This window comes from Mytilus californianus, unplaced genomic scaffold, assembly GCF_021869535.1.
Source record: "Mytilus californianus isolate M0D057914Y unplaced genomic scaffold, xbMytCali1.0.p SCAF_5, whole genome shotgun sequence".
NCBI lineage: Eukaryota > Metazoa > Mollusca > Bivalvia > Mytilida > Mytilidae > Mytilus > Mytilus californianus.
This window is the reverse complement of record NW_026262701.1, coordinates 13567549-13639637: the sequence shown is the minus strand read 5'-3', so window position 1 is coordinate 13639637 and position 72089 is coordinate 13567549. Positions and strand designations below refer to the sequence as shown.

The 72089-nt window shown below is 31.6% G+C and overlaps 1 protein-coding gene and 1 long non-coding RNA gene across 2 annotated transcripts; both read right to left on the bottom strand.

Moving 5' to 3' along the window:
* Nucleotides 1-11695: 11695 nt before the first annotated feature.
* LOC127701933 (uncharacterized) lies at nt 11696-19868 on the bottom strand. Its single transcript, XR_007982256.1, has 4 exons — nt 19832-19868; nt 14222-14292; nt 12894-12962; nt 11696-12080 (listed from the first exon to the last, which is right to left on the bottom strand). It is a non-coding gene; the product is annotated as an uncharacterized LOC127701933 (long non-coding RNA).
* A 9508-nt stretch (nt 19869-29376) lies between these two features.
* On the bottom strand, nt 29377-43174 carry LOC127701041 (homeobox protein araucan-like). The gene is made up of 5 exons (XM_052204815.1): nt 42881-43174; nt 41593-41823; nt 40699-40805; nt 37328-37683; nt 29377-30116 (listed from the first exon to the last, which is right to left on the bottom strand). Exons 1-5 carry the CDS (start codon nt 42941-42943, stop codon nt 29449-29451), a joined length of 1425 nt encoding a protein of 474 aa, XP_052060775.1. The 5' UTR covers nt 42944-43174; the 3' UTR covers nt 29377-29448.
* Nucleotides 43175-72089: the final 28915 nt, after the last annotated feature.

The window sequence follows — 72089 nt, the reverse complement described above, 5'->3', positions numbered from 1 at the left end:
CACCAATCTAGGCGATTGTAAACACGCAGATTGTTGAATTAACACGGGTATCTTAGCGCAGGTCATCAATCTATTATGAAATGTAATAATCTATTCTATTATATTTTAGCTAAGAGAATTGAAATAAATCATGATAAAATAAGAATTGTAAGCTATTCACAGGATGGCATTTCCCAAATGTAAAATAATAATATTTTAGTATTGCAATTAAACTCAAATTTCCATACATAACGTTGAAATGGGCATACACGGCATACACGATTAAAATAAGCATGGGAACAATCAAAGAGTCAGCAAATTAGAAAAAAAATGACCAATCGAATAACACAGAAATGAACACTTAACTTAGTGAAGAAAGCATACATTTCGACATAGCAAGTGTTAAAAAAATATTCAGAAAAAATAGGATATCCGATGAATTTCTTTTTTAATTTGGATAAAGCATACTTACATTGAACCATGGCAAGATCTCGTTTTTTACACAAGTGTTTAGAAGATTAGTTTTTTGTGTTTTCGTTTAGTGTTATTTGGGTTTACCGCTCTTCAACATACTTTCGAATTTGTTCTTAGTTTCGAGCAACACTAACTTTATCCGCCCATATGGGTCATCAAATTAACTTTAGTTATTTTATTACCACTGGTCGATGTCACTTCTGATTGAATGTTAGTCAATGAGTGTATTACTAGATCGGTAATAAGTGCTTTTATGCTGGCACAATATTCAAACTGAAAAAAATAAGTTGTTTCTATCTTGTATTTCCGTGTCCTTTTCAAATTTAGGAGGTGTATTCGTTTTTAACATTGTAAACCGTCGGTACCACAATATTTAGTTAAGAGCGTCACTGACGAGCATTTAATTTTCTACTATAAGTTCAAAAATTGCAAATCAATTTTGTATATGTGTCTTATAATTTTACATTTGTATTACTAGTTCAATATCACTTCTTGTGGAAACTGGTAAGTCTCTGAGAATTGTACTACACCGATAACGTGCTCAATGTTAGCCGTCCTCTTTTTCAAAATATTAGTTATTGCTGTGGAAAGCAATTTTAATACAATATTTCACATTCGGCTTGTTATTTTGTAATAAAGTTGCACTGAGTGAAGTTCGGAACAGGAATGAATTTATTTTTATCTAAAAGACAAAACATATAGCATTACCTTCGATTGAAATTTGCCTTTTTATACACATGTAATAATTTGTCTTGAACTGGCTTAATTCAGTATATTTCAACTGATGAAAAATCACAATCTTGGCGAAAATAAACAGGACATCTTTGTGGGTGAAAGATTGCCATTATATATTCCACCAGCTGTAATACAAATTAGCGTGGCACATTGAGGGTGGTTTGTATGCGACTGTCGTACAAGTGAGAGATTTAGCTAGCTATAAAACCAGGTTAAATCCACTATTTTCTACATAAGAAAATGCCTGTACCAAATAAGGAATGTGGCAGTTGGTTTCCATTCGTTTGATGTGTTAAGAGTTTTTGATTTTGCCATTTGATAAAGGACTTCCGTTTTGAATTTTCCTTGGAGTTCGGTATTTTTGTTACTTTACTTTTTATCTCCTTTTCCTCGGGAATTAAATATCGTATCCTCTATTTGCAATCAAAACTTTCAGAAGTGAAAAGAGTGAACTACACTTAAGAACCAAATGGCAAAGGTTAAATTCTGGAATACATAAATTGGTTGTGAAAATGAATTAAATAAACGTTATAAATAAAGTAATTCATTACTACTCTTCATAACAAAAGGCATTATGAACGAATCTAACAAATAATTGCATTTTCTAGTCCAAAGTAACGTTGTAAAATAATAAGAATTTAGGCCGTAGCTGCAAACCTTAATTTTTGACATTAAGAGAACTTAAGGGATAACATTTTGAAACGATAATTGAGAGAAAGGTAAAAACTTGCAGTTATTAGTTCCTATACTTCTATGAGAATTTTGTTTTCCATCCGGAAATTTTTTTTCCAATTTGAGGTAATTAACGGGATACCACTCTAGCAAGGTAATTAATGCTACAGTGAAAATACAATTTGGCCTGCTTTTCATGGTATAGTAAGTAATGCTGTAACGCCAATAAGTTTATAGATATAAGAAGATGTGGTATGAGTGCCAATGAGACAACTCTCCATCCAAGTCACAGTTTGTAAAAGTAAGCCACAATAGGTCAATGTACGGCCTTCAACACAGAGCTTGGCTCACACCGAACAGCAAGCTATCAAGGGCCCCAAAAATGACTAGTGAAAAAACATTCAAACAGGAAAACGAACGGTCTAATCTATACTATTAAACGAGAAGACCTCATTTTGTGTGTCGCTTCTTTTCCTTCCACAATAAATTAATCATCATGCCTTTGTGTCCTATAGGTACCATGCATAGTCGCATTTGTCATCCTCGCTTATGATTATTCCTTTTGGGTTTTTTTGGGAGAAAAACGATAATAAAGGCGTCCGGATATTGTTATATTGTTTCCGTCATCAGTTGGACTTTTAAGTAATATACTAGACTTCCGTTTAGGACGGTTTAGAAATTACGCATAGTTTTCATGAGGGTCGTAATGGGGGTACCTTCATGACGAATAACGGTAAAAGTTCTTGACAAATGACGTTAACGGTAATTTTTGGTGTATTAAGATTAAATGTACACTTTCTTTTAGACGATAAAAACATCAACTGATTTTGACGAATCACGTTATTTTTTTTCCAAAAATGACGGTAACGATAATTATTTGAGACCTCTGACGAATCTCGATCAGGATATTTTGACGAATCACGGTAAAATTTTAACCAATTTGACGCTAACGGTAGCCGAAATGACTGTTTGATGCCTGACGTTAAAGGGCATTACTACCCTCTTTCATAGGTGCTTGGGGGACAGGACATATTTTCCCCGCTTTATCTGTATACTATGAACATACATATACTTTAAATAAAGTGTACATTGTATTTGCTATTTACTATCAATTCCAAGTTTACCATCAATGGCGGTCATATATTACATGCTTAACTTTTACTTTCTTTTTGGCTACTTATTATATGTTTATTTGATCCAACTTATTGTGTACTACACATATATGGATATTTATTTTTTTTTTTCTCTGTTTGGGCTGTTTGCCCGTTTGTTATCTATATCAACTACACTTGCATTAAAATGCATTAGATATCTATAAGAAAAATATATTATAATAGATTCTTTATCTACATATTCTTTAAGAACTTAAATAGTTTACATTAATTCTTTTTTTTTATCTCATTGTTTGTATTGTAATGAAAATTATTGATGTTGTAATGTTTATGCCCTTTGGGGCCCATAATTGGAAAATAAAATATTTCCTTCTTCTTCTTCTTCCTCTTCTATTATATAGAGATTATAATATATGTCTGTTCACAGTATATGGAAAATTAATAGAAAATAAAAAAAAAAAAATAACGGATTTGGAAAAAAAGGGGAAGGGCTAAAATAAATTGCTCTGCCACCAAGTACCTTTGACTTTTGATACCTTTCCTGAAATTCTCTAGTCATAAAATATTTTACAAAAATTCACCCTACAACAGTTTTCATACTTTCAACCAAGCTCTAAATGCCCGCGATTTCGCGGGTGTGTTCTAGTCTATATAAAAAACGAGAAACGAGAAACACTTATGAACCACATCAACAAACGATAAGCACTGAACATCAGGTTCCTGACTTAGGACAGGTGCAAACAAATGCAGCGAGTTTAAACGTTTTAATAGGCGCCACCCTTCACCCTACCTGAAACAATAGTGTAACATCACAACATAAAAAGACACACTATAAAATATCAATTGAAATGGCTTAACTCAATCAAAAGACATATTAACAAAAACAAATGAACATACACTGAACGAATAAATTTTATCTATGACACAATGTAAATACAAAATTAATAAAACAAGGGGGTTAGATGTAATACAATATCAAAAAGACAACCATAACCTTGGACAAAATGCCGCAAAATAAAATAACGTTCACAGGTAAATAAGAATAATTTTGTTATCTCACAACATATGAGAAATAGAGAGGCGAAGAACACCAAAGGGACATTCAAACTCATGAGACAATTTATAACCGCTACACTGCATTGATGGGTAATTTTAGTAACTACATTTAAAAATCGCTTTGAAATACTGTCGGTCAAAACAGTATCAGAATAATCATCTCACCATATTAGCTTTCTGTGTTTCTTCAGCGTAGTTTTACTATTATCAGGCCGTTGGTTTTCTCTTTTGAAATGCTCACATTTTGTCATTCCGACGTCTTTTGTAGCTTATCATGCGGTATAGGTTTTACTTATTGTTGATAGCTGTATGGTGACCAGTAGTTTTTCTCATCTAATAACTAACTTGATGTCACAGCTCAATAGCGACATGTTTCCGCGGCCGTAGATTTTTAGATACTAGTATATATATATAGTAGTCTGTTCGGTGATTTTACCGATAGAGTCTTATTCTCGATAGTGACTTTTTACTGAATGAGAGTTATCATGGCGGGTGAAGAATACATAGCAGGAGACGCTAACCCTGTCGACGCATCCCGACTCGCTCCTTTTTTGGAGTTCAAACGATTCAGCCAGTTGTGTTTGTTACTTTGATTTGTCGCTTTCTAATCGATTTACGAGATTTGAACATCGGTAAACTGTAACCTTAATTGAACCAATTAATAAAAGATAGCACGTTACTTGAAAAGCATTTAGGCTTAACAAGCGTTAGCTACTACATACATCTTTTGAAGATATCCACAGTTACCTTGTTTATAAACTGCCGCTCAAGAAAACAGGAACAATATGTTCTACCAATCATAAAACGTCATACCAAAAACTGCAGTAGAGGCAAGAAACATGTTGCCAATCAACCTTTCCTATACTTATTGATTGAAAACAATAATAAAAAAAAAAAAAAAACTAACAACGCCCCTTCCGAAAAAACACAAATAAAAAAGACCAATTAAAGTACGATAACATATAAATCACAACAACAACACAAATGAAAGCACTTCGTGCTATCAGTAAATTTCTAATGACTGTCCTGTTCAATCCGTTTTCCAGGTCATGAATATAGTATATATGGGGCATCTTCTAAATATTATCCACACTTCAAGGCTTTTGAAACTAGCCGCATTTAGAATGAAATAGATTGAAACCAGAAAATAATAAAGGATAATAGAAATTATAAAAATAATTATCGTTCCATTTCCTATGATAAAGACATTTAGATAAACAATAGTGTAAGGTTATTGCATAACATTGCGCATCTGTGACGCAAAAAATCAGACTTGAAATGTCACTAATGGCGCCGAGTGAAACAATGGTAAATAAAAATCAGGTCCATGTGGAAATTTATTAAATAAATTTAAAAGAACACGAGTTTGCCATTGTTTTAATGATATAGCTTCTCTTTTGGGATCGGTTTTATTACTGATTGGCAAACCAAGTTATTTGTTGCAGACGACGGCCCCGAGCGGTATGTCAATGGCAGAATCGTACATTCGATTCTATGTTTGACCAATAATATTACAGCATTACTTCGATAAAACCTGACTAGAGATGGTTTATTGTGATCTCCGTACAGATATTTTAGTGATATTTCATAAATAAATGACAACGAAGCATCAAGAGCGCCCGCAGATGATATAAGCAAATTGTCCTAATCTATCAAAGATGGCTTCTGGTTTAAATAGCCTCCGGATTTAATAAGGTGAATCGACTCCAACATGAATACAACCAAAACCCACAGGCATATTACATTAATGGAAACAAATGGTTCCGTGTAGGTTTTCGCACGGCTGTTTTATAAAACAAAGGGAAATTTGCATAACATGATGGATGTATTTGTTGTCTTCAAAGACAGAATTATATTTCATCATTTTTCCTCATTAATTGTAAAGTTTTTCGATAAAAAGATTAATGTTTACATATGCTATTTACAGATATAAATAATTGAAGTATATCAATCTAATCTGAAATTATTGTTTTGGACTACGTCGCCAGGGGTTCGTCACTTTAGTTTATTCAGAATCTGTAAATATATATGCTGCAGTCACACATACGTGAATCATGTTGCTTTCAAAAAAAAATTAACACTTTATAAATTCCTTGGGTTCGAAGCGCTTTTTGGAGCGCTCAAATCCAGACACAGGAAAACCAGTGACGTATAAACATGTAGAATCGTTAGGAGCTGTATGATTGAAAGGGGCATAAAAGGCATAAACCAAATTCGGTTAAGATCAACTTTAGCCTGAGTTAATCAGTTTTTTCTTTCTTTAAATATTCTTTTAAGTTGGTCGTCTCTAAGCTGCTTTTGCACTTGACAATCTGGTATTTTCAGGCTATACTAAAGTTTTTTTTTAAAGTTTTGTATTTTTGAAATAAACAACCAGCACATAGATAATTAAGGAACGCAGTCTAGTAAACGTACATTGTATAAGAAAAATTTCATCAGGACAATAATACAGATTGAATTCAAAGATTAAATAAAAGATGTTATTGTGCCTGTTTTTTTCAGATACAAAAGTTCAGATAGCATAAGAAGGAAAATATGCATCTTACAGTCATTGTTGTGGGATGAATCAGGTCGTCTGTATTCCCATTTGAATTGTTACATATTTTTTCATGTTGGGTCTTTTATAGCTTATCATAAGGTATGAGTTATGCACATTGTTGAAGACCGGATGGTGACCTTGTAGTTTACATCCTCTGGTGGTAAGTTGTCTCATTTGCAATCATACCACATCTTCTTCTTGTTTTATCTGTAGTATACGCCAAATACTCCATATTGTTGGAACATATTTACTTGTCCATGCAGTTTGAATAACACTTACACAATAAGCATATTTGGAGTTTCATATAACTTACTTCGAATTTTTGTTAGTAAGAAGCGTTTATCAAATCTTGGCTTTAGTACAACACACAATTTAAACAATTTTGTTGACTGAGATGATGGCTTAATACCGGTTTTATGTTTCAATTTGTTTATTCGGTTATCAAATACGTTTCTCGTGTTGTTAAACATTTCTGTGATGGAGCCTTACAGCTTGTTGTCCCAATAATAAGAATATAACAAAATACCATAGACATAAATTGCGCTGATTCCTATAATAATAATAATAATAATAATAATAATAATAATAATAATAATAATAATAATAATACTACTACTACAAATAATAATGATAATAATAATAAAAAAGTAAAAGATAATTTTATTATTATTATTAATATTAATATTATTGTTATTAGTATCATTATTATATAATTCAATAGTATTATTATTAATATTATTAATATTTTAACTTGGATATTAACGCAGTGTAAAAATAATTCTACAATGAAAACTAAAGGACAAGAAGATGGATGAATAAAAATGTGTTATTAGTAAATCGAAAATGTAATGAGAAAGTATAAACATGCACGTTAACGAAAAAAAATGTCCGGCCATACCAGTTGTTATCAATCATCAAATAAGGTTAATAGAAATCTGGTAATTTTAAGTTGTTAAATTTTACAGGATGCCAAATAAATAATATAAATCATCTTTAGAATACAATTAACCCAGCTGTTTTGTTTATCCCAGTTTGTTTTTTTGCAAACCATCGGGTTAAACCATTTATGATACAGTTAAATGTAAAACAAAACCGCTTATTGTATCTGAACTTCTTAGATGTAAAATTATACGCATTATAAATGACAATCACTGTTTAAACTCATCTCAGGTGTTCCGTTACAGGTATATCATATTCTGAACAAATCACATTCAATTGGAAATTACACCTGTAATGTAATATAATATACTGACATTCACATTTTAATGATACAAATGTAATACCAGAAAGTGCAACTGACAATGGAAACCGAACATTGTTAATAAAAACAATACCACTCAATATTGTCTTCAACAGCAATATGCATAGTGAAGAAAAACATTTTGATTTTATGTATTATATTAAAATATTGAAATTCGAATCCCGGCAAGGGAAGAACAAAATTTGCTTCTGCAAATTTGCAGATTTAACATTGTTGTGCCGATATTTAGAGTAATTATTAATATAATATGCGTTTTCAGCCGTGTATTACCTTCATTAGTCATCCAATAGATGTATCTGTCGTAGAGTTGTCACTTGTTTAGACGTACTTATATATATATATATATATATATATATATATATATATATATATATATTGTTAAAATATACTTTTTCACTTTTTGGGTCTTTTGGAAAATGTTGTTTGTGCTGTATTTCGACCCCTCTACCAAGAAATTTGTTTTGCATGCACACGTATAAAAATTGCGGTTTTTATCCAACGCAATCATAGGTTTGAACGTTGTTTTCAATTTAGACTTGTTTATATATATATATATATATATATATGTGTGTTTTATTGTCTCTTTAATAGTCGAGTATTGGTTTAACAAAATTCTGATTTAGACATGTGAATAAAACAAATACAGGAACAATTGATACTACCTCTTTCTTTATAATTGTTATTGGTTTATGTGGCTTGATGATAACATGTGCTTCATATAAATGAAAGTTTATTACTTGTATCATAGTCCACATTGCAGAAGACAGTGCAGTAACCTATGCAAACATTTGTGGTTTGAAAAATGTTGTTTCAATTGTTCTTTACATTACGCGAACAACCTAAATATAAAACGGGAAGATACAATAAGGTCATTTGTTTGGCCCCTTGAATTTAAAAATGTAGAATCAATATCAATCTACTGTAAAATAACATACGTCAGATGGTCACAACTAATTAGTTTGTAAGATATTGATATTTATATTTTCCTCAATTGAATATATTATATATCATAAGATAGCCTAGTTTTGAGATCTTGTCATTAAAATTTAGAAATTATCCAAGGTCTCAATTTCCAAAAAATATATTTGCTACAAGATGTCAATTTATATATCTTATAATACATATTATACAAAGATGCAAATGTGGGTAAAATATCTTTTCGTGTAAGACTTCTGTTGAGATCTACTTTTGACATCAAAGCTATGTGTATTATGGCCATTTTAGATACAATATGTTAATATCAACATGTTTTGCTCCTCAATTGTATTTTTCTTAACAAGGGGACTGAAAAAAATTATGGGCAATTAAAATGCCTTTCTTCTTCTTCTAGATGATAATATAGTAATATCTAAAAAAAAAAAAAAAAAACAGCTCACTAAGATATTTATCTTAGATTCGTTTACCTTTTTACAAAAAGAGGCGGAAAGCACCACGGGGACATTCAAAACTCATACGCGACAGAAACTGACAGCGCCAGCCAAACAATTATAAAGACGAAGATAGAAAAAACAAGTACACAAAACAATACATAGAAAAAAAAGACTGAGCAACCCAAAACCCCACGAAAAACTGGGGGTGATCTCAGATGCTCCGGAACTGCGGCATACGAAGATCATGTTCCACTTGTGGCACCCATCGTGTTACTAATAGTAGTAGTTCAGTGATGAGTATCATTCGAAAAAGAGGGCGAGATTGTGGTTGCGACAACAATTAGCTGGAACATATACGTGACCATCTGTGACAGAGATATTCCATAACGACCAATCAACTCGTGATGTCGTCCGTAAAACTCTCGAATGAATGACTTCAACTTAACCACTCGGAAACCTTAGTCCAATAGCTTCCTTGTAAGCAGTAACCCATCAAGAAAATTATGACAGTAACGCAAGCTCTTTAATATTGTATCAACTGGGAGATACAACCGTCAGCATTTACATGAAATGGACTTCTCCGTATTTTCATATTAGAAAACCTTACCAGGTATTCAAGGAAGAATCACAAATTGACAAAGTTTTGTCTTTGATGTCAAAACCTATTAGAGTGGGGATTTTGTTGATTGACATTGCAGAAAACAAACATAGTTCAATTGAGATCGGTGAGAAAGGGTTAATTTATGCTGCGTTCACACGTAATTCGAATTCGATTCGCATTAACTAATTCGAATTAGTTTAATTCGCATTCGAAACGTTTAACGTCCAAACGTAAATTCTAATTCGAATTGCAATGCGCGTCAAATTTGCTTTACTGTCCTAACGACGTTAACTTTTAATTCGTATAAACAAAAACGCATTTCTAATGCGAATTGGATAATGCGATTTAGCCAATTCGAATCAATTCGAATTAAAAAAGAAGAGTGTGTGAACGCGATTAGCGAATTCGATTCGCATTCGATTCGAATTCAATTCGAATTAAATGTACGTGTGAACGAGGCATAAAGTCGAATTTTGTGAATTAAACAGTTTGCCTGATATGTGTTTAGTGGATTACACGGATTGTTTATCTGAAGAATAGTATATAGGTAAAACCTAACAATAAGGGCTCTGTTTTTGAACCTTAAAGTCAGGATTTTAATGAAAAATAAAGTCGTTTTATCTCACGTGCACGATAACGTAATAAGCTTACCACTTATTACCGTAAAATGCATAGAGAACTCTTGTCCTGTTGAAGTATATCTACCGTGACTACTAAAGGAAGAGACCGATTTCATTGAGCCGTAACTCCTCTGAAACCATACAAAGTCGGAAATATTTGTGATATGACGTATAAATGTAGTGTTTTGTACTTCCTAAATTTGTCTTTGAAACAATCTTTTTTCCACAGAAAACGCCAATTTTTGAGAAAATATCCAAATTCGGAGACCGTTATCGATCCGCGTCTTATACGCTTTTGCGCATGCTCGGTCAACGTACTGCCCCGCAGAATTTAACTTTATATATAAATAATATAGGACAATGGTGTAGATTAAAAATTACACTATTCTAGGCCCTTTTGTTTTCCACATAATTTATATTACCAATAATTAACATGTTCTGGGTCGAATCCGATACCGATTCCAATAGTATATGTCACAAAATTACCTGATCCTTGTTACCTTATCTGTACGTTCCGCCTCTGTCAGGCGCATAACCAAACGGTGTATTCAGGATTTGCTATAAACACGGGTAATAATCACACCTGAACTTCGTATTATACAGGAAATAACTGTGCACCTTATAATCAGCGTGACTTTACCAAATGACAATACGAATTCTAAAAATCCAGGCTAAAAATAAGTCGTAGGTTCTTTAATTCAGTCATGGACCCGCGATGTCGCGGGTATGGTCTAGTATAAGATATCTCTTGCTCTTTGAAAAAGTTCATGATAATTTTCTTCATCGATTGTCCAGTGGAAACTAATAATATAAAACACTGAATGTTGGATGGATAATCGCAGGATCATTGTGTGATTTATAGTTTTGGACGGCAATAATTCCCGATGGAGACGATTTGTGTCGTAGATTTTCCTGTCTTTTAGGGATATTTGATTTTTTATTAAACATTCGCTTAGCATAAATGACAGAACATTATTTCAATGTGATGACATAGGCGATGTTCTGCTCTCTTCCATTGCATTTGTAATGTCATCCAAGGGATGCTTTCGATCCGAGAAAAACAAAACAGTCCTATTTTAGATCAAAACAGGAATAGGATAGCCATACATTTTCCTCCGAAATTAACGCCGTTGTGATCATTAATGTCATTATCTTTATTTTTAACTTAATGCAAATTACCAATGTATATATGTTACAATTTAATTATAATAAATTTGCTAATTACAATGAATAAATTAAAGTGAAAATAAACCACTAGTTTTTTTAAATTGCAGCTACAGTCATTTATTTTAAATCGCATTGATATTGTACTAAGGAGTAAAGTTTTATCCTTAAATTACACCTGTTATTTATTGTTTAATTTGTTCTGTGAAATATAAGACATAACCATACCACGTGATCAGTAAACTAATCTAATAAAACATTTGTAACGTTTGATGTATCCCATTAAAATTAACAAAATAGTTTAATGATGTCAAAATAACAACCAGTTAAGGAGATACGTATCCACCTTTTGTTTTGAAAGACGATTATCTCCCAAACTATCAAATCTACCTTTTTGACATGGGTCGAACTTTAATTCAAATGTGACTTTGACGGGGTATCTGACAGGACTTCGTGTTATCAAAGCATATGGACCACACAATTAGCATCTAGTTCATCTGCAAAAGAATATGTTTTCTGCATATTGAATTAATTGAAGTTGTAACAGACCCTTACAATAGTGATCTTATCGCTTTGGCTTATTTTCCAATGTTACTGGTTTGAACAAAGGCGTTCATGTTCGGATGACATTCATCTATACCGTGCTATTGTACTTCTGTAGTGTACTTTTGTATAGCCAAAAATGGCAGTATACAGACTATTGTTATGAAGTGTTGTTGCAGATTTTATCACGGTCTTATCTCTTTGTGTTTACATATGTCTTAAGATTACTCTTGTGTTTTAAAGTTTGTCATCAAAAGCTTAGCCGTAGCGATCTGAATAATTTACGCGATTAAGTTTTCAAATAATCTTGTCATATCAAAGACTGTTATCATCGCGAATGTTTTTGCCAACACAAGGTGGCTGATTCTTATGATATTTTTGTATGTATGACGTGGAGTGTTTTGATCAATTAAAATATAATTGCTGGTGATTTTAATACAAAATCGTTCCAAAGAATGCTTCATTCCTGCTGCGATAACTCATCAACGTTTAAATACATGCTTACTGTTGTTAGCTTTTGAATTCTTGGTGTTTTAGCTATGTATCAAAATATGTAAAGCTGTATCGAAATCATCTATTTACTCACAAAACATAGCAATAAATGTACGAATAAAATCATCATCAATTCTCACTGTGGTCTATACTTAAAGATTTAATATGTAATATACACAAATACCATGTCCATTTGTCTAACGATACAGACAATTTATTACAGCAATATATTGTAAATATGACTCTGTGAAATTTAGTAGTTGCACTGTCATTACCTTATAACTGTAGTATAGAAATACGCCGTGATGTTTAAGTGCTTATTTCTCCCATTTCTATGTTAAATCCTACAAAATATGACTATTTTATAAGCAGCATGATGTCTAGTTTTCATACCGTATAAAATCATTTTTGTTAGTGGTCCTTTAAGTATTATCCATAAAGTCATTGTCAAAATGGCCATTTTTAAAGTCAATGAAATATTTTTTGTTAGATTGCTTACAGCTGCTTTTTATTACTTAGTAAATTCAAATTTTTGGCATTCTCTTCAACCAAATGTCCTATACATTAATAAGGTATCCTCACTATTTTTGAATTGTACATCTGTGTTCTACTAATGAATATTTGGTACTAAGTTTTACTTGATTAGCTCTCATAATAACCTTTCAACCCTGAACATACTGATTAACTGATGTGCAAATTCCTGTGCTTGTTCTGTTATATACATGTACATGAATATGGGTTAAAAATAAACGATCTGTAACATCTATACTGCCAACTACTATAATGTACAGGCTATTTCTCATAAAAAGAGAAGAGATGGGATATACTTATAGGAGCCAGCAACCCAAAGATGAAAATAACCAAAAGCAGTCTATAGGAATCTGATGTTCAGTAGTTGTCGTTTGTTGATGTGGTTCATAAGTGTTTCTCGTTTCTCGTTTTTCATATAGATTAGACTGTTGGTTTTCCGGTTTGAATGGTTTTACATTAGTCCTTTGTAGCTTGCTGTTCGCTGTGAGCCAAGGCTCCGTGTTGAAGACCGTACTTTGACCTATAATGGTTTACTTTTATAATTTTGACTTGGATGGAGAGTTGTCTCATTGGCACTCATACCACATCTTCTTGTTTTATCTATATAGTTCAACATACAATTTTTAACAATTTACAGGTGTCTATAAATATATGTAAATGTCTAAATATTTGATTAACTTTCATATTAACCTATTTAACGGAAGGGGGTTGAGTTCCGCAAAACTGTTCACATTTGCAATTGTACAAAGGCAGGAAGTTAGCTCAAAAGGTTCTTTGGACAAGTTGATCATTGCAGATCTTCGATGTTTCTATTAAATTTATTAACAACTTTTTAGACCAGAGCAATTTAGAGCTTTCCATATTGCATTTAACTTTTCGATGGTTAAAAACTGTATGTAGATCTTAAGATGCCATTTTCTCGTTCTCACATATCATTTTCTCAATTTATACGTATGCTTGTTAATACCTGCTGATGCAATGACGAATACACCACGTGATCGCCAGAATCTTACTTTTAGTCATGACTATTATTTACTTAATAAAGAAGTACTATCAAATACATGTATACAACCTGTACATGTAGGAGCCTAATTTTTGTGCTGATCAATATTTAAAATGTCTTGGATATCTGGAAAAGAAAATCTGAAAAGAAAATAAGAACAATTACCCGTCAGATACCAAAAGGGCAACTCCTTATATATATGCATGTAGGCCGTCGAACGGCCTTTATTAATAAGCAAAAAAGTCTAGTAGGATATAAAAGGCCCCGGCATGCAAACAGATGTGAAACAATTCAACTCTAACCCGAATAATTCAGTCGTTATATTCCACTGCTCTGCGATGGCTACATTAACGCCTGAAGGCCTAGTCAATGAAAAATCGTCAAAAAATCATTCGGAAATAGCTCGGGATTTACCTAACTCGATAACATTTAGCTATTAGCTGATTGGCTCTCTCTCGCAGAGAGCACCAATCAAAATCCTGGATTTGTGACGCGTTTTTATCGTATAAAGAGTTCAGGCCCTCGCGAGTGGGAGAGTCGATCACGGGGAGGGACTGAATTATTCGGGTTAATTCAACCCTATGGCTTGATTTATGCTTAAAACAATCAACGAAAAACGAATATACATCTGTATATGGCAGACAGCAATCAACGTTATATGAGTTCTCACAGAAAGTGAGTAATATTCATGAATAGATCAAAGAGTTTGCGTACCGGAAAAAAGTCTATGTTGCTGTTTTATTGTTGTTGATAGTTGTACTGTAGGGAATGGCTTTCACTATATTAACAACACATGATCGAGAAAGGAATGGGAAGGGTGGTTTGAATTAAAAAAAAAAACAATACTTAACAAACAAAAACATTGATGTGTTGTGCTTTAACCCTTTTTAAAATATATGCATTCAGTTATTGTCGTTGGTGGTTGACTGCTATATTTCTTTTTCGTTTATTATTTTCAGCATAAATCAGGTTGTTGGTTTTCTCATTACATTTGTTTAAAAATGTGTCATTTTTGCTTGCTATACGGTATAGGCTTTGCTCATGGTTGAAGGCCGTATTATTACATACAGTAGTTTACATCACCGACCTTTTTGCTCAGATAGATGGTTGTCTTCTTGGCAATCATGCCACATCTTGTTTTTTATATTATGGATTGATGCTAAAATATAAAATACAAGAACAGATTACCTATAACCTTGACTACTAAGTCTATTAGCCAAAAAAAAATTTGTTTGCTTTGTGAAAAGGGTATCCAAGTAATAAATTATAGTAGTAGTTTAGACCAATTTTTTCAATTAGATGTCTATATCCCTGCTGTAAAAATAAGTCATTTTAATACATAAAAATGACAACAAAGTTTCCAAAAATTTAAGACAGACAATACACCAACCGACCCTCCGAGGAAAAGATGTGAAAAAAACGAAAAAAAAAACAAAGTACGATAGCAATGTGTTCACACATACACAATCATTTTGTTACATGCAGTCTTTGAGTGTCTAGTGTATTCTTATCGTTGTTTATATTTACATATTATGCTATAATTGCTTGTATAAAATAAGGATTTTAAAATGTTTTTCTTTTAAATCATTCTTACAGTGTGAATTGCATCCGAAAGTAACGCAATATACTGTTAGCCTGGCATCCTGGTTAAACCTTCTCTTCGCGTCAGTCTACTGTCGAGCAGTGTGTCAGGATCCCATTCTAAATAGACCGTATGCGTCTTCAATCTATTTATACGCTCTTCTTTTCAAACATTTGTTTGGTACATATATATATGAATACTAAGAATATCTACTGTTATCAGAGGAGCATATCAAAACTTGTAAATTGATTTGATGAAAATAACTTTATTTGAATTAAAAACACATAAAACAAACTATGGCTTCATGAGAAATCCGTTAACTATTATTGTTTGTACAATTGAGAATATTTAATATGTAATTAATTATATTAATTTCTACTAATAATTTATGACATAGATATAACAACATTATCCATTTCTAATTAAAATTGCATTGATTTATCATAACCACAAACTAAAACCAAGGACAACTTCTTATACATCAGCGTTATCTTGTAAATCTCGTAATCACGAGATCTGACGATATGTCTGTTTAAAGCGATTTATTGATGTACAACCATTTAAATTTCAATTGTGTGAAAATTCAGGTTGTCAATGTCGTTTAGACTGATAACGAATCGTCCTCAATTAATTATTTAATTTTAATTGTCTTCTATACGAACGCTTGGTTATCAACATCAAACAAATTAATGTTAACAATAAACTTTTAATTGTAAAGCCATTTAATGTTTGTTGTTCCTCGATGATAGGTATCTTGTAGATAAAAGAACGTGTTTAATTCACATGGGTGCTTACAGAGATTTTAAATGGATGCTGCTTTGTCTCCAAAGTGTTATTAATCTAGAGTTGTACCCCTTGACAATACAAGGTTAAAGCATCGACACGAAACAATGGTCATTTGATATCTAAATGAAATTTGAGAGGGGATATCTACATGTTAACATGTTTTAACTATTTTGGAGGATTAATCATAGGTGTAAACATGCTTAATCAAGCTACAGCGAAGAAGTAATGGGACAATGAGGTTAAATTAAGCTCCGAGTGTTGCATTATGAAAAGGTAACAAATGTGCTAAATTTAAAGCTATATAATATTCTAAAACAAATCATGTCCGTATTGCTTGTTTTGGTGAGGGGGGAAATATCTTCAAACGAAACATTCGACAATTAACTGTCATGGTCCTGACTCTGTAAATGCTCTTTGGAATAAAGCAATGGGTTGAACCAAGTTTTAAAGCAATATTTAGAATATATACGGTAGCCTTTACTGCTATATGTGATGTGTCGGTTCTGTGTGTCTGTCTTAGACCAGAATCATCCAAAACAATCATAATATAGACCTGAGAACGATTTAATGCTTCATATATTGGATTGCAACTGAAGACTGTATGTTTGTTAGCGAGAATTTGCTTGGTTCTTGTTTTTTTTGGGGGGGGAGTGGGGTTACTGTCTCATTGACGTTTAACCAGCATCGTCTTTCATTTATTACACAGGCTTTACTAAAGCATTAAGTGCTTTGAAAGAAATAAAGTATAAAGAAAAAAATACTACACGGTCCAAAGTTTGCTCGGTTTGTTAAAAAATGAATTCGGTCGACACTAAATATTCTAAATGGGAAATATCGTATTATTAATCAGTACTTAATTTTATTAGTTTATCATCGCCCAATCTTTTCTTAGCTGTTCATCGTACAACGTATTCAAAACAGAAGGAAACATTGCTTACATAAAACAAAGATCAGAGGAGAACTAAGTTTTATTATACATATTGAGTGTTTTGATTTCTCTTCCTTGGGTCAAAGTAAAGTATATATTATGAGAAACAACTTTTGATCATCAAAAATCTTGTCGACCTGATGTCAACCTGTCAGTTAAACAGCTTTAACGAGGCTGATCTAGATCAGGTGTTAATTATGATAAATAGTATCATAAAAGTCTTAATACCGACAAGATTTAGACAATTATCCCTAATATTCGTTTAGTTGGCAACTTTTGATAGATTGTTAAACTTAAGGCATTGGTGACCTAAGATCATACATTCAGGTAAATAAGCCTGGGTCCTTTTTAATTAGAACTGAGGACAGGGGACTCTTTTAAAATATTTACTTTCATTATGTTGATATTGTTTGTTTTTATTTTGTTATGTTGTGTCACATGCTACAAATGTATGGTGTAATGGCAATACAGATTTGATTTAAATTGAATTGGTAACCTAAAAGGTGAATAAATTCAATGCTCGGATTACACTTTAATGTGTTATTTTTGTTTTTGTTTTTGATTATAAGGGATATAAACATGAAACAGAATATTTTCAACCTTTTCCTGGAAGTATCATTTTCATTCCAATATAGCAATCGACCTACTTTTACTTCGGCAAAGTTTATTTAATGTTTATGGGAAGTATAAACATGTATTTTAAATGTGCCATGGAACTATACTCAAGATTAGTAAAATTTAAAGAAACTTAAAAAAGAAACAAACAAATAAATAAGTTTGCAATCCAATTTTAAAAATGACTCATTTTTTTCTCAGTTATAATATATGTTACAGACGACGACTCGCTTATCGTTAGAACAAGTTTTAAATAGATTAAATGAACAGCAGAAACATTATTTATTTATTCTTAAATTAATATTTATTAAGTTTTCTGATTTATATGAGTAATGAGATTTTAGTTAGTTGTTTTTCATTAAATATGTTACACCATTAGGAAGGTTTTGTGTAGTTCATTCTTATAGCACTTATTCAAATGTAAATTTTGATAGAATTTCATTGTACATTAGATATCAAACAATATTTTTTATCTGTAAGACTAATTCTTCGGACTGACATTTCTATTGTATACCATAAGGGGATTTTGGTTCCACATGGAATTAATTGAAATGGAACAGTATAAGGTCATAACCTTGAATAAAGGCAAGCGTTAAATTTCATACAAAATGTTGTTTATTTAAAACATTTGCGTATAACTTAAAGAAGAAAATTAAGAAAACCGAAAGATATAACACGTAACTGGCATTCACATTATTGCTTATTTAGTAGACGCTGAAATTAAAGATACACCATAATCTATGCTTGATGAAAATATAAACCCCTTTGTGAAATTCTCATTTAATTATTACTAGTGCCTTTGTCACCCCAAACAATACTTTGATACGACATTTGTATCATTGATGTACTCATGTTATTGTTATCTTTTATACTGGGTTTCGTGAAGTGTTTGCCTGCTTTACATTGTACGTTCATTTTGTACATTTTTGTTGTTCCACTGATTAATCCTTCAATCTAGAATATGTCTCACAGGGGAAAACAACCCCGGACTCCTATTCTGTTCTAAATAATGATCAAAGAGTGGCTCTTATATACGTCATTTAGAACTATATGTTCTTGATTTTGACAGTTCTAGTCTAGAACATGCAGATTTGAACAGTTCTACCGTAGACAGATCCTGGCAGTTCTACTCAAAAGCAGTTTTGAGACAGTTCCGCACTATAACATATTCTGACATTTTGTTTACCTATAGAATAGTTATAAGTGAAAACTGTTCTATGTAGAGTATAACTGTTCTTTCACATAGAACAATTCTATGACAGATTATTATTACTGTAAATATCACCTTTAGCATCTGCTTTGCACTGGTTTAAAATGCTTTATCTTGCAAATTTATGTCGTCTGAATATTCGAATAGATCACACTTTTATGTTTATATTTTGTATAAATCTCACTGATGTCTTTATAATCTAAAGGGTACCTTTGCACCCTTTGATTTGTATATATATATATTAAACATACTACGAATTACTTGTTCAAGTAAAACAGCGGAGTCACGTAACAAACGACAGTGAAAGAGAAACTAATGGTTGGTGTAAGTTAGGGCTATCAATTGCAACCTCCGTACTAATGACATTACATATAAATATACACAAATTACATTGCACAAACATGGTTACGGGTCAAATTCCCTGTCGGAAATCGACATTTAACATACATTATATGTTCCCAATTTATACCTTTTTATTTCTTTAAACTCATCCTAGCATATTTTAGCTCATTATATGTTATTTTAACAGGTGTACTGTGAAAAACATATTTGTCCTACCTGAATTTATTAAATACGTCTTTCACCTTAATACTTCCTACATGATAAGTGCTCGACCGCTTAGATATATAAAATATGTCGGTGGTCGCTTAATGACAGAAAATTTAAGTTTGTGAATCCATCGTAGCAGGTGCTACATTGCTGTGTATATTAGCTGTACACATATAAGAAAGTGTCTGTGACATATATATTTTCATCCATCTTTAAAAGAAAAGGAAGAGCAAGTGTAACGATAAAAAATATACAGATTTTTTTTCAATCTGCAAAAGTGCATTGTTTTATGTTTTTAAAGGACTCTTGCCGTAATATATAATGGTTATTTTATATTTCTTTGAGTTTTAGATTGTCCGTTTTTGTACTTGTTTTATGGTGTTTTTTTTGTTTTTGTTTTTGTGCATTGGTTTAAACAGTGAAATACTTAGTGGTATCAATAGTAAACGAATTTCGATCTGAAAACGGCCATTTTGATCTGAAACGGCCATTTTGATCTGAAACGGTCATTTTGATCTGAACATGCAGTTCTTTAAAGACCGAAAAACATATTATTCAGTTCATTTTCAGTCATTCCGTCAATTTTCAGATCTATAAACTGCGGTAAATTCAGTACTGTTCAGACAATTCGTTCAATCAAAAGCTGTTCAGTCTATGTTCAGATTCTTCAGTAGTTATTTACCTGTATACATCAACATCAAACTAACTTGTTTGAAAAGCTACTGAACAGTATTGAATTGACTGCAAGCAAATTGTATGAACAGTACTGAATTGACTGCAAGCGAATTGCCTGAACAGTACTGAATTTACCGCAATGGATAAGTCTTGTTCAAACTTTTCAAATGAAATCAAAATGACCGTTTCAGATCGAAATCGGTTTTAATGTACTGTCATTGTAAATGTAGATTCGTAATTAAAATCAATAAATTTTTACAAAATGATATTCCATTTGAATATATGCTGACCTGTTGGTGTTAAGTGTGGTCTGTTGTATACATGTACTATATTTTGGTAATTCATGTTATCCTTTTATCATCATTATTTTGAGTTGGTTTAGTGTTTAACGGTACTCTGGAGATTTGTATTGAGACAACTATTTTCTCAAATTGAATAAAGGATAGATAACTTTATGTGATGTTGTTTATGGTGTTGTAATTATGGTTTGATGCACGAATAAAAGAAATTTTTGGTATGTGTCAACGAAACAGCTACCCAACGACACAAATAACACCACAATACATTTAGAGGACAACTTACAAATTTCAACAAAAGACCGCTGTCTTTACAGTATATTAAGTTTACAAAGAGCTGCCATCAACATCCAGTTATCAGAATAAAAAAAAACATTTGGATATGACGTAAGATAACCGACTTGAGACAGGTACATGTGCCATGCAGGTGAAAGTTGACAATTCAAACTCTATTTTTAACACCAACCAGTAGACAAATGGTACTTGAAAGAACACACGATAACAATAAATATACAGGGAAAACACTCAAATTCAAAATAAAAGTAAAATAAACAACAACAACAAAAAAACAGAAGAAAAAAAAAACAAACAACAAAATCAACAATAAACTGTATTATACATTAAAAAGAATGCTCGTAGTCACAGAAAGCAAGTTCAAAGGGAAATAACCCACTGACATTCCTTTACTGTAATATTGGTGCCTGCAATTCATATAACAACCGTTTTGTTCGTATGCGTCGAGATATTAAAGCTTTCACTTGATAAATGGATACTCAGAACTTTTGATAGAAATGCTTGTTACACTTTTAACATCGCTGACAATCCAACAGATCCATCACGTCTCATGTCATACAATGAAAGCTCTTTTTTTTCTTTTTTTAAAGATTTTCAACTTTGTATATTATGAAAGTATAATTCACCAGGTTCCTTGTGCACTACTATCTTTAGCTTTACACCGTATAACTTTCCTTTAAATTTATAATTTATTGGCGACTTCCCGTGTAAATAGCTTCTGGTATAATAAGAAGATAATATATGAAAGGTCAGTGTTGACTGACACATTTACTACCAATTAACAAATGAGACGTTGGTTTAGGTGTTGGGGGTCATTTTTTATCCAAATGCTGACAAACTCCTATATTATCTTGTAAAACAATTATTTTGACGCCTAAGTTCAAAAGTTTTCTGGCATATAAACGATTATTATTAGACAAAAGAAAAATGTAAAATGTCCATACTCAGCTGTGTCCATCTCAGGCTTCGTGTTTTATTTATTTATTATGACAATCCGAAGTGTTGGTTTGTCAAAAAGTGTGAAATTTCATACTTATCTTGGTTAAAATGAACTATAATCTTGTATACCTCGTAACATTTTATTGTATACAAGACGTGAACAGGTGTGTTATGTGTCAACTCATTATTTGTTCGTTTATATAAAATAACAATAATTCTTACTTTAAATTTTTGTGACAAATCGGTGTATTTAAAAGAGATACATTGTTATGATACTTGGGCCAACAACTTGTACATGTCGTTTATTCAACAATATCTACAACTGATAGAAAGATCATCTTTGTTCGTTTTAGAACCTTCAAAAGAACCTTTACTAAATTCGTGGGATAATACAAACATGCATGTGCAATATTATAATCTGTTTGAACTAAATTAAAACATATAACTAAATAATATGTATTTTTATACAGTTATGAACTCTCATGAGTCACAAAATGGCTGTTATTACTAATATTTTGGCACTTTAAAGGGTCACACTTTACCCTACTGTTTTTTCACGTATTTACATTAAATCCGTTGGATGTGTACTGATCGATATTTTAGTCTGGGAATCATGGTTTATTTATTAGTCGGGAATGGCTTTGAATTAGCTTCAGGAACGATGAGTACTAATAGATTGGTAATGTTTTTTCTTTTTGTTACGATTTTTGATGTGCTTCGTGCCCATCTGCTTTCCAATAAATATTTACGTATTGTTCTTTTTTGTGCTCAGACACCACTGTCACAAGTCAGAAGCCGGTTACTCAGTGGTTGTAGTTAGCATTGATCAAGTCGTTGGTTTTCTCTTTTTAATTGTTTCACGGTCCAATGGCCAAGGTAGTCCTCATTTCAGACTATCCGGCAGGTGTTCTTTAGGTCCTGTTAAATAAAATAGACAAAAATGGAAGGGTGCACGTGACCAGAAAAAAAACCCCAAATACGTTCCGATTTCCGTACGAAACAGTATATCAGGTTTCTGGAATAATCTTTATCAGGTCGAGGCCAACACGTTTGTTAGCATTTAAATGGGGGAAAACCCAGAAAAAACAAAATCGCCTGAGGTCTAAGCGTATCAGTTATGTTATTCTTCCTTTAATCGTGGTAGGTCCATGGTGCACCAAAGGGATCTGAGTGTGTTCCTAGAACAGATGACAACACAATTGTACTAGTAATAGTTCCTCGTTTAAAGTGTCTGCACGTGTTTGCATGTCAATGATTAATTGGAAACCCGAAATAATTCACTAACATTAAGTACAAAATGAAGATTCTGAGAAAGATTCATTATTTTTTTATTGGGGAGGACAACCAGATACAAGTGAGGATACATGTATGACAAAGGCAATGTCAGGCAAAACCCCCAATTCTTTTTGATCAAGAAATTAAATAGAAGGTGCAAAATAACATTAAGTAAATAATATCCTGCTTGATATCATATTTGCCAGTCGCTGAAAAAAGACAGACTAAACGGCGGGATTTCTCTTATTTAGTACAATGTGCAATATAAGTTAAGGCTAGAGTAAAGATAGAGAGAGCATCTCACGTTACGCCTTATACAGTTTAGCTTGCAACTATATTCTTTTATTTCATTAATCTTGCAGAATCGGTACATGGAATCATTTCTTCAGATTTGCTTTGAAATCTTTCTCAATAAAAACATTTGTCCCAGAACGAACGAATCGAAGCATTTTACCTGAAGGCAATTGAACGATGGCGACTTTGCATCATCAATATAGTTCTAAAAGGTCACATAATTGTTAGTTAAAAACAAATTCTTTGGTAAAAATTAAATTCGAACTGAGAATATGGGAGTCAATATGGAAACTGGATTTCATCATTGTTTTGATGACAGTATTTTCAGAAGTTTTTAATAAAGTTATTCCATGGATCATTGTCATGTCATACTAGACATACTGTATAGATTTAATGCAATATTCAAACATAGTAAATTCATAACGTGGTAGAAGAGAGGCGGAAAATACCAAAGGGATATTCAAACTCATGAGAGGCGGAAGATACCAAAGGGATATTCAAACTCATGAGAGGCGGAAAATACCAAAGGGATATTCAAACTCATGAGAGGCGGAAAATACAAAAAAGGGATATTCAAACTCATGAGAGGCGGAAAATACCAAAGGGATATTCAAACTCATGAGAGGCGGATGTAACCAAAGGGATATTCAAACTCATGAGAGGCGGAAGATACCAAAGGGATATTCAAACTCATGAGAGGCGGAAGCTAGATACCAAAGGGATATTCAAACTCATAAGTCGAAAAACGACCAGACAATGCCGAGACCTACCGAAAACATTATGGTCGATAGGACGATATAAAAGCAATGCAATGACGCGTTACAGAAATATAAAAAAACTTGGCCCTTTCTCATGTAAACTATATGTTTTATATCAAATGCACTTTACAAATATACATAATTGTATAGGTAGAATTTAAAATCAAGTCACAAGAAAGTACAAAAGTCTTATGTAAATTTGATGCATAAATCAGCTTAAGTTGTCATTTATTTTAGTACATCAAGAAGCAGTTACTTGTCTACTGAAGAAGTTCGCCAAGTATGCGGTCCCTTAGCTTTTGGTGCAAACTCATTTTGAGCTATGGAGAGGTCAGTAGCCATAATCTCCTACAGGTGTGTCTCCTAATTTTATATAAACTACAATACAAGGTTTAGTCAAATTCTCGTAAACGCTACTTTAGACACCTTAAATCATAAAATCAATGGAAAACTGTTCGATTTTGTAAACACATGTTTCATCCCCATTTGGGTTTGTATGTTAATTTAAGACGTATTAGTGTTGAATGGAAGAATTTTATTTTGAAGAGCAATGAAAGCGAGAATAAGCCAATATCCAATGATTTAACTGTTATTAAGTAATCCCGCCTTTCAAATCAAAACATCTCTGACGAGTTTATAGTTAGACCTTTGAACGCAGGAATATGTAAAAATTAAAACTTCATTCGCAGCTATTATTTAAACAAGAGCATTAACAATACTGATGGTTTACTCTGTTGTTATTGGGCCGCTAGTTAAAGGATTAATCCTGATTTTACATACCAGAAACTGTTTAAGCAACAGCTGCCGAGTTTTCAGTGCATGCCAATCTGTTTAAATATGCCAAACTTGTAGATAATCTGTCATAAAATATATGGTATTAGACATGTTTAAGTAATGAAATTTAAACAGCTCGCTCAAACTCACGCAGGGGGAGTAATAAAATCTCGTCAAATCTCGATGATCAGAGATTTATTAATTGAGCTTATTTTCTACAAAGGAATATAAAAATGTACAAAGGTTGCTTATTTTTGTATAAGTCATTTTAATTTCCCCTCGTATAAATATTTGTTTTTTTATGATTAGATGGTTCATGAGACAGAATAAGTAGGTTTTCCGAGAATCATAGAATTATTGAAATACGTGAACAATGATTATTCAGAGGATGGGTTCATTGTCCGTGTTGTCCAGCTACCTGATAGACTGGTTGTGAACGCTTTGTATCTTTATATCCTATACTTTGTATCTTTAAATCCTAAACCTTTCGTATAACAAACGATGTTCACTCCTTAAAAAATTAAGAGTTGTAATATAATGTGTTTGTATCTTTTCGATGGTAAACTTATTAATAAAAAGGACACAACGGATTAAAAGGTTTACCCACATTTGGAAACTGACAATGACGGTCGGTTACGATTTTTTAAAAGAATGTTTTAGATAAGGTGACAACTTCCAGAATATTTCGACACAGATGGACACCTGCATGATGCTTTTCAATCATTAAAGTTGTAATGCGCAAACTTAACTTTTCGTCACTACTGTTTGTGGATATTTATTTATGATCTATTGGTTTTATTTATTTTGTAATTGTGTGTTTTTACATTGCTTTTCATTTCGATAATCTCATCTGATAAAATTTGCAGTTTAAAAAATTATAAGGTTGCATTTATTAGTCAACGCTAACTTTAGACGGCATCTGGTACTCTGTTTTTGTTCCCTTTCGTCAATATTTCCGCATTGGCATAGTTTATTATGTACATTTTGTTACTTATTTATGAGATGAAATATTTTATAATCCTTGACAAAACTTAAATTGTCACATCCAATTGCAAGGTTGTGACATTATGTAACTCGAAATTTGGTTAGTGTTTTGCATTTGTGATCTACGATTTATTGCGTATATTTTAATTTGAATTCACTTTTGTTTTTTTTTTAAACTATAAAGCTGTAAATGTTCTGGTTGTTCTTTTAGGTCATATTTTGTAAGTGGCCCTCATTAAATTAATCTATATTTTGATTTTTACATATCTTACTTATAAAATAATATGATTAAGGTAGAACATAAAATTTTAGATTTCTACTAATTTAGAATTAAAAAACAAAAACAAATATATAATCTGACCGATACAACTAGAGATAAATCTGCGTGTAATGGTAAAATAAGTCTTTGAAATATAATAAGATATTTTAAACCTAGTTTAACACAAAATAAAAAAAAATAAATATGCAAAACAACTGTGGTTATGCAAATGATCGACATTAAAATGTGTTACTGCTAATGTAGGAAGTTGACTTATTGCTTTGCAGCTTTGTTAGCTGAAACAACAACATGCGCGTCGTGAAAGTAAGACATACATGTAAGTTTAGCAGCTTAAAAAATCTATTGTACCACGTGTGTTTTTGCATCATTTAGTTTATATATTTTGACTAACGACATCACACCTCAATCCAATCTTATGTAAGTATCGTCTGACCTGTTGTTATTGTTTCTTCACCTGCCGTGAATAGTTCTAAAAACTTGTCATATGCAATGATGTGGATGATTTCGTTTCATGAACATATAGCTTTTACATCTTTATCTTATAATTCGATGTTTAGCAAGGATTGGCTAGAAGGTGTTTCAATATCCTGAATTATGAATACAAATAATCGTGTTTAATATACATTACATATGTTAATGAACTTTCAAGTCTCCGTTAGGCTAAAATATTTAACACTGTATAAATAATTTGTCGTATTGCCTATATATACAAAGTATTGTATGTACAATGGATATCAGATACCTTTAAAAAATGTTAGTTTCATTATTCTCTTACAATAGCACGTTAACCACAATAAAGCTAAACATGATCATATTATTATCAAATATTTGTACTCATCGTTTATGACTTGATAGCCAAAGGACACACAGAAATCACATAATATCTCTACCAACAAATAAGTTCAATCAAACCTATATATCTTATTTTGATGAAAATAAAGATAACTAAAAAATATATGTCATAACATCTCAGTTAAAATTGTACCATGAACACCTCTTAATATTTAGCATCACTGATAATATACGACGTGACTTCAAAATCAACTATCATATCACTGGATATAACTGCGGTTAACATATTTTAATACGAGTAACACTGGTGATGTCACTGTTTTGGCGCAGGTACTGCTGAAGCTTACGGAGCACCTGTGCTCAGTCTGTTTTGGCGCAGGTACTGCTGAAGCTTACGGAGCGCCTGTGCTCAGTCTGTTTTTTTAGCTCAATGTTTTGTTATCTGTGTAGTATTTTGTGGACTGTAACATTTGTTCATCTTATTATTGTTCCTTTTATTTTGGCCATGGTGTTACGTCCGTTTTTCTTCGACTAGTGGTTTTGGTTAAACCCTTGGTATTACCTCCCCTTTTTATTATACGATAGTGTGTTGGTTTTTCCCCTTGTTGTTGTATCAATGTGTTTTTTGTGAGTGTATACTTGTTAGTCGTTACACTGTCAGATTTGATATAATTTCTTTAAGCTCTACCTTTTCCAAGCAGCATGTGATTATTTCGGAACAATATAAAACCAGTTCGTTTTCAGATTCAGTGGAAAATTCCGCCATTTCACAAATACCAGAAAACAACAATTGCAAGGTCATAAATAGACTTGTGTTGAAGCTTTATCAAGGAAAGTATTTAATCGTTGTTAAATTCCAAACAAGTAAACGATATAGATCTACTTTATAAAAATACTTGTGTAGCCGTAAAAAAGGACACGTTTGTGAAAATGATCGGGAGTTAAAGCAGCAGGACGTCTTCGCGTTGTTTTTTTTAAAAAATTTTATAAATATATTTTCAGCCTTCGGGTGACCAGTTGTGTGCTATCTAAAAACTACAAAAGTACCCATACAAAATTATTTTTGTAAACCCCCCCCCCCCCCTCCTTTTCCCTATTATTTCATTATATAAAAAGTTCAGTAGAATCAAACATTGATTCCGTTGCACAATTTAAAGTCTCTAGTCAATATTGCCTTTCTAACGACATAAATTGTGGTATATTATAATGTTTTATAATTCACCTTCTATATATAGCAAAGGTAGGTTTTCGAAGTTGAGCTATTTCCATACAACATCTTCTCAAAGTTTCAATTGTGTGCGTTGCTTGATTGCAATGATTAACATTCAGCGGAACACTATACTTGGAAGGAGCCGCCTGTGATATGTTTCGTATACTCATGGTCTTCTTTGGAGATATAGCTATCATTCTATTCTAGAAATCTAACAGTGCATTTGTAATTTATGATACACATCTTAAATAAACTTTTATCTTGCTACCTCAAAACTACTGTTTGGTCCCATTTTGAAGAGTGAAGAAAAAATCCTATATATAAGTCAGCTTCATGTGTTACTTGATTGCTCTAAATTCAGTAATTTTTTAAAAGTGGTAATGTGGTACGATGAACTAACATGCAAGCTTAATGCATTTCTTCTTTTTTTCTCGATGATGATAAACGTTTAACAATTCAACTAACATTCTTTTATGAATGTTTTGTGTTGTTGCTAATAAGGTGGTTTTATTGTGTTGATGGTTGCGTCACATGGTGTTTCTCCCAAATTTCCTTTCATTCATACTAGCTAAGTGTTTATATATGCGGACACCTAACTTTGCTTTGTTCAGTGAACTATATATATACGCAACTTATGAATGTAAAACAGTTCTTATTTTTTGTCGCCGTCGCCATGTTTTTTCGTTGTTTAATGAGAACAGAGTGTTGCTGTCATTTATTTAAGAGTCTTTGTAAAATTACTTCACAATTTATGTAAGACACGACGGTGAAAAATGTTTGGTGACCTCTACATGTTTGTTTTTACTTAATAACATAACGGTACCCATTTTTTCTGCACCAGATGCGCATTTCGACAATCAATTCATAGTTTTGTTGTGTTGGTGTAGTGATACAAGATTACCCAAGTTTTTTTTCTTCATTTCTAATAAAATAGGCAAACACTCATATGGTATAAGCACGTTGCGAAAAATCTTACAATTCAATGGACAAACAACGTTTTAATCAAATAAAATATATTTTATAAATAAAGACAAGACATTTATTTAAATTAAAAATTATACTTTCGTGGTGCTTCTGACGGTATCAATGTCTCTTGCTGGTGAGAAAAGTCCATTTCGTGATCTTAGTTTGTCACTATTGTCTGAATCAGTAAGCACTTCCGTTGGACTAGATAAACTTGACTTGGAGGTTGTGTGTGATGAGAGAGAATATGGATATGACAGTGTTGTATGAGACAAAGATAGATGTGGATAAGCTCCGAATGCACTATATCTCCCGTGAGGTAACGAATGGTTGTTGGCTTGCAAGTAAAAGTAATTTCCTGCATTTGCTAAAGACCTGCTCATTGCATTCATAATGGTACTACTTGAACCTGTTTTTGACTGTGAAACATCTTCTTTGGGAGTATTAAGAAATTCTGACACCGACCAGATTTTTGGTCTATTTTGTGAGGAAGAAGCTTCTGGAGTATTCGCTTTATGTTGGTTTTCAGACGATGTAGAACTATTGTTCACTCTTGCAGATTTCAAGTCCTTGTTTCTTGTGTCGCCATCTGTGCTTGACACGGGAGATAACCTGTCATTTAATTTCCCATGTTCACTACTGTCTGAATCGGATTCATTTCCAACAGGGTCAAGGTCATCAAAATCCTTGAAACTAAGATTTGAATCATCTTCATCAACATTTATGATTTTATCTTTTGTATCCTCTGATGATCGTTTATCTGAAAAAGAAAGATAGATTATATACATTCATCAAATTAGTTAAAAGGCGAATGTATCATCATATGAAGTAAATAATAACATGCTTGCTTATATACCTTTGTCTTACAATTCTAGAGTTGAATTATTTTTTTTTCGTCCGTCCCATAAATGTCTGGAACCTGTACCTTTTTTCTTACATTGTCTGTATTATGAAACCTTTAACTATATAGGTAATGATAACAAATTATTGTGTCATTCTGTAGATATTGGGCAGTGGCTGAGAGCAGTGGCAGCCACTCTGCTACTATAAAACTGTGTTAAACCGTAGTAAGAAATACAATTGCAATACTTGCAGTATAAGTGTACTGAAATGGTTTCATTTAGTGTACCTCAAAGACACTATACTTTAGTGTAGTTAAAAGTAAAACAAATATGAAAGGCTGCGTCCGGTGGAGGAGTGAATTATAAAAAAAAATGTATATAAGTAGGTAGTGGAGGTGCCTAAACGATTTAAAGAAATACATAATAATCTATATTTTTTTTAAATGCGGAAAGGGAAAGGTAAAATTAAAGTCATACCGAGAATCACCATTCTTCCCGCATATTTATGAAAAGGACAGTGTTCTTTGCTTACCGTTTGAAACAATCAAATCTGACAGATATTTTTTTTATTTGTTTCTTTGAAATATTGAACGATCAGGCTTGATGGAAAATTTAGTTGTTTGTTATAAATTATATACAAATACCTTCAAAGTAAACAAATTGTTATATTCACAAAACACTAAGGTAAAATTTCTATAATTTGTATTTTCATTCTCATAATTTTATGACGGCAGCATTTATTGTTAGAACCAATTTTTCAGTGGTTTAATGAACTAGTCGATATCATTTGAAAAAGAAAATTAATGTTAGATCTTATCATTTTAGGTTTAGTTTTAATCGAAATTATGTGTACCTTGGACCGCCAATGAGCCATCATTAATCAAAACTGATTATAAAATGAAAGTATATAACAAAACGATATGTTTAACAAATTACGAGAAATTAATGGCATTTCATTTTCTGAATAAACGTCTGCGTTCAATAAATGAACTATCATTTTCTTCTATTGTCCGACTGCGACAGCGTATTGTGTCGTCTGCCGATAGTGTTGTGAAACATGCTATTAGCTGGCTTCATCCGTTCGGTAAACAAATCGAGCGAACAGCATAAAATGTGCATTATTCAATTCAATTAAGCTAAAAGATATCATCGCCATCATCAAGGGCTATTGATGTGAGTTAATGATTAAAGTAGAAATGAAAGTATCATTGAATTAAAAACCCAATCACCATAAGGAAAAGCGAAAACAGATTGTTTCAATAGGCGGTAATCAGAAATATTTGAACAGTTATTGTCAACAAAAACTTTGTGTATCGGGGAAAAATATTGCTGTCGACAAGTTATTGTCACACAAATCATAAAGGGAAACAGATTCAAAAATTGTATTTATGCAATGAATAAAAATTAATTTGCCGCTAGAATGATTATTGAGCAATTTCATATAAATGTTCGTAGGGTTAAGTGACAAGAATTCTCATTATTTCGCCTTTAGAAGTCTGATGTTTCGTCTTTTGCATGAATAATCAAATAATCGAAAATAATCATGGATTTGCAAGGTATCAAAGACAATATCATCGCTTTCCATTTATTTTGTTGTTAAATACATCATTACTCTAAACATCATCACGAGTGGAAAATAAAATAAAGGTGCACTTTTCCATCTTTCTTTAATTCATTCTCTATACGTTGCCTATCAACCTGGAAAACTTGTTAAAACAATTATAAGCTCATAATTTGTTTGAATCACTTATTCCAATTTTAAATTTTGTTCTCATTTGCAAATCTTCTTACATAATGTATTTCACTTTTAAAAGCCTCATTCTTTCTATTTTTTCTCTTTACTATCAAAATTTGAAAGCTTTTAACAACAACAGAGGCCATGGGAATAATTATCAGCGTATAATATTACTATAACGAGTTGGGATGCACGCCTTGCGTAAGGCTGATAACGAAAGCGTGACCATTAAACTTGCTTTATTATAGTATGCACGTGTCCGGTTTGAAATATTCAGAAACAGTTAATGTTTCGATATATTATTCAGATATCGTTAATAATTCTATATTTGTACAGGTTCTTGCATGTACCAGAGATCGTAACTGCAATAAGAACCAGGTATTCTTAAAAGCGAACTAAGAACTAAAATGATATGTGGAAATAAATTTTGTTGTCACAACGAGAGCTTGTATGATTTAAAATATTGATTGTAAAAGACAAGACGGGATGTAGGGTATAAGTTATTGACAAAACATTCCTACATCCATTTGACAAAATCCAAAACAAAGAAACAACGCTTTTATTGTTGTGGTTTTTTTTGCTTTTTGTTGTTGTTATTTTTTTTCTATTGCATTTTTTTTAGTTTTTGCGCAGTTTTGTGTATAAGGTATACAATTTTAAGAGTTAACAATTTTATTGAAACAATACATTTCCACTTATCTAGAATAATAAAAGCTATATAAAGTATCAATTACTATGAAAAGGAGTACCTATAATTAATATTTATTCTTTTCATCTTCTGACAATTCTTTAAAATCGTTCCAGTTTTAGATTATTTTTAATTTTTTTTTATGTTCGTCTACATCTAAAAGACATGATTATTTGTTATCAGTATTCTGGAAAACATTATATTTTCCCAGCATAATTAAACAATGCTATGGTCCATAAATTTGTAAAACACCATTGAAGTTATTGTTTTACAAATGTTAACCTATCACTTAACTTGATAATGGATAATACAGAATAATAAAATACTTGTTTGGTATTAAATGGTATTTTGTTTCATTTTCGACACAACAATTAAACAAAATAAAATTAATGTTCATTTAGGCATCGTATGAGCAACTTAATAGATAGATAATGTAAAATTTACACAGTTTATGAACATAAATGCATTTCAATGATGCGTAAAATGGTAGAAGGACTATTTAACATAGGAAATAGATTAATGTCAGAATAGAATTAAAATTAAATCAATGACATCCAAATCTATGACCATGCGACGTTAGGGAAAAGAAATAATTTAAAAAGAAATTATCAATGTATCGCTTTTTGTTAAATGAACACTGCACGCGCGAGACCATTTTAATACCGTGGGATTGGAATCCGATCTTATTCTCGCGTGAAACAACGTTATTCACACAATCGAAATCAAGAGTACGAATTACATTTTCTATCACGTTCTAACTTTCCATATCTTCAAACTGTCAAAACGTCCAGACGAAATGACACTTCATTTAAACGGAAAGGTTAATTATAAAAAGAAGATTTTATCATCAAATTTTTACTTGAAGTGTGATATATTTGATGTCTGTAAGAACCTGAATCCTGCTGATTTCTAAAAAAAAGTTTATATGTTATTATGAAATTCCATAGAGAAAAAAAATAGAGAATTCTTTTGAAATTTAATGCGAATGATAAAGATATCAATAGCAGTAAAAATAAACAGAAGTTTAAATATTTAACTGAATTTTAATGTCATATGAAAATATTCCTATTTTTAAGATCGGATGTATTTTCAATTAAACAATTGTCGGGGTGACGGATATGAGAGTAGCACTCCCAAACATCTCTTGTCAAAAGGCGTTTATATAATTTTATATGTAAAAAATAAAAGTCATCATCTAACAATTGAGTATAATATTTCATACAAAAATATAACATGGTTCTTAACAGAAATTATGTATCCTGCTAACAGTCTAGTATTGCTACAGCAAGAGAAATTTAACATAAACAACAATTCAATTTAATCAACTGATTTTATACAGCACAAGTTGCAACAAAAAGAAAATCGCATATTTTATTTAATACAGAATTGTAGTAATGAACAAGAGTGCTAACTCTGTTCATAGTTTTCATTTTGGGGACCTTTGTAAAATATTATATAGAATGCAGTTTAAAGCGTACACTCAATGAGAGATATTTTATTTCAAATATTTCATGATTTAGTATCATAATATTCAATGTTATTCTTGTTAGGTTTGTAGAAATAAATACTCAAAGCATTATGTATATGTCTTTAACTTAAACATCAAATTGCACGAAAAAGCCTGCATATTTTGAAAAGTGTTCAATTCAAAGAAAGACCAGCGTTATAGTGTATTACAGCTCGTCTTCTTACACATCAGATAGTTCAATTGTTATTTGCTTATCGTCCAGTTGCAAATATTTCATGTATATTTTAAAGAGAATATATTAACAATGAAGGCAGAAGGAGGCCAATGACATTTGATATGTGTCAAGGACAAAACCAAACCACGTTAGGTAAATAGGGTAAATGTTAATACAATAGAGCGGTCATCTTTAAAATCGTGTAATGTATTTATAAGCGAATATTTTTATTCTATGTACATACACGTGTGTAGACATGTAATGTTTACTGATGTTAACCTAACAAGTACAAAATGTTACCAGAAATGTATGACAAACATATATTTACAAAAAACAAAAAACAAGATTTATTTCTGCTAGATTTTCTTCAGTCATCTGTTCCCTTGTAATCTAGGGATATTTTCCACTAACATTTCATGTTCATATTGCCAAATATTATATTTGACGCATCTAAAGGCCGTTAATGGGTTTAAACTGAGAAAAAAAAAATACTAGCAAAAAGATGGGAATATAAGAAAAAGATTCTTGAACAAATTCAAAAATAACATTAAGTGTTACGCGTGCACAGCTTTGAATAAACAAATCTATATTTAGAAATAAAAAAAATATAGGCAACATGTTAATATACATACTTAAGAATACAACATACTGTTTTCTGCATGCGTGCATGACTAGTTCATTTATATATACATATTGGCATCAGATCACAGAGATGTAAAATTCATATTAACGTTTATATTCTAGAGAAAAAAGCAAGTAGAACGTATAATCTTTATGTATTCGAGTCCCTAATAATCCAGAGTGTGTTGCATTGTGTCCTTTTTGTTATTCGAGAACAAGTTTTAGCTATTTAATGCATAATCAGAACTAGAAATTCATCAAATTAAAAAAAATCAGAAGGTGTTCCAAATTGAGTCAAACAAAAACAATTATAGTATAATAGAGTGGCGGAAAACGAAATGACAATGTCATTGGACAAAAACGAAAAACGACCAAAAGACAAACAACAGTCTACAAAACACAATACAGAAAACAAAGACTGAGCAACACGAACAAAAATCCGGGGTGAGATCAGGTGCTCCGGAAGGGTAATCAGATCCTGCTCCACATGTGAAAAGAAAGAATATGAGATAGATATGCACGAGACCATACACCTTAAATCCACGATAACTTGGAAACAATGGAAACATGTCAATATATCATGAGTATAAACTGTTTTTATTGCTGAGATTGAGAAGAAGTATATATTTACAAAAGAATACGTTGCAACTTATGCAAAAAAAAGTCTAGAAGAATAACTAACAGGTTAACAGAATGAATATTGTCGATGATTAGTCTCCATTAGTTAAACTGTCAAAAAAATATACAGAAACCGGTACAATACCAAATTACATGGATTAGAAAGCAGGTATAAACATCATGAAAACAAGGCACTAAAGATGTAAGCACCACTATATCTGCAGGCAATGACTACTAAAACTAAACTTGATTTTTTTCGATGTTTTCGACCATATAATGAATCCTGTCAGTGTAAAAAATAATGTAATTCAATCTGGATGATAAAATATGTTACAACTATTTATCAAAGTAAAACATTAAAATAAATAGGCAATGTTACGTAGCAGGTGTCCCGAGACATAACATGGCTAACTGTCAAATATTGAGGAAAGATGATGAGGTGTCCCGAGAATAAACATGGCCGATTGTCAAATATTGAGAAAAAAACCTAGCTGCGTGATGAATCATTGAAAATCTATTTGTATAGTCTTCTTCTCTTTGTTATAAACAAACACTTAGAAAGCTATTTTCTTGAAGTAAATACAGGCAACAAACACGAAAAAGCATGCAGATTCTCCAGAAAATGTATATATAAAGAATGTTACTTATTCGAGTATTTGCTATAAAAATCATAGTTTCTTTTTCATATAGCACCTTAACATCGTAAACACTAAACAGATCTATAGTTAAGCTTTTAATAGTGTTTATATCCCTCAGGCATTCATAAATTACATTTGTAAAAATTCATATATTTGAAATAAAAACTATAAAAAAATAGACAAAAGGTAATATTTTATAATTTATTTCCTTTAAATCTTTTAAAATTACAAATTAGATTATCGCACTTAAATAAAAACCTACACTTGAAGCCAATAAAAATGGTAGGAGCTTTACAGAGATATAAGCTGTAATATTTAGAGAATCTATGATCGGCATTCTGCCTCACAATGTCACTGCATTTAATCAACATTGCATTTTATTTATAATGATAACCGTGAACAATAAATGTTCACAAAAATTATTTATCTTCTGCTTAATCTGGTGTAAGCTTTCTCCCTCGAAGCATTTTGCTATGCAACCATCATTGTGGAACGAATATTTCTCACCGATTAAGAGATATGTTCTTTTTCTGTCTCTTGTAGACCCTTTAGCCACGAATATAAAACCCTTGTCATGACAATTTTGATGTTAACTGTGAATTGTTCATTCGATTCAAAGTCCGATATACAACTTTCTGATGAATTAATTACTCAGGGCAAGCATATGAATCAGACCTAGACGTTTTAATATTTTTTCAATATTTTAATTTTCGCTTGATATTTAAGATTAAATGACTTAATCGCTTTGTAATTACTGAAATGATTTGAAGAAAATAATTAAAGTTTGTCCCCTGATGTGTCATAAAAATTAATTCTTAAAGTGGCAAAAATATTAATCAACAAACAAATTAATCATTTTAAGTAGTTATTGGAAGGTGCATGTATTCAGATAAATAAATAAAAATCTCACAGCATCTTTTAGCAGATGCAGTTTTGTCATTAATTCATGGTATATACTTCCGAACTAAAACCAACGATTTTGTTTTCCATTCGCAAATCATATAATAAGCAAAGTTCGTCTAGCAGCAAAAACCAAGGACGTGGTAGGGCTCTTTGCAAACTAAGGCCATGCAAATGTTCTACGCCTTTTCCGGTGCTAAAAGCTTTCATGAGTTTGGAAATATTCATATAATAAAAAAGAACTTACGTCCATCAGAGATGTCACTACCAATCTTGTTTGAATTTTCATCGGATAATCTGTCATGGTTATCTGTGTTCTCTTTGTTGTCGAAATCGTCGTCCATATCGTCGTTTTCTGTACCATCGTCGGACCTATTTCGTGGAGACCAAGTCATCTTATTTTCTTTCTTCAATCGTCGTCTGGCATTAGCAAACCATGTAGATACTTGTGTCAAAGTCATTTTTGTGATAATTGCCAACATAATTTTTTCTCCTTTGGTTGGATAAGGGTTCTTTCTATGTTCATATAACCAAGCTTTGAGGGTGTTTGTTGTCTCCCTTGTTGCATTTTTGCGTCGAGCGTTTAAATCGATACCACCATATCTGTAATAGCCAAAAAAACATCGTTATTTTCAAAGGTAGAAAGCCTTTCGATTAGATAGAGAAAAAGAGAAAGGAGGAATGATTCAAAAACGGCTCAAATGACTTAAATCGATTTTCAATTTTTAAATATGAATAAATTGAGAAACGGTATATATACACATAACATAGACAGCAAAGCAACGAAAGAAAAGGCATAAGAAATTTAGACGTACACAAGGAGACAAATATACTAAGTTTAACGATACAAAACAAACTAACCCAGGGGAGGTTTAACTCTGGTTTCCCAGAACTATAAAGCAGATCCTGCTGCACTAGCGCAACGCATCGTGCTTCTCCGAAGAGTGAAAATGGGATATGGTGAGTAAGTCATGACAAAGAATTGTCATATTTACGTCATCATTAGGTTATTTGTTTAGTGAAGTTAAAAAATGAGAAGTTAATAGCTATACAATTTCAATAAAGATTTCATATGTTCTTAAACCTCAACATTAACATTTTTATATAAAAACCACTAGTTCTGAAAGTGTAATTTACTGGGCTTATTTTTGCTGGCTTTAACTTAAGTTCCGGTTACATAGATTATATTTTGTTAATAATTTGTGATATTTCATAAGTAAACAGATGTGTTGATATTACATGATAAACTACATATATTTTAACAAGATTGCATAAATATTATTATAATAAACGAAATATAACGAGCAGATCACAGAATTATGTTTATACAAGCGAGAAATTTATATCAATCTTCTGTTGATAGAGAAAAACCTTTTTCATACATTTATTCATAACTGATTCATTTACTCATTTTTTGTCCATAAGCTATTGTTCAGAAAATGTCACTTTTACTGCATTTTGCTATTGTGTCGCAACATTTGTCATTTATTAGTTGTAGTTATAACATTTTGTCAAATGAAAAGGAAATGTACTTTTTTATTTTTCAGTTATAGTTGAATTAAAACAAAAGTAATTTGCTTTTGTTTTCTTATAGATCTATCAGCTGTTTTAAATTTATGTCATTTTAAACGTTTACATATAAACACCAACAACAGTAGATCCATGAAACAAAATTTTACAAAATAATGTTCTCTTAAAATATGTTTATTTTATTTTTCCCCACACTTATATTTTTTCTTCATTTATGTTACCAATTTTGGTATTTATAATTATTTAGTAATGCTAATAAATATATATTATATATATGGAGATCAAAAATTTTATAAAACCTCAATTTCGGCTAAATTTAAGTATTTTATTGGAAACAGATGAAATACTGGCATCTTACATTACACGAAACAATCCTGAATGACAACTGACGTCCAAACTTTGGACTGGTTATATGTAGGGTATAAGTCCAGTCTTCCCGTGTTCGAAAAATGTAAGTAGATGGATTTTTAGAGGTTACCAAACATGTGCATTTAACGACATTCTCCTAGAAACCGTTGAACATGCTATTGTATTCAGTTCGAGTTGCAAAATGTAGAATAAAAAGGAAATAAATAACAAAGTAGAGGATAGAAAGATAAAGAATTAAATAACCATGCAGTAACTAATTAAAAGGCCAATATTTTTTCAATGAACTTATATCTATAAGTATGCGTTTGGAATATAGTTACGCGCTCTTTAAAATAAGTCTGATATCAAATGAAAAATTAAATATTCCAATAAAAATTATCTGTTTTATTTCATTATTCACCATTATAGAAAACTCGACCTTAATACAATGTTGTCTGATTGCAAATGTTTGTATTATTCAACTGTTTCTATGCTTTTTAAAATGCACACATTTTTATCTTCTAACACCATACAAAACGTTAAAGAGAAAAAGAACCGTTTGCTCTAACGCAACCCACAATATAGCACCCAATGATCCGTTCGGAATTAAAGTGCAATAAAATGCATTTCAAATTAGATGTCGTTACATGAATAAACCATATAGTTTGATACTTTTATTTAAATGTGTTCATTTGTATGACAGGGGTACTTATCACATTTTACGGATCACTGCATTATTCTGGTTATGAAGATATTAACTTTACACTCGAATGACTTCCGGTAGATTATTGACAACAATCAGATGTATTCAACCCGGAGGGAATCCGAAATGAGCAACAATTGTAATCATAGTCTTTCAAACGTTTTTTAAAATGTACTTAACACATGTAGTAGGAAAATTAAATAATGTGGGATGCTTAAACGAGTAAAACATTATTCCGAAATCAAATTTCAATTGGTTTTAATTGTATGGGTTGTAAATGAGAAAGTTCTGTCCGTATGTTTCAATCAAATGCACATTAACAAGTAATAATGTCCACTTTACATTTTTTTACATAACAAAGAAGGACATTGTTGTTGCGCTAATATATTTTCAATCTGGTATTCAAACATCTTGGAGATACATAATACAAAAGTAAAAAAAAAAAGAGGGACAATATAAAACTTATATCTGAATTTCCTTAGAAGGCCTCTATTTAAATTGGACCTCACATAAAGATAACGTGTACGATCTTACAAATCACAATAAGAATCATCGGTATTGAATGAACGATAATAGTGTCATGTTTTACAGAATTTACAAAAAGGCGATGGAGTTTTAAAAAATGGATGGACGTCAAACAATATAATGAAACATACACCTTAGCATGACTGAAACTGACAGATGAAAACATCCATAGATTGTATTTCTCTTATAAATTATACTAATTAGTAAATGCTTATAGAATATAGCCATATAACTCTGTACAAATTAATTAATTCGAAAAATTTGTATAACTTGCCCAGAGATACATAGCTTGTCTCATAAATGTACATGTACGAAGAATGTTATTGTAATTATATTGACCATAAAAGTCTACGATCGTAGCAAGATTACTGTGTAAAACAAAACCATCAAATATTAACTACAAACTAAAAATATTTCAACAGCTATATATATATAATAATGATTTTATCAAGGACTGTTTTTAAAGAAAAGGCCGGACCAATAAATTATTTAATAAAAAGATTGGTACTGACCCCGCTCCATAAGGGTACATCATTGCTGGATCATACGGAAACACCGCTCCTGCTTGTAGACTTCTCCATGCTTCCGGTGCATCCTTAACGTCATAAGTCGTATTAGTCTAAAATAAATGAGAAAATTCACAGATGAAAGTAAATGATAATAAGTGACCCGTAGTGTCGTAGTCAGAAATCATATAAAATCAACAAGTTTTCGTGTAAATTGGATATTTACACCCTGGGAAGTATTTTCTACTATATGACAAATATTTGTTTGTGGTAATCTTATAGTTCTGTTTTCTGAACATTTCGGATGGTTTAGATGTTTTGAACTAAAGAACAAGTGTTGAAAAACAAATTCTAACAGCAGGGAATATATAATGAGCTACAGTGGCGAAAGAAGATTTGTCGATAGCAACAATTAATGATGAAAATGATAATATAAAAAATACTAACGGTAATAATATTAGCAGAATATCAAAACTTACAAGAATGTCAATGTTGAAAATATGGAACCGAATTTTGTGTGTATGAAATGAATTAAATGGTATATATTTCATAACTTTATAATTTACACGGAAGCATGATTTCCTGATCAAGGATTTTTCAGGTGGAAGTATCAACCACGATAAAGTGCATTAAGTGCGTAATAATGTGATTGTGGTTCGTCACATGATGTGAACATTGTATTATACAAGCCACAAGTGTCATCAGACCAGTATAATAAATATACATCGTTTCTTTCTGGTTTTTTATTTGTCACTTTGACAATTATTTAATCATTTAGAAAAATACATATGTACAAATATGCATGAATTAAATGTTATATTCGCAGTATTTAACGCAATTGTAAAAAATATAAATAAACAATGTGGTATACGTCAAATGTAAGCAGTAAAATAAACTAACCAGAGGTGAATAAAAAGCTGATCCTTCAGAACCTAGAGGCACATACTGTGCGGCTCCGTATGCCGGATTTCCGAACATTCCTTCCGGAAGTCCTGGAACCCTAGAATAACTAAGCAACGTTGATTCATACTGACACGAACAGATTGTCTGTCCTGTATGTGGATTTGTCATAATTGGTCGTCCATTTTCACAGCAAGCTCTCTGGCCGCTAGGACTTGTACTGGTAGACATCTACAAAAATAAATAGAAACAAAAATCATTTATTTCAATTTAAAAGCTTTGCTTTCTTCAATATGAAAATTAAAGTTCATATAATAGGTAATACCATAAGCATATTCCTCATTATTTTGATGAACATATCATTAGTAATAACTTGCATCAAATTTTCTAACTTAAAATAGAATTGGATGTAAATATAATTTAATTTTTAGAGGAAATGTATCATGAATAAAATGATTGAGTTTGTAAAAATAACAAAAACAAAAGTAAACGCAAAAGCAAAAGCAAAAGCAAAACAAAAACAAAACAACTGATAATTTTCTCTTAGTATTCAATTACATTTTTTTTTTAAATTATTGCAAAAACATATGAAAGATGTACTTATAAAAATGACGATTTACATATATTTTTCTCACACTGGTTTAAAAGCTATCATAAATTTCTTCGTCCACACGTGAGATAAATCAATGTCTTGTTTGCTCATTTCAACATGGCGAAATGTATCTCGAAAGTTGTAAAAACAACATAAATTTCAGTACTTAGGTGTCCGTTTAAGTGGCCTTAATGACTATCACAGAATAAGGAAATATAATTACTGTTAATTTCAAATTTCTGTTGAAATTGACTTAACTTTCACATGTTACTTGCATGTTTATATGATTAGAATTAAGTATTTTTCCACATATAGAAATAAACTCCTGTGTTTTTAACAGTCTTGTCAAAACGAAATTAATACATTTGACGTCACTTTGAATGAACACCCTTTAAACAAATCAAAACAGTTATACACATTAAAAAAACTGATGTTTAATAACATAGTAATGTTATCTAAGTGAGAGAAAAAAATCTTGATAATTTGAAGTAACTTTTCAAAAAGGTTTTAATAATCTATCTTTTTGATAAAAAACGTGAGCAGAAAAAATTGACCGAGATATATTTTTAATTAATTTAATATATTTGGTGACTTTTGTCACATAGATGGTATGAATGCAAACATATATTTTCCTAAATAAAAAGTTAAGGCTTAAGCCAGATTAGAAAATATTTGAACGTTTAAATCAAGACTCACCTGCGTTGTAGGTACGGAAGTTCCAACAGGGAATGGATAAGCAGCAAACGGCGCAAAGGACATGTCCTGTACAACAGAACAACAATAATTCGGCACTACTACAGTATTTAGATCAACAGGATAATGTAATACTATTATCTCTCTTCTTAATACAGCATCCACTAAACTCTCAAATGTAACATTCTACTTTTCCACAAATTAATAAATTAAATATCCAGGAACAAAAGGCTTGCACATTAATAAGAAATGAATTTGTTCGTCTGAAATCTTGTTAAACTCGTTCGTAATAATAAGAATATCACGCGATATTTGTAAAATGATTGGTTAACAAATAAAATAATACGAGCCGTTTATTTATCCAACTGGCAGATGTAACTCCGTAACACCGCCCGTTACTGATTTGAATTTAAGCTCCGCCTCTTTCGTGTATCAGCATCGGAGAACTCTTGCAATTGAGAACTGTACACCTCTTAACATAAACTTTGTAGAGATAATGATCGAAAAAACATTGTGTATCTCATCTAAACTTTGTTTGCTGATCAAATAATTATTTTGTTAATGACATCATGGATTAAAAAAATATCTGCAACTTTTCTGAAGAGAAAGAATAAAATGTATTCGTGAAATTTTATGAGAAAGGACAAATTTGCTGCGCAATTTTATTAAAGTACATGTAAGAACCATTTTTTGCTTATTATTTTTTCTTTTAGTTCTATTTTTGATCATTAAAATTTAAATAAATTAACAAACACAACATAATTTAAAATGTACCTAATTTTATCCTATTTTAAAAATTCCATATGATTAAATATTTATTGTGGAAAGTTGAATACTAAATAAAAATTACAAATATATATGATTCATTTTTTACACAACATTTTCAAATATATAGTTATTTTTAAAAAATAATAAGAAGAGCAAACAATACGATATACAAACAAAATGTTCCGAAATAGGACTTAAACAGTTTTTTAATCTAATAAACCAATTTTCAAATTTTGTGACCTTGCAGATTTTGTTTAAAAATAAAAATGGTTCATTAGTTCATTAGAAGACACACAAGAAGCTAATTAAAATTTAATATGTAATATATTTTTGTAATAAGTAACCACAATTACGTGATATAACACAATTACGTGATATAAATGTAACCCATAATAGTTTAAAAGCCTATTTTGGAGACCAGTTTATGTTCTGTTATTAACTATTTATTATTTTGCACGCATATAAAATTCTGACAAGATCTTGGGCAATTTTACACACTTGATAAACGTATATTGTAGCTTTATATTTCATACACATCCTCACCAAGCACGTATAATGCATCTACGTTTTCGTCACCCAAATTCAATTATCCACGTTATTTTATACAATTTTATTTTTTCTTCTTTATTCCACAGTAATTACATTCATTATGGCCTGTTACTGACAGTTCTTGAAAGAGTATGCTTAAACGTTTTATGTGATGAACTATACCAAGAGGCTTTAAGATCAAAATCCTGTGTTGCAGCAATCTCCTATATCAAACATCTGACCATTTGGCCATATATGTGTATCTTCTCTCGATTACCCTCTATAGCAGCAATCACAATAACTTACATATGCAAATCAACTAATCGTTGGTGGTGTGGCTGGTAAAGTTAGAGAAAATAGTAGATGTTAAAGCCCCAGTGTTTAGGGTTCACTACCTATCCTATTGTTCTATGCCTTGATTACACTAAAGCTTTTATTGTTAGTATTGGTATTTAATTGTGAAAAAAAAACCCGCAGATCTCCGCATGCACTCAAGCTAAAATAATATGAGCAAAATAAAAAAAAACAACATTCCTACCTACCGGTAGTACCTAACATATTTTTCATCCTTTTTGTTTGGCCTAACTAAACTAATCGCACAAGGACTGAATTTGTCTACAACATGCGCTGCTGGAATGGATCTTAAATGACAGAAATTGAAGTATCTGGACGTTCTAAATTTCAAACATATTTAAGATCACAAAATAAGCCATTTTATAGTAAAACTGGTTACGGAATAGTTCTTGTTGGGCAGTAATTTTCGCTTAATTGTTATAAATTAGATGCACAAGTCTTCACCAAATTTAGTGGGTTTTTTTTTTATCCGTGAATGCATTATGTATAATCATAAATGCCTTCACATGATTGTTCGAAAAAATAAAACTTGTTCAATTATACCTACATAAATATATACGAAATCATAATGACAAGAGTGAAACTAAGTATAATGATAAATCTATATGTGTATTTGAATATAAATAATAAAAGTAACTTATAAAAATATATATGTGTACATTTATGATTCGCCATAATTTTTAACATCTTTATTTCTTTTGGAAGTCATTTATGACTCGCCATAATTATTATTTGAGTAAAATAAGAGGACATTTTACATAATGAAATAACATTTGGCTGTTTAAAACAATGACAGTCATGTATAGTCAGAAAACAGTCACTTTGATTGTTTTGTATTATTGTTAGTTTGCAATCACTGCATGCAGACAAATGGATATAATGGTACTAGTATAAAGAAGAAAAATTAATAAATGATTTAACGACTCGGATTTAATTGTAATTCTACTAATCTAAGGCAGCTGCTGATGATTTATTTTTCAAAAGAGCATGCAATAAAAAACAATGTTTAGTTTTCTACATTAAAAAAACTAATATTTTTTTCTCAGTTTAATTTACTTACAGAAATTGTAGACCTTTATATGCATATGCTATCGTACTAAACCTAAGGTACGATACGTTTGTTTTTGTAAATCAAGTTTTGAAATGTACTATCTTTACGACAATATATAAAAATAAGGCTATATGTGGTATGATTGCCAACGAGACAACTACCCACCAGAGACCAAATGACGTGGATGTTAGCTTAGTTTTATACATTCGATAAATGTTAAAAGCATTTTAGTATCTTTAGCTTATTAAATATTATATTACCACTCAATTTAAGTAAACGCCCCGCTTTCATTGGTTTCTTTAGATATTATTACTAGAACTACGATATAGTTAAACATTTAAATGTACCGGTTGTTGATCTTGCTTTACAATGTGAGTAAAGTAAAAATCAACCATGCATACATTACTTGCTCTGCAGTATGAATAAGTATACTGATTTAAAGACGATTTTTAGAACATCTCTACACCCTTTTAGAAAATCGTTCTGGATATGCATATTTTCCGAAGGATTAAGCTAACAACTATCATTGGGACAATCCCTTTTAGAAATGTCATTTCCTAATATTGGAGAACACATTTCTTGGTATCCGATTTTAAAATCAAATTTTCTACAAAGCCATGCGATCACCGACGTGGTTCCTGCATGTCATGTGAAAGGAACACGAAAATGTGACCGGATGAAACTAGATAATTTTTGAAAGCTCATCCCTTCCCCTTTTAAATCTCGATCATTGGAATGAAAAAGAATAAAAACGCATAAAAAAAAAAAAACGAAAGAGAAAGAGACAAAGCACCCAACCATGGAACAATCGAAGCAATACATCTGTACACTCAAAAGGGGTTATTCTTACATCTATATATGGCTTGACACATTGAAAATGTGATACTGTTAATTTTAGTAAAGATTAAAAGACTTTTGAAAGTGGTCCTTGTGTGAAATAATTCCGAAAAATTACCTTACCTTCACGAAGATGATACTTAAAAAAAACTTGATATACCAAAAAATCAATAAGTAACAAATGCTTCAAATTCAGTACTATAAAATTAACATATACTTATTTACTATGATAAAATGTGGTAGAATTATTACAAAGTTAGTACAGTTCAATTATGGTATCAAATAGTGTTGTATTTTGGAATAAAAACATTATTTTGATAAATATATTCAATACTTCCGAGTTTATGTACACAAAAGAACACACGCATACAAAATTGGTAATATATATATATTTATTTAACTAGGATACGTGCATACACAAAGGTGATACAATACAGATACACACATAATACAAATTGGCATCTTCTAGACACCATACGTACTGTATTCAACGTTGAACCATTTATCTACACCGAATACAAATTAAATTTGACCCAATTTTTCTGACAAGCTGGAAATAAATTTTACAGAAAGACCAATTGTCTAACAGCACCTTAAACTTATTAAGATACCAAGAGAAACTGAATATGAAAATTAATTATCTCTAACTATATACAATATCTGTGTTTTATTTGCTTTTAATGTTTTACAGTCGCCATTACAGTTTGGTTGGTGTCGTGATAATGAGTATCTTCCAGACGACCTTCTGACTGTTTCCTTAATGTATCTTGTTTTACCAATGATCTGCACCCGATGTACCAAATTAATAATGGAATTGATGACTGGTCAATGAGACAGGTCCTGAATGCGAAGAAGGATATGATTACTCTTCCGGATCATCTTATATTCTGATGTACACAAGTTTTAGTGTTCAATATCCGGGTCTTTTCTCTCTGATGAATTGTTTTCCAGACAGGTAATAATCTCTCTACAGTTGTCTCGGCCTTGTTCATTATCCTGATTAACACGATAGCTTCGGTACTTCTCCAGAATTTACATCCAGCGTGTTAAAACAATCTGCTGTACAATGAGCATTCGCTGTATCCATTTATATCAGTTCATTATGATTTTCAATATGCCAAACTGTTAAATCTCATGAATATTCTATAGTCTACACAACGTCTTGCAATATTATCCAAAAGCTCTAGGGACAATGATTAAGTGACACCTCGTTGGTCGTCTTGCAAGTTTGTAAATTACTGTTCAATAAATCTTGACAAGTCGGACAAATAGCAGTTTACAAAAATTCAAATTGTTCTACATCTTGTATTTAATTTGATCGCGCAATAACAATTGTACGACCTCTGTCGTCCATCATATTCCCTAATGGACGGAAGTTATCGCCTAATTTAATCAAGATCTTCTCTGCGTTTGCAGTACCTGCTAATGATTATTGAAGTCTTTATGACTTTCAAACACCTTTTCTACCATTGGGATGTCTTTTGTTTGTATCGTTGCTCCAAATGTTGACAGTTTTAATAAAATGAACAGACCAACACAAGATTATTTCGAAATGTAATCAACTAAAGAACATTCGTAATAAGATTTTCTAGATCTTAACTCGATGAATAATATCTCAAAGGGCATACTTCTTTATGTGTTACGCTCCCATCCAGTGAAACGACTAAACTTTTGCAAAATTTTCTACAACAGTCAAGACTTAAATTATATCATTTTGTTTAGAAAAAGAAATACATTTTTTTTATCTCTGCATATAACTATACACATCTACTTCTTCAACAATATAAGCAGGAGTTTCTTTGCTTCCATTGTTTGACCCTTGCAGAGTATTGAATAGATGAACATGACGTTTACGATCGATCGTTGGTTAGATATAAATCTTAAAGGCCTTCTGGGAAAGGATCAAATTAATTTCCATATGGTTCAAATTTCCTTTAAAAAAAAATCGAAACCATCTACTGCACCCCTGCAACGAAAAATGATTTTGAAAAACAACATTCTTCCTTGCAAGGAAACCAATACCATATTTTAGCACCAAGTATATTTTTTTTCCGAATTTCAGCTATGGAAAAATTTCTCTCAGCATAATTTTTCGGTTTTCCATTTTTGATTTTACTTTTGGAAAAGAATTCATAAACAAGAATATGAACATCCGTTCTATTTAGTCTATCCTAGACTAAACAAATATTGTGGGGTATAACATTGAAAAGAGACAACCAAAAGCCTTACTTATCAATGTCAGTTAATTCAAAATGGTGGAAAAGATCCCATGAAGACCAAGTCGAAGCGTAATAGATGACAATATGACCAACCAGGGAAAGGGGGGGGGGGGGGGGTCGAGAGAGAGAATTGAACAGACAAACTACATGCAACCCATAAAACAATACAAGGAAAACCGAATATTTAGCAATACGAACTCAATTAAAATCTGGCTGTAATTTGAGATTTGAGGAAGGGTTTGCAACTCCTGCTCCACTACATGTATAGCGTCACATGTCACGTTATCTATGTTTAACGTCCGATAATAAATAATCTGTGACAAAACAAACAACAGATCTGGATTTAACCAAGTGAAGTCCAACCCTGGAATGATAGGGTCTTGTCTTATAGTAATTATTTGGTAGGGTAAAACATTTGTTTGCAAATGCTCTACCTTACCCTATCAACTTAAACAGTTGTGTTTCACTATAAAACAAAGCAACAAATGTAAAGATCAATTGGAATCGAAAACTTGTCAAATTGATAAAAAGAGAGACAAAAGCGTTAGAAATTGCAGAGAAAAGAATTTACAGGTCTGGTAACCCATAGTTACTGAAAGGTGGCTCATATTCACTTATGCAGATACAATGCTAAAAAAAATAAAGACAGTAAAACCCACTAAACACGCCTGGACTTATTATGTGCCTGTCCACTAAACACGCCTGGACTTATCATGTGCCTATCCACTAAACACGCCTGGACTTATTATGTGCCTGTCCACTAAACATGCCTGGACTTATTATGTGCCTGTTCACTAAACACGCCTGGACTTATTATGTGCCTGTCCAAAGTCAAGAGCTAGTAATTCAGTCGTTGTTGATTACTGTCGTTCATATTTATTTTTCCTTTATTTTTAAGAATAAATGAAACAATTGGTTTTCTCGTTTGAATAGTTTCACATTTTGTTATGCCAGGTCCTGTTATATATTATATAAGGTATATGGGTTTGTTATCATTGTTGAAGGACGTATGGTTGACCTGTATGTGTTTACATCCACGTTCTTTGGTCACTGGTGGATAGTTGTCTCATTGGCAATCCTACCACATCTTAATTTCATAGTATAGTGCTAACACAGAGTCCATTTATTGGAGTGTTAATCATGTTTTCAGCCTTGTTGTAATCCTTGTTTACGGATGGATTTAGCATCCAATCTATCAGAATCAAATGTACAGTGGGGTAAAATAAGTCAATTATATCATTTTAATGACGCCATAGTGACTCCATTAATACCCTTGTCGGAGCTGCAGTGAAAACACGAGAGCACCATATTCATTGATAAATACAAAATTATTTATTTTTGAAAAAAATATGACCTTCTATGGTGACATTGGTCATATGAGGTTTTGTTTTACTTTTGTTGTTCTCTAACTGGATACTTTCGATGTCTCTTACCATAAAAGGTCAGATGAACCAATTTCAGGAATGGCAAATTCGTGCAGCACAATGTTTTGTCATATTAGTATCTTTTCTTTAAATATACATATTCATATTTATATTTGTAAATACATGAAGTTGTGTAGTATAATTACAAGATACATGAATAAATACACGAAGTTGTAAAGTTTAACCACAATATACGTATATTGTTAGATTTAGAAGATTTATCGGTTGTCGCTGCGAAACCACCATGAAAAACTCGCCCAGATTCTCAAGGCTACATGTTTAAACGCTCGTACTGTCAAATCTTATACCGGTAATATTTGCCAACAATGTATGTTCTAGCCCATGTATATACAACTATCTGCATGGACTGTGGTTATATAATGCTGCCAAAATATGTTTCATATAATCACACTGAGACACAATGAGTTTAATATATTATTTCCATTGTATTGATCTTTCCTGATATTTTTATCATTATTATTGTAGATCGGGTTATTTTCATGCATTATATTTTCTACAATTACTTAGAATCAATTAAAAACTTGCACAAACATAATAGTAGATATTTTTAACAAGTGTACGGCTTGAAAATTGTATATTTGTCACTATTATAAATATTTACTCGTAAATTGTTCATGAACATGACGGTTCTTTCTACAGAGGCAACAGAGATACTCTGTCAAGTTCTACATTAATTTGGGTCAGCTAATTGAGACAGAAAGTGTACAGGATTTATACGAGTAACAGTTTGAAAAGGTCTTAATTACCATAAGAACTCAAATAAAAACAAAGCAGAGCCAATTTCCACTGAATATATTTAAAACCCGGTCCATTTTCAAAAAGTCTTTAAATTTTTACCAAAACTCACATTATCATAGCTTCATGTGTGTACTTTGAAGACATAAAAGAACGGCTTATTTCTAGACGTTTGACCAAATTATATCTACCTAAAGATAGCTAAATACTCCAATTTTGATTGATTTTGTATACTATTTAAAAATTGTTATTAACAGCGCTATATAGCGATTGATAAAATTTAGATTTAGTAGATATATGTAAATTAAAGCGACAGTAGTTTGCCGATGTTCAGATCTCATAAATCGATCAGGAAAAGACAACTCAAGGTAACAAACAAAAACTTAGGGAATCGTATGAACGTCAAAAAGGATCACGACAGGGTGTGTCGACAGCTTAGTGTAAAATTGATTATTAATGTTTCTAGTATTAGTACATATTATATATCCCCTTTGATATTCAATTCTGGAATGTTTTAAGAATTTCTCGACTTTGATTCTGTGAGTGTAAAACAAATACAGGTGAAATTGGCACAATACTTCTTTGTAGTTCTTGTGAAACATTGGTTGATTCAGTGGTCCATAATTATACTGTCAAAGATTCTGATTTTTTTATCATAACATCAGGCCACGTCAAACTATTCCGATATTTCATTTTTAGGTTTATAATCGTACAAGTCATTGCTTTGAAGGGTTGGTATAATAAAGCCATATACAAGTATCCCAAATTATTTGATGAAGTTATTAGTTATACCGGATTCAACGAACATGTATCTCACCATTCTATCTTCCGGAAGCACCTCTTTGGTGTTACATTAAAATATTTCGTTATCTTTCATTAAATTTTCTCATAATGAAGAGGTGCAATTAGGCCAATAATTTATCATTGCATTGAGCAAAGCGGTATACTTTCTCAAGTTCAGAAAGGAAGAAAGCTGACACCAATTACCTAGAAGATAATTTATTTAAAGCCAATGTTAAATTTCATAGTCAATATACACATCTTAGGAAAGGAAGTAGAACAACTGTTTCCTTTGATTGACTGGGAATTACTCAAATGTTTTAGCATGTTTTGCAAGATCTCAATCTTTTTCTACCCATAAATGACGTATCATTTGTCTGCGTAATTTACAATTTGTTTTCTCCTGTTGCGGGGTTTGAAAAACAATTTATCGGATCAGTGAAAATTTGATAATTTTAACGAACATATTTCCGGTTCCGGTTAATTGAAATTTAGTCAGATAAATGTTTTGATCTCCCATCAAAATATTCTGTGAAAATGATTATATTTTCCCGTTATGATATAATAGCTTATAGTTTAGCTCTGCTCAATCTTTTTACACGAACATATTTGAACGATGGAAATATTAGTGGGCGATCATTTTTGATACGAAAATACTGGGAAGTGGCAATTATTTAAGTTGTTTAATTGAAGTCTTTGATAAACTATGATATATTTGGTTTCGTGTTCAATTACTTTTAAAAAATTCTGTTAATAAACTGGCAAGTCCATACAATGACAAGCCAACTTTCAAGTGTTATTAATAACCAATTTCTGAAAGGTTCTATTTGGTAAATTCAATTCTTTGTCATCTGTTTATATAATTCTGTACTGCACAAAACTATTGCAGTGTTTATCCTTTAATCCTCTAAATAAACAAATCATCTGATTCCAACATGATTCAAGGCTTAGAATGACTTGATCCAAATATTAGTGAATACCCTAGTTGTTCATATGACAAACCATTAGCTAGTTCATCTGATTTAATTGAGTTTAATGCTACTCTGAATGAAATCTAGACGTCAAGAAAGAATTGGCATGATTGATAAACTGTGTAATTTGTCTGTATCAATGCATTGTCTTGCAAGCTTAACAATAACAAACAAGGTTAAGTTTATGTCCTAACACGTCCGTTATAATAGAATCATCTTGTTGGTCCTAGGATTGCCCCGGTGTAGCGACAGAAAAGTGAACGGTTAATCAGATAAACGGATGTATGTGACATCGTCCCATCAACTTTGATTGGTGTAATTTTCGTCTTTTCTTCTGTAGCTTATTAGTCCAATATATCCATAAATTGCGGACGAGTTGTTGTTGGTCGGCATTGGAAAAAGTAATAAATTTACCTGTAAATTCATCATTCCTGAAGATATGGGCTTGGTTTTCGAAAGTATCTTATGAATAAGATATGTCTTACGATGGTCTTAGGACATGTCATAGTCGTAAGATATGATTTTGAAAGTGTCCTAAGTTGCGATAAGTCATAACTTTTATCGTAAACTTAAGACACCTCGCGACATGACTTATGATGTTAAAAGTGACGACATCACTTCCACTGTTCTAATGTGATCAGTGTCATTTACTGTATTTATTTATGCACTTACAGCCTCCAATGCTTTCGTTTTGGTACTGTTTGTTGTTGTGTTGCTCGGTCTGCTAAAAATTAAAGATTTCTTCTTCTCCACATCGTCAATTAAATTTTAAATCTTTTGCGACGTAAAATTTTGACTCCATTTCTTACTCATGAATATGTATTATAAATATATTATTTCTTTCCTTATATAGTAGTTTATAGCATATTTGCACGGGCATTTCGTTAAGCGGGTACTCAATGTAACAAATCTTGAAAGTATTCACAATTAAATAACACTTCATGTATAATAAAACATGAACGCGAAGTTCTAGAATTTTATTCTATAAATACAAACTAAATTTAAGCAAACTATCAACTCAGGTTTTTATTCCTTTTCATATATATTTCATGTTCATTATACTGGAAAAATGAAATATTCGTAAAAAGTATGGTAATAATTATTATTTTCACACTTTATCATTTTTATAGTTATTCTTATCATTTTTTAATCATTATTCAAAATAAAAAATAAATGTTCACTTATGACAGTCATAAGAGCATCACTTGTATGACTATCTTAGGACAGCTTTGATTTACATTCTGTGACATATCATATGATAGTCATAAGATGGTCATAAATTTGTCCTACGATATGTCTTATGACATATCTTAGGATACTTTAGAAAACCAGTCCCCATGGAGCTTATGTTGATCATAATATACTTCATTTAGAGAAAAGCATGAAATTGAAAATTTATTTCTACCAATGTATTTAAACATTTTCAATATGAATGAGACATGATAAAAAATATGGAATATTAAAGAAAATTTTGAATTATTTGAAAGAAGGTATATAAATATTAGATTTATTTGGCTCTGCGAATTCCTCGAAATTAAGAAATTGTAAGATACCATCTTTAATCACAATTTAAAAACTTCAGAATAATAGCGTTTAGAAAAATTTAGTATTGACTGAGGCTATAAGACACAATGTGACTGTGACACCATTACAGAGACGTCGAAAAGTGTGTTTGTGTTTAAGTATGCAAATTTCAGTAACATTTTGGCTAAATTAACAACATATGTCGTCCAAATAATAGCTTGTCAGTTATTAGATAAGCACAAAATACAATTCCTGCGTGAATATCTTTTTTGTCAGGCTAATGCTCTATATTATTTCTAAAAATGCATGAGTCAAATGATCAAAATTTTAAATATACTTTCACTGTATTTATTGTCATTTCATAGAAGTATAAACAATGGAAAGGCACTATTTAAAAGCAAACTATATTTTGTACAACATTTTTCTGTCACAGTGGAATCAGACAGTGTTATAAAAAATGAGACACCAAAGGAAATATCAAATTTCATAAGTCGAAGAGTAACCGACAAAAACATAGCAAAAAAAACCCGCAAAATAACGAAAAGACAAAACAATATAGTCTATGAAACACTACTCCAAATACCAAGGACGGAGCAACACAAACCCCTCCAAAAACCGGGTCTTATCTAAAGCGCCCCGGAAGGACAGGGTAAGCAGAACCTACTCACATGTTGAACCCGTCATGTTGCTCGTGATAGGTATACAAATCTGGAAATTCATCTTTCCTTTACATATGTAGATAACCATGATGCTATGTTTGTCTTCGAGAAAACCATGAAATAAAAAGTGCACTCTCTACATATTACTCTAGTATTTAAACATTGAAATGTGAACGTATAGAGATGTATAATGGAAAATATGCATTTTTATGAACACATTAAAATATTTGAAAAAGAGAAGGTAGATATATTAGAGTTATTTGGCTTTGCGAATTCATCGAAGTTTAGAAATTGTGTGATCATTAATCACGATTTCAAAAATCTCTGTTACAAAAGTTATATGTGTTGTTAATATTGAGAAAACTGCTATAAAAATAGTATAATACAAAATAATTCATCTTTCGTATCAAATTAGAAATAGTGTTAATATATGTATGTATTGGCGGTCTTATGTTAATTTAAGTAATAAGCATTTTAACATGTTCATTTATTGTTTATAGTCTTGTTATCAATTCAGTAATAAAAAACCTTATCCTTGAAATGAAGAAGAAAAAGATGGTTATTTAGAAACGTTATTGAACACAAGCCAGGTGTTGAAGGAAATAAACTTTTAGAATTTATTTTAACTATATAAAAATAATCAAATTTTATTTGTTTTCAAGAAATAAATCTTTCATCGTTAAGGCTGTAATATCTAATCTGCTTATTGACAAGTAATTCATGATGCATATAAAATCTATATTTTCTATTGTTGGTACCAGTTTGTTATGTGTTTATGTATGAAAAGAATTATTTTATATGTGACAATACTGTGTAATTACGAACTGTTTACATAGAAGAAAAAAAAATGGCAACTGGTCAACATAAGAAAAACTGGTCTTCAAGGAAATGGGAAAAAATAAAAATTAGTAAAATTAATTCATCCTTGATGGAAAATTGATTTCACTTTTCTTGCTGAAAGAAAAGAACATCTGCGAGATATTTCTCAACCAAAGAGGAACGCATACAATTATAAAAAGTTCTACACTTGAAGTTGTCAGATAAAAATAACTCTTATATTACTTGTCATTTATTGAAAAGGAAAAAATACAATGTTTAACAGAAATAAATATTTGTAAAAAGGTAATTTTGACACACATTAATGAATAATTTTATGGTTGAATAAAAACAACAATTAATTGTATCTCTATTTCGCTCTTGAAATTGTCGTTGACAGTTTTTTCGTATTGACCAGAATTTGGTGGTATCACGTGCGCTCTTCTGCACTTGCTCTTTAACATGTAATGAAACGATGAGTTCTACACATAAAATAAATCTGTGTTTTTGAGCTTTCCATTATACGTGTTGGTATTGCCATACCGGTTTCAACAGTGATTTCATCTAGGTATATTAATAAAATTATAAAAACATTTAAAAGGTCGTTTGTTTTTTAGATTGATATAAAAAAGTTCACTTATATATACGGCATTTATTGGTAAAGAAACGGTTTCTTGAAAAGAACAGAAGCAATATATCAAAATAATTAACTGATGGCGAATGTTGTATAGGATAAAGAATAACGTGTAAATGTAATAAAATAATAATAATTACAATTATGATAATGATAATGATTATAATAATTAGAAAAAAAGTTGTAGTTGCATTTACATTCTTATCTATTAATCATGAAACAGTACAGTTTTTGAAGTATAATAACAGATTATTTTGTGAAATCAGTGTTTTCATTTATAATAGATATATAGGTTTTAATGGTAAATTTATCTCTTTTATCTCCCTGAACGTTTTACTAGAAACTGAGGTTTAAATATGTGACCATTATTCTTTTAACTTCAAGATAATTCGAATTTTGCCAAAGATTTATTTTGAACAATACCTGCAGGTAAAGTAAGTTACCTTTTATTATTATTTTATTGTTATTTATTATGAAAATGAGTTTGTAAACCCTTTTAACGCATAAATTACTTTGTAGGACAATAAGCATCAGTACTGAAAGTCTGACAAATCTTATAATAATTGAAATATAGTAATAAATAGCATAAATACAGATACATTTCGGTATTTCATTTTTTGTCTGAAAATATACTTATAAATTAATGTAATACATTTTTTGAAAAGTGACATACATGTATATAAAATGGAGAAATTACCATTTCTAACCTAAATTGTCCTTGAGGGTCTTGAATTAAGCTGTATAGAATTTTCCGACTTCATGCAAATGATAACATGACTTGTTTCTGTTGCAAAAAAAAACTTGATACCAAAATACCGTTAAAGATGGTCTTGGGCGCTTCGAGGAAAAATTTCAACAGGTACATGCATTTTTTATACATATTGATATGAGGTAGTTTTAAAAGGCTACTGGGATTTGTTTCCATAACTTGTAATAAAGGTCTATTTATTCATGGTTTTTATCATATGATCCTTAAGAATATTAATGATTTTCTACGCCAGGAATAGATAACCTTAGCTGTATTTGGCAAATTTTCGGAATTTTGGGTCCTCAGTGCTCTGCAACTTCGTACTTAATTTTGCCTTTTAAGTTTTGATTCGAGGGTCACTGGTGAGTCTTTTGTAGATGAAACGCTCATCTTGCTCATACAAACTATAAGCCTGGTATCTTCGAGACGCTTTCTTTTTACATATTATAAGAACGATCAAATGTACTTGTCACAATAGATCAAATGACACATGTAATAATAATAGTAACTTATTGTGTATGCCATCTATGAATATAATACCATTTCGTATTTTTGTCTGGAATTACACTAAACAAGATTATACTTTTGTTAGGTTGGAATCGCCTGAATCAGAATACAGTTATATTCTATCCTATCTGTATTCTAGCTTGCTATAAAAACATCAGTCTTTTAAAAAAATCCGACACAATATTTAATGCCAAACTATTATTTTGCATTGGGAAAAAAAACCCTGCTGAAAATTTCAGTCATCTTTTATCTCTTACAAGAAATCCAACTAAAAACAACAATTTATTTGAAAAGATGATTTTTTATCACTTTAAATGTTTATTTAGGTGTTCAGAGATAACGCGAAGTGTTCCTAAATTTCTAAAGGTTTGTAAAATTAAGCCAATTACATAGAAACACGTGTGATTTCTTTGAAATCAAAACATTTCGACGATTTACGAAGATACGTACTATCAAATGTTGTTTTATTTGATGAAGTGCAAACAAACGATGGCTAAAAACTAGTTCCTTATCATGGCGTCGCTGAAAGTTATATGAAGTTTTGATATCATTCAATACTGTTTGGCGTTATCAGTAAGTCACCTTACCAACGAATAAAGAAAACTAGTGGTCACTGTATAAGTAGGTCAACATACCAAAGCTAAAGGCAACCAGTGATCACTGTATGAGCAGATCACCTTACCATCGATAAAGACAACAGATCACCTTACCATCGATAAAGACAACAGATAATCTTACCATCGATTAACACAACAGATCACCTTACCATCGGTAAAGACAACAGATCACCTTACCATCGATTGGAGAACATATCATCTTACCATCGATTAAGACAACAGATCACCTTACCATAGATAAGACAACAGATCACCTTACCATCGATAAGGGAACATATCATCTTACCATCGATTAGGACAATAGATCACCTTACCATCGATAAAGATAACAGATCACCTTACCATCGATAAGACAACAGATCACCTTACCTTCGATTAAGACAACAGATCACCTTACCATCGATAAAAATAACAGATCACCTTACCATCGATTAACACAACAGATCACCTTACCACCGATAAAGACAACAGATCACCTTACCACCGATTAAGACAACAGATAGCCTTACCATCGATTAAAACAACATATCACCTTACCATCGATAAAGACTCCTACCATCGACAAAGACAACAAATCACCTTACCATCGATAAGACAACAGATCACCTTACCATCGATAAGACAACAGATCACCTTACCATCGATAAAGACAACAGATCACCTTACCACCGATTAAGACAACAGATCACCTTAACATCGATTAATATAACAAGTGAACACTGTATGAATAAGTTATCTTAACATCGATAAAGGCAATCACTGTAGGTGTAAGTCGTGTACGAAGAATGGATACAAACAGTATATGTGCAGTGGCACTGACATCGAAACCAGAAAAAAAAGGGAGGATGGATGTCCCAAAACCACCTGAAGACGGACTGTCGAGACAGAATGAAACGGCACTTGGACGGAACAGCTGAAATAAAGCAAGGACAAAAGCTAAAGACTAGGATAGACAGCAACAAACGGCAACATATTAATTACAGGCTCCTGAGTTGGGAAGGCACATTAAGAATTTGGCGTGGTTAAACATGTTTGCGAGCTCTCAACCCCCCCCCCCCCCCCACCATAACCTGAGACAATGGTGTAAACACACAACATAAGAAACAAACTGTAAAAATCAGTTGAAGAATACTTGACTCATCAGATCGACACAACGCACACAAAAACAACTAAAAATACACGCTAAGTACCGATCTATGAGTGCTCGCAGTTACCGAAATTGGTTATACCAGATGCGACATAGTTGCTTAAACATATATAGCAGAGTCTTCGTTGAAATAAATAATATTTGTTAATAACCATCTGAGGAAAACAAGGCATATTATACGTTAAATGACTGAATATCAAGAAAGAAATATAAGTAATTGAAATATTGATAATCTTTTCGGTGTACAAATTATACTTACGCTACAGTTGATAAGATACCTCTTTTAGAACGAAAACAATGTTTGAAGTCCATGCGATCTTGGGACTACTTATTTAGATTTTTTAATTGTACATTTGTCGTGTTGAATTTTTGTCTTCTTGGAAACAAGCAGCACTATACCAATATTGTTGAAACTAAACTATTTAATTATATTATTGCAAAAAAAATTATATATATATTATATTCGTCTGAAGGTAATAGCAGCTATAACACATTTTTATTTTTTGTAGTGAGAAGGAATAATTCTCTTTTTCAAGATTCAGTATTTTTTTGCGAGTCATTTTGAAAATTGTCAACTGTATATACTTTATAATCAATTTAACAAGTTTGGTAATTTTTCAACTATATTCTCTCACGGGAATATTATGTCAGAACCGATTTTCTCAGTATGCCAAAGAAAACTCTTCATTGAACCATTACCAAAAAGTCGTTTCGTTTTCGTCTTTTAATATATATTATATAGAAAGGAAACACCAGCTAAATTACATTTTGTTTTGTTTTGCTAGCTAATAATAATAATGTCGGAACACATTCTGCTTTGAAAGATAGCAGTAAAACAAGTGTTAAATTAATAAGCATAATTTACTTTTTGGTTCACACATTAGCTAAGAGTATTACTACCATGGGAAAGACAGAAAAAGGATAATTCATAACACTTTAAAATGTAGAAATAGTCAATACGCACTTAAACTGAGCTGACATGTGATTTTCACGGTTCCCACATTATATGATGATTTCTTTGTGTACATTTCCATCGCGACTTAATAATATTTAACTGGCCTGAAACGTGAGGTCACATATTTCTATAACTACAACTCTTCAGAATCATTTAAAGGTGTTTTTTCCTCAAGTTTTCAGACAATAACAGGTTGTTTATAGGCTGTCGACATGCCACTTTATAAATGAACTCCAACTAGTCGTATAATTGATAGATGAATAGTGCACATGTTTTTACCATTGCATTAAATCCGTGAAAAGTCATAAATATTTCATACTTTTCATAAATGACATTATTTACGAAGTACCTAAATGATCCTTAAATACAAAATTAATTGCAAAATCATACATTTCCCTTATTTCGATATTGATTTAAAATGGTCAATGCATAGCCTAAGCGTTGGCACCATCTTAACAGGAAAAATACGACCTTTAAATATAATCAGTTTAGTAATAACGAAAAAAAGAGAAAAAGAAAAGTTCTTCAACTGGCGAAAGTACACCTTAGCAGTTTCAAATACAAAGGTAAAGTTGAAGGTAGACAAAGAAGAAAAGCCTTGTGTTTAACGAATTTCATTATATTTTGAAACTATAGTTGTACAATTTTCAAGTGGAATGAACAACTTCTATAACGTCCAAAATCATAAGATTTTTAAAGCCGATTGCCAAACTTAGACTATCTTTTTATAATGGTTTGTCTTGTATATATCTACTTCATGATTTGGTATGTTTTGTGACCATTTTTACTGACAATTCTTATATATCATATTATACAAAGGATTGGCAAACACGTCTGTCCAATGTGACAGCAATGCTAACATCAGTTCATAGCAGATATTTTTTAATCGAAGCAATTGGGTACGTGTATATATTTGCTATTGATAAGAAACATGCAACAAACATGACTATAAACAAATATTCTTATCATTTTGAGGATTTCATTATATTTTAGTGACTACATTTTGGCAGTCATCTGACAATGATGAAAATGTCACTTCAATTTGATACTATGTGATCCCCCTAGCTTTGCTTACAAAATCCCGTAACTATAAACAAAAGCGGGAGTAGCATATTTTTCATAAACTTCTTTATTATCTATTTTGCCATTAAACAATTTTCTTTGTACTTTTAAGTTGTTTTACACGTAGAGTAATTGCTTGGACAATTCAAATAACAATTAAATAATTTTTATCTTCTTTCTCCGACATTCTGACGAATATTGACCTAGAATTTAGTGATATTAATATCTTAAACATTTTCATATCAGAAAATCAGCAAGCATTTATTTTCAGATTATCAAGCTATCTCCGCTATAACGATGTTAAATATATGAGATTAACACGTGTAATATCAAATCAAGTTTGTGATCACTAATCAGCCGTGACAATAGCCATCGCCACCAAACACGATGCTAGATAACATAGAAAATTATTGTTCTGTTGAGGAAACAAAACTGCTTTGTTCCTTTCTCTGTTTTGCGATTCTTATCAACTTGTCTGTCAAACATAATAACTTATTGATAAAGGTGTAAAGAGAAGAAATAAATAAATCCCACAAATGTTTCTATAGCTTTGTAGTATCTCACTTAGAAAGGTACAAACAAAATACTCAACATATCTGAATTTTGATAGTCGGCCAGGCTTCAGGAAAATATTCCTGACAAACATTGAAAAAATTAAACATACAGGTTTTTTAATCCGAATTTACAACATAATTTTATCTGGATTTTATCATAGAATAAAGTTCTAGAGTTTAGAAGAATTTCTCCTGCAATATATTAACATTCCAAATTACCAGATATAGGTTATATGAATAAAAAACTTGCTAAAGTTTTGTTAAGACATCTCTTCTTGTTGCTTATAATATGTTTAAGTATTACCAAAAGTATAGGGAAAAGAGACACTATTTTGAAAGTATATGAATGGTTGTGGCACGTGACCTTCAACTGTTTATTTAGCTGTGTTTGTTTTTCCGATGCACTTATTGCCGATTTTAAATGGAGTTTTATCGACTAACATGTAAGTGTCTGCTAGATACATGTACCTAGCACTGTGTGCATTTTTATGATAAATTGCACACAGTTTTTTTTTTTTTATCTTTTTGGGTGAAGGTCTTGAATTCATTTCTGAATTTTCTTTTTATATACAATAGGCGCATTACTCCAACCTCTACCTGTTTTAACTTTGTTTCATTTATAGGTTCTCGATGCAAAGGATACCCGGTGTATAAAAATTAATCAGTTTCTTCGTCTGATGAATACAATGTCCTCTAAAGGTATGCCCTATTGGTTGTTTGGGATGTATTTTAAATCTGATATCTCGTGTATCTAAAGTGCCATTCTCTATTCTCTCTCCATAAGTAGCCTGTTGTAAAGCAAAATATCTGTCCCTATCCAATATATTTCGAATTTTCAACCCTCTCATCGTAGTCGACTTACTAGTCTATGCAGAACCAACATATTTTACTGATTTAATTATTAATAATATGTGTATATCCTGAATACACATGAAATATTTGCCACTAGATATTAAGACAACAAGCTTAAGAATGAATCAATCGTTTTAAGGTGCCAAAATGTGTTGAATTATTTCATCTTCGATATGTGTAATCTGTAGAACTTGCATTTGAAGACCGTATAAACTGTAAGCATCGCTATATTTCAGTTAATGACAGTCTTCAATTTTAATAATGTACATTGTATTTGAATTTGCGCGAACATCAAAGGTGAATTATAAAGCACCATTCACAGAAATTTATGGATAAGATTGAACGCAAGTGAGTCAAAATAAAATTTATCTATTCGCTAAGGAATTAGCCTAAATTTAATAAACGTACATGTGTTTTAGATCTGATTTATTTTGAATCAATTACAAAGACAATGTGGATATAATACATCAGAGTAACGTAATATAAAAGATTCCAAATTCAATCAAAGCGATGTACTGAGCTTTTTGTATTCTCCTGAACGTTTGTTATAAATGTACAACACGTGTCAACCAAATGTTTTATCAATCAATTTCAATCTTTTCTGAAATCGACATCCATTTCCAACAAAAATATCTTGTTGAGAACAGCTGCCCACAATGCAAGCAGTCCGATGTCACGCATCTGATGTCCATGTTTGTGCAATGCTTTGTTTCTATAAACTGAGCTAATCGACATGCAACCGGAAGTTCTTTTTTTTCTTTAATTTCCGAGTACAAAACAGGTGTCACCGATTCGGTCAATTAAGTAAAGTCTCCGTTTGACATTTAAGGACTTCCGTCAAATAAACACATTGAATAATACAAAAATAAAACTGTCTTTGATTAAGAAACCTTTACTCATACTATTTTTAATTTAAGAATATATTGTTAGTGTTGAGACTTACATTAGTCTCTGCCTGCAGAAATATATTCCATATTCATATGTTTCAATAGGAAATCAAAAATCTATTAAAATATACATTTTTTTTAATATTCAAATATAAGTACATATCTAAATAAACGATAAGAACCATATGCAGAGATCATTGGACTTAAGAATACCTAAAGGGAAAAAATGAAAAAATTGATGTCAGAAATTATCATTTAAATACTTATAAAAATAAGAAGATAGTCTAGTCTATTTACTAGATAGTGTTATATTATGCCCGGGATCTTAACTTGAAATTAAAAAAAGAATGAAACTGTATAGTCTCTAAATAAAATTGAGAATGGAAATGGGGAATGTGTCAAAGAGACAACAACCCGACCATAGAGATGAGAATGCAAAAATCAATATAAAGTAAGACATAAAAGTATAAAACAAAACAAAAAATTGTGACCTTTTATGAACCAAAATTCATGACCCCAAAATTATTTTTCACTAATCCAAAGCTTTATTGAACATCTATATAGATGATATATGATAATTTCATCTATGATGAGTTTATTTATGTAGAATTATTAACAAAATGTAAATATAAAATTTATAGAGAAATTGTGTGTACATATATTTTCCAACTTCTAAATAGGGCACCGTTACTTAAATGGAAAATATCAAATTTATGGAAAAAAAACACCAAAAAATACTAGCTATAAAATGTAACTATCTAAATCCAAGCCTAGCTGTTAGCAAATTTAACACATGCACATGGTAATACTATTCTCATTCTTAAAAGGATGATAGAGACATTTGAATTGACCTCGTATAAAAATTAAAAAAAGATGTGTTATGTCTTTCAACCAGAGACCAAATGACATAGAAGTAAACAACTATAGGTCAACAATGAGCAAAACCCATACCGCACGAAAAACTAACGGCCTGATTTATGTACAAAACAATGAACGAAAAACAAATATGATATACAGCAACAACCAACAACCACTAAATTACAGGCTCCTGACTTGGGACTTGCACATACAGAATATGGCGGTGTTAAACTTGTTTGCCGGCGCCAAAAGGTAGTTTTTTTCATATTGAAGTAATTTTGTAAAGAGAAAGTGAATTTTCATAGTTTATATTATTTTTACTTCCATCTAAGGACCAAAATTTAGACTCAATTATTTAGATATAATAAATAAGGGGATGCGGTAAGACTTTTTATTAGACAAAAATTCATTGTCAAATGTCGAATATGTGAACAATTACAGGTAACCGTTTAACTTTCAACAATGAACAAAACCCATATTTGATATTAATTTATAAAAGGTCCCGGTATAACAAAATGTCATACAATTCTTAACAGAATACCAACGGCCTGATTAATACTACAACAACTAGAGGCCCTAAAGAGTCTGTGTCGCTCACCTGATTCTACTTTGGTTTTGGAAATCATGTAAAAATAGATTGGAACCATACAGATCTAGCATCCTAATAATTATTGAGGCCAAATTTGGTTTAATATTGGCCCCGTAATTTAATAAAAAATCCTGGTGGCCATCTTGAACAGTAAATCGGCAACAAAGTAGCAAAACTTTATCAGCACCCCATTAGGAACATTTATGCCATGTTTGGTTTCATTCCATTCAGTGCACCTTTAGAAGAAGCATTTGTATGTATTTTCCATTAGGTCTTATGTTAAACTAAGTCCCCTTCCTGGAGGCTAACTTGGTTGATGGTTCGGCTACAAAGTAACAACATTTGGTCAGCACCTCATTAGGAACATCCATGTCATGTTTGGTTTAATTCTATTCAGTGGTTCTCTAGAAGAAAACATTTGTATGTATTTCCCATAGGGTCCTATGTTAAACTTACGCCCCCTTCTGGCAGCCATCTTGGATGACAAATCAGCTACAAAGTAACAACACTTGGTCAGCACCTCAAAAGAAACATCATACCATGTTTGGTTTCAATCCATTAAGCTTTTTTCCATGCAGAAGAAGATATTTGTATATATTTCCCATAGGGTTCTTGTGTTAAACTTAGTTTCCCGTTGGTAGCCATCTTGGTTGATGGATTTGCTACAAAGTAACAACACTTTGTCAGCACCTTATAAGGAACATTCATGCCATGTTTGGTTTCATTCCATTCAGTGGTTCTCTAAAAGAAGACATTCGTATGTATTGTCCGTAGGGTGACCTTTGTTAAACGAAGTCCCCCGCTGGCGGCCATCTTGGATGATGGATCGGCCACAAAGTAACAACACTTGGTCAGCACCTGATTGGGAATATTTATGCCATGTTTGGTTTCATTCTACTCAGTGGTTCTTCAAAAGAAGACATTTGTATATATTTCCCATAGGGTCGTTTGTTAAACGAAGTCCCCCACTGGCGGCCATCTTAGAATGTGGATCGACTTCAAAGTAAAAACACTTGGTCAGCACCTTATAAGGAACATTCATGCCATGTTTGGTTTCATTCCATTCAGTGGTTCTCTAAAATAAGACTTTTGTATGTATTGTCCATAGGGTCCTATGTTAAACGAAGTCCCCCGCTGACAGCCATCTTGGTAGATGGATTTGCTACAAAGTAGCAACACTTGGTCAGCACCTCATAATGAATGTTTGGTTTCATTCCATTCAGTGGTTCTTCAAAAGAAGACATTTGTATATATTTCCCATAGGGTCCTTTGTTAAAACGAAGTCCCCGCTGGCGGAAATCTTGGATGATGGATCGTCTTCAAAGTTGCAACACTTGGTCAGCACCTCATAAGGAACATTCATGCCATGTTTGGTTCCATTCCATTCAGTGGTTCTCTAAAAGAAGACATTTGTATGTATTGTCCATAGGGTCCTATGTAAAACGAAGTCCCCCGCTGGCGGCCATGCATCTTGGATGATGGATCGGCTTTAAAGTAACAACACTTGGTAAGCACCTCATAAGGAACTTTTATGCCATGTTTGGTTTCATTCCATTAAGTGGTTCTCTAAAAGAAGACATTTGTATGTATTGTCCATAGGGTCCTATGTTAAACGAAGTCCCCCGCTGGCGGCCATCTTGGATGATGGATCAGCTTCAAAGTAACAACACTTGGTAAGCACCTCATAAGGAATATTCATGCCATGTTTGGTTTCATTCCATTCAGTGGTTCTCTAGAAGAAGTTCAAAATGTAAAAAGTTTACGACGACGACGGACAACGACGGACGACGGACGCCAAGTGAGGAGAAAAGCTCACTTGGCCCTTCTAGCCAGGTGAGCTAATAAACGAAAAACAAATATGACAGACAACAACTAACGAATTTCACGGGATTACTTGTTCTTGCCTCAGGGTAGGCATGTAAAGAATGCATGTGGCGGGTTTTAACACGCTTGTGAGCGCTGAACCCTCCCCTACCCCAACGACAATAGTGTCAAACACAACATAAGTATAAACTATAAAAATCAGTTGGAAAGGGCTTGACTATTCGGATTGATACTTAACATAAAATAAATAACAAAAAGAAATAGAAAACAGGTACCGATCTAGGAGTACAGACAGTTACCGAAAGATAGTTCAAAGCCTAGTTTCAACTATAATAACAAACAGACAAAAATGGCAATCAACTCACCACCGACGGATTAGCATTAATAGTCTGAGTAAGGCAGTTCCGAAACACAAGTATCGACAGTATGTAGTACCACATGAGTTAATCCCTAGAAAACAATACATTCCTAATTATGTATTAAACTATTAGAAATAAAATCAATGTCAGTACAGATAAAAACAATAAGTCCTACAACAATGCAAGTGATAACCTTTAGGAATGAATTTAAATGGATCGTATCATAATTTATAAACAACATCCAATTCCCCATAAAAAAAAGGATGTAGTATCTCATTCGTTCTATGTTCCTTTGGAATTTCAACCAAAGGTGAAGAACTGGATATTCCATCACTGTATTGGATACCTAAACTACATAAGTGTCCTTACAAACAACGTTATATAGCTGGGTCTTTCAAGTGCTCCACGAAACCTCTTTCTAAATTATTAACATCAATTTTATCAGCAATCAAATCCGGTCTTTAAAGTTATTGTGAAACTACCTATTCTAGATGTGGATACTAAAAAACTTTAGAGTATATACAATCTAAGACTCTCATCTTGCAATAGTATTAAAACATTTGACTTTTCTACACTTTATACAAGTATTCCCCATTCCAAACTAAAAGACAAATTGAAAGAGTTGGTCCTGCTTTGTTTCACAAAAAAGAATGGCCAACGTAGATACAAGTATATTGTCTTAGGAAGTGATAAATCCTACTTTGTAAAAAATCCCACTGATTCAAACAAAATATTCTCTGAAACTGACATTATCAAGATGCTTGATTTCTTGATTGACAACATATTTGTTACGTTTGGAGGTCGTGTTTTTTCAACAAACAATCGGCATTCCCATGGGGACCAACTGTGCCCCTCTTCTTGCCGACTTGTTTCTTTATTCATATGAGATTGACTTCATACAGGAACTTCTTCGGAAGAAAGAAAAGAAGTTATCAGTATCCTTTAACTTATCTTTCCGATATATGAATGATGTTCTCTCACTAGATAATTCAAAATTTGGTGACTATGTTGAACGCATCTATCCCATCGAACTTGAGATAAAGGATACAACAGATACAGTTAAGTTTGCCTCATATCTTGACTTGCATCTAGAAATTGACAATGAGGGGAGGTTGAAAGCAAAACTTTACGACAAAAGAGATGATTTCAGCTTTCCGATTGTGAACTTTCCATTTCTATGTAGCAACATTCCAGCATACGGAGTATATATCTCCCAATTGATACGATATTCCCCGGCTTGTATTTCCTATCATGATTTCTTTGATAGAGGATTGCTGCTCACAAAGAAGCTATTAAACCAAGAATTCCAAGTGGTGAAGTTGAAATCATCCCTTCGTAAATTTTACGGACGCCATCACGAGCAGTTTTTGGTGGGGTTCGTGTTGCTTATTCTTTAGTTTTCTATGTTGTGTCTTGTGTACTATTATTTGTCTGTTTGTCTTTTTATTTTTTAGCCATGGCGTTGTCAGTTTATTTTCGATCTATGAGTTTGACTGTCCCTCTGGTATCTTTCGCCCCTCTTTTATGGAATATCCGTTTCACAAACGATAGCGGATATGTTCCAAATATCGTAACTACAATCCCGTCCCCTTTTCCCCGAATGTAACCTACCGCACTAGACTTATTACCAGGTTTATACTAGGATGAGCAACACGACGGGTGCCATATATGGAGCAGGATCTGCTTACCCTTCCGGAGCACCTGAGATCACCCCCAGTTTTTGGTGGGGTTCATGTTGCTCAGTCTGTAGTTTTCTATGTTGTGTTTTATGTACTATTGTTTGTCTGTTGGTCTTTTAGTTTTTAGCCATGGTGTTGTCATTTTATTTTCGACTTATGAGTTTAAATGTCGCTTTGGTATCTTTCTACTCTCTTATAAAACTTCCACAAATTCGTTCAAACCAAAATCTATGAATCTATGGTTGAATGATGTAAATGTTTGTGGTAATGAAATCCTTGACACCATTTTTTCTTTTTCTTTTTCTTAGAGCATATTAAAAAACCTATATTTTCTCATATTTTATTTCGAAATTCTGTCTCATAGATAAATCTGTTCATTCATAAAAAAGTCACTTTCACGAATAATGATTTGAAACATTGTGTACGACTTGTAGCTTGAAAAATAGCACGGTGACCTTTACTTTTTATTATATTTTTAAAAAAAAAAGCATGGTAAAATCTACATTTTGGTAAATTATGAAAATTATATCTGAGGAAATATATATTTATGATCCCCTTGAGTAACGAGCATGGAACGAGTTGCTCACATTTACATGATATACCAGTTGTATAGAAATTGAAACTAGGAAATCAAATTTGACAGAAAAGTTGACGAGAGGATTTAAATCAACATAATTTTCCATCAAAAGCGTGGGGTTGATAATAATGTATACTAATTGGTTTCAGTTTAAAAAAACAAGGATGTTAATAAAAATGTTAACCATGAAGAACTTGTGTTTTGAGCTTTTAAAAATTTGAACTATAAATATCAGCAATACTTTAATTTTCATTTTGTTTTGTTTTGTTTTGTTTTGTTTTGTTGTAAATAAACTAAATTCAATGCTCCTAATTGGAAAGAGCCATAATTTAACCTTTAACCTAACATTGAGATATAATTTGCAAAAACAATTAAATTAACCCTTTGCACAATAAATATTTTGACAAGACAGACAGCCATTGCTATTACAGTTTGAATGCACACTAGGTGAAGCGGTAAATGAAATATACATCTTTTGGGATAATTACAATATTAAGACATCTAAAATAACGGAAGTTAACAAATGTCAATTTCATGTCTAAGCAACTGTTTTCACTTCCGGATAATGCATCTGTTTTAATTTACATTTTCTAAACATTTGGATATAATTAGTTTTCTGTAAAAGTATTAGATTTTAATTCAAGATATAAATGCAGAATTAAGCACACAGATTGACCCATTCAATTCACTTTTCAAAATGGCAAAACAGTAAAAAAACACAAAAAAGCTTTAATTCAACATTTACACAAATGCATGGTTTTGCTACTGGGATCCCTTTTTATGTTAAACACTTTATATTTTTTTAAATTTTATTTGCGCACAAACGTTTGTGTTTTCAATGTTGGAATAATATATAAAAAAAATCAATTTATACAAAAAAACATTTTTAATTGGCGATAATCGTTTTTCCAACATTTTCTGAAACTCCTTATATTCCCTTTTCGATTGGTGGTATATGGTGCGCGATGAAATACTCATTACTTTTTGGAGAAAAGAAACTGATTACGTCACAAATACGGTTATATGCAAAATATGAATAAAACGAGATAGGGATTTACTTTAGAGACAACAACTCAATGACAAAATTAACTAAACGACATTTGGTATAGCTCTCGCTCAAGCATAGTTCTCATTCATTGTCCGGATTTGGCATTACTTTTTGACCTTTTCGGTTTTACTAGTTCCTTAATGTTTACATTAGGTTTTGGGTTTCAAATATTTTGACCTCGAACATGACTGAAAAGACATTACATTTAATTGTCGAAGTTCGGATCTGTTGCAGTAAAATTGATACCGTTAATGTTATTAGAGGACAGATTTTAAAAGTAGATATACATCTCATATTTTCATATTAAAATCGACATTATTTGCGGCAATCAAAGCTGTATTTTAGCTCTAAATGCTTTTATATATACATTGTTCTTTTGTTACGTCACACCCGCTGTTAACAAACTTTTGTCCGAAAATTTTGCATACCTATCCGTCGTAAAATCTAAAATATATCTCGGGTAAATTCGAAGCCTTCACTGTATATATAATTTCTTATACGGATCTAGTTAGAGTTGTTCTCAGTGGTAAAAGCCAAATTCAATTATATAAAACAACGTTGTAAAAGTGACCTAATTTGAAATGGAACATATTATTTCAATTAACTCATATTTTCTATAATGGACCTATATTAATAAAGCAGATTTCAGCTGATCAAGGGGTTCAGCAAAAGGTTATGGTAATAAATGTAACTGATATAAATCTTGCAGGCGGATATCACTTTGTTATACTCCCAATTTTAGCCTTATCTTGCATATGATAAACACAAAGGTATTGGAAATAGGCACAATGCTGTATTAGATAGTGTGAATGATACCAGAAACAGTAGATGATGTGTCAAGTTCCGAAAGACTTCAGGGAAGTAACAGATGCTTCAAAGTTTGAAATTTTATTCCGTTCAAAGAGGGACAAAATAGAGCTGAAATACTATCCATCTGTAGATGATACAAAATCATAGTACTTGTTTTTAAATGCTTGATTTATTCAGGTTATTTTCTTTTGTAGAAACAGATTACAAAGCTTTTCGAAGAAAATGATAGTTTTATAATTAGCATGACGGTTTATTATCAGATATTTGAAAGAAAATATTTTACAATAACGCTGACCATTTGGCACAGCATGAGGCTACATGTACCTGAAATAACTTGTATGTACATGTACGTCTCGAATTCTTATCTGAGAGTGAATGTGTATATAGGTCACATATTTCTGCTCAATACTTATGAACGTTGACGTAGAATGTCCTCACTACAAGTATACATGCAATATAAATAGTAAATGTAATACAAAAACATTAATATCAACCTCTACTTCACCTTCCTCCGTCACATTTTCTACCAAACATAACGTGTGATATTTTCACCGTAATTCCGCACGACATTAACATGACCCTTCCCGATGTTGTACACGTTGTACTGTGTAATTTTCACATCACTACAGCGATTTTACAAGAGGAATGTTGTCGTTGCTTGGTGATTTTGGCAATGATATAACGTAGTTTTTGCCCGTTTCGTCCTTGGGTTGTTGGCATGTATGTCTATAACACATGTATGCTGTCCCATAACAGATATAGTGTGGCAGGTGTCCATGTGTTTTAGGTTAGGTGTATATGCTCAGCATTCCTGTCAT

Coding starts and splice junctions, on each gene's coding strand:
- LOC127701041 (XM_052204815.1), bottom strand. CDS start 42,943: ATGTCCTTTGCGCCGTTTGCTGCTTATCCATTCCCTGTTGGAACTTCC. Junction 37,684..40,698: donor ATGTACCCTTATGGAGCGGG/GTCAGTACCAAT, acceptor TGGCTATTACAG/ATATGGTGGTATCGATTTAA. Junction 30,117..37,327: donor TAGTGACATCTCTGATGGAC/GTAAGTTCTTTT, acceptor TTTCTTTTTCAG/ATAAACGATCATCAGAGGAT.